This window comes from Myotis nattereri (genome assembly GCF_964212035.1).
Source record: "Myotis nattereri genome assembly, chromosome: 2".
NCBI classification, from domain to species: Eukaryota; Metazoa; Chordata; class Mammalia; order Chiroptera; family Vespertilionidae; genus Myotis; species Myotis nattereri.
In genome coordinates, this window is record NC_138076.1 from 60,918,308 (window position 1) to 60,990,396 (window position 72,089).

Consider the following 72,089-nt stretch of genomic DNA (forward strand, 5'->3'; position numbering starts at 1 on the left):
TTAAATGCCCCCTTCAGCGAAGTGGCAAGAAGATATATCTTTCCAGCAAATGCAAATTTCCAATCAGATGATTTCTAAATCAGATGATCAATTTAATATTGTTTTTAAAAAGTTCCCCAACCAAAGCAGCTGGGGAGCCTGAAATGCTCTCACCAAGTGGAAATGTCTGTGAAGGTTCGTGCAGCGTGTCACACACGATGCTTTATAGCTTCCATCCATTCACTGGAGCAGAACCATACTCTTAGCTCATGTGCAATTAATTGATAAATTAATGTCCAGAAGCCTGTAAATTCCAGAATCTGAATGGAACAATTAAACTTTTCAGGCATTGAAGAGATGGGGCTGATTTTTCATTTTAATAATTTTCACTAATAATTTTCACTCCAGATTAGTTTTCCCACTGAATCAATGGTTCATCAAAGAAGCCAGATTTCCAAAGTTAAAACCAGAATACACTGTTTCTCCCATATCTTAAAATTACAAAATAATTTAGACATACAAAAAAAGTACAAAAAGTGGTATAGCACTAATGTAACTATTGATTTTAAAAATTCAGCTCATGTTAAACTTTAGCATACTTAATTAAAACTCTGCTTCATCAAAGTATAACTTACATAAGAATGAATTAATCAATTAATCAATGTTAAGTATAACTTTAGATAAGTTTCAACAAATATATACTAGTACTACTGTGTATTACCATCACGATCCTGATATAAAACATTCCTATTACCCCCCAAAATGGCCCCTCATTCCTTCTGCAGCCAATTCCCTTCCACCTCATAGCTCTTAGTAACTACTAACCTGCTTTAAATGAAAGGGTGAGTCATGGACCAGAAGGAAATATTTGCAAAAATATATATCTGATAAAGGATTTGTACCTAAAATATATAAAGAACACTTACAATTCAATAAGACAACACATTGGGGAGGAGGGTAGAATGAGCAAAAGATTTGAACAAACAGTTTCCCAAAGAAGATACACAAATAGAAAGTGAAGACCTAGCTAGTTTTCTTAGTGGTTGCAGGGGTGGGCAAACTTTTTGACTCGAGGGCCACAATGGGTTCTTAAACTGGACCGGAGGGCCGGAACAAAAGCATGGATGGAGTGTTTGTGTGAACTAATATAAATTCAAAGTAAACATCATTACATAAAAAGGTACGGTCTTTTTTTTTTTTTAGTTTTATTCATTTCAAATGGGCCGGATCCGGCCCGCGGGCCGTAGTTTGCCCACGGCTGGGTTAGAGTGTCACTGAAGGCTCACAGGTTCAATTCCAGTCAAGGGCATGTACCTCGGTTGCAATCTTGACTCCCCGACCCCAGTTGGAGTGTGTGTGGGAGGTAACCAATTGCTGTGTCTCTCTCACATCTATGTTTCTCTCCCTGTCTCTCCCCATCCCTTCCACTCTCTCTAAAAAAAATAAATAAATCAATGCGGAAAAAATCCTCTGGTGGGATTAGCAACAACAACATAAAAAGATATTGAACATCACTAGTATTAGACAAATGCCTGTTAAAACTGCATACACTCTATTAGTGATAGAATAGCTAAATTAAAATGTCTAACAATGGGGCCCTGCCTAGAGTGCACTGGATGTTCAAGGTCACTCTGAGCATGCAAATCCTAATCAGGATGTTCAAGGCCAAGTTGCCATAGGCAGGTGAAAGGACACAGCAGTTTCACTATATACACTGTGCAGGTGTGCCTTTCTGTTGCCCAAAATACTGAGGTCATTATTTGGCATAAAGCCTCTTTTTGTTTGAGCTTCTTTGAACTTGTATATAAATTGCCACTGACCAGCCTGTTGTGTGCAGCTGCTTGGGATGACTTCTGTATTTGCTACTGTATCAGCAAGGACTGCTTTGCTGGTCTATTTTGTCTGATGGCTCCTTAGTAGAAATGGCTACTGCAATAAAGACTCTTTTATATACCCACAACTTCTCATGTCTTCTCCATCTTCTAATGCCCGGCATCCAAGGAGGTCCAGTCCCTTGGCAGAGGGACTCGGACCCAAGAGTTAGCATAGTGAAGCAGGGTAAAGGAGTGAGTACTCCCACAATTACTGCAGCGAGCAGGGTCAAGGAGAAACTTACTTTAGCAATTGGTGCAGCGAACAGGGTTCAGGAATATGTGTGGACTCAGGAGTGAGTGCTCCCTGACAATACCAACCACTACATAAACATGGAACGACTGTAACAGGCTATGGCAGAAAGGAAGAATTTTGCAGTCACTTCAAAAAGTCTATCTGTATTTTCATAAAGTTAACCTTATTATAAAACCCAGAAATCCCACTCCTGACAAAAGAACTAAAAGCATACCCCCACATACACTTTCACTTGAGAGTTCATAGCAATTTTTTCAAATCTATTTATAAAAAAATAAACACATTATAGATGCAAATAAAGGCAATTCCCTTATATGTTCCGTTCCTTTTTCAGAGTTAACCACTGTTCTGAAGTTGGTATGTTCCCCTCTTATACAGGAATGTATTCTATTACTGCACATGCATGTTTCCATGAAAAAAAAAAATGAAGGGGTTTTTCTGTGTGTTTTAGAAAAAAAAGTATCTAAATCATATAACTTTGGGTATAGTCTTTTACAGTTTGCTTTACTTATGCAACAGCATCATTTTTAGATTTACCTATATTTATAATATAACTCTAGTTCACCAACCTTATTACTTACAGTAATTAATGTCATAAATATATGATATTACCAATTTTTGTGTTAATGGACATTTAGGTTGTTGCAAAATTCATAGTTATTATAAACTAGAGGCCTGATGCATGAAATCTGTGCAAGAGTAGGCCTTCCTTCCCCTGGTTTCCAGCACGGGCCTCCCTCTGGCACCCAGGACCCAGGTTTCCCTCGCAGTCCCAGCTTCATCTGGAAGGATGCCCAATCTAATTAGCATATTATGCTTTTATTATTATAGATGCTTCAGTGTGTGAGTATTGAATTCAATGTATTTTCTTGTCCACATGTTTGTCTCTTGAAAAACATGTAAGTTAGAGGATGTGCATATATTCAAAGCTATTTAATTTTATAACATTTCTCTCTACTGTGGTTATGCTGGATATTTTCCATCTGCCCTTCTTGACATTGTCCATCTTTTTCCACACTGTTCTGTGGCTCAGGAGATTAACTTTTATGAGCTGTACCAACTTGGCTCCCATGACCTTATACTTCTATTAGATTTGTCCAATGGACAGTAGCAGGAAGAGTTTAGAAAGTAGAACTTTGGGGAAAGTAAACTGCCAACGTGGTTAGGTGTGGTTTATTAGTCCCTACATTCTTCTATGAAGGTCATAACTTCAGCTGGTGTTTCTTTTCGGCAAAGACAGCTCTTCAGCTATTTAGGTCCTCACCCTTCAGGCTTAATTAAGTAAGTTACAGCCTTCTACTGTTACTAACCCCATAGTGCTTCTCCATCCCTTGTCAATTTCCCTTAACTCTTACAGCTTCAAAATATTCCCTTCTTTAAACTCTTGTCAGTTGCTGTTTTTGAGTATGCCATCTGTTTGTTGCTGGGACCCTGATGAATACAATGGTTTTCCAATTTACATATCCACATATGGAGAATTCCTGTTTTATTGTTGCCAATACTTGATATTAACAGATTTCTTTATTTCTGCCAATTGGATGAGTGTAAAATGAAAACTATGATTATGCTGATTTAAATTCCCTGATTTGTAGGAGTAGCTTTTCACATTTACATTAGCTATTTAGCTTCATTGTTCATGTTTTTAATATTTTATCTCTAATCCATCTGTAGGAAATATATATATGTCTTGAAAACTAATGCTGTCAATTATGAGTGTTGCAAATATCTTTTCATATTTTAAAAACTTTATGATATCTAAGTGCAGAAATTTTTGAATGAAATCTAATTCATCAATATTTATGACATTACGGTTTTTGGCTTGCTTCAGAAATTTTCCATGTTTTTGTATCATTAAATTATCTTCCTACTTCTCCTTCTAAATAAAAACAAACAAACAAACAAACAATTTCCTCTTAGGTATTTAATATACGTGGAGTTTACTTTTATTTCTAGTATGTTGATATAATATTATTATCTTCCATATGTATAGTCAATTGTCCTAACATTTTTCAATGAACAGCCTATCCATTCCTCATTGAATTATAATGACACATTTGTCATTTAATAACATTCTTATATGCATTAGTCTGTTTCTACGCTTCATATTTTGTACTATTTTTATATTTGTCTGACACTCCACCAATATCAGTAAGTATAAATCATTCTAGCTGTATAGATTTTTCACAGCAGATCTCCCATTTTATTTTTCCTAAAATTGTTTTGATCACATTTGGCCATTCATTTTTTAAAAATGCATCTCATTATTTATTTAGATATTTAAGCTTTCACAATAGATTTTTACAAGCTGGTGAACACTGACAAATTATTTCTCCCACAGAACTATAACCACACATTCCAAGATAGTATAAATATATGGTTGAACTAGGTTGAATATAAAATTGAATACTAGCACTAATACACATCACCATTTTATCAATTACATAATAAAATAAATTATCAAGTATTCAAATATTAAATTACATAGCTCAAAAAGTATATAAAATATTAGATGTCTGCTCAATTTATCAGCAGAAACTGACTTTTTTTTGCAAGAGAGAGTGAGAAGGAAAAATCACACTTTCAACAAAAGTAAGTTGGTAAACAACTACAGAAAGTATGAAAAAAATGCAAGAATTTCAGAAATTTTAAGATTAAGAATTGTTTTAGATACTGCAAAGCATCTCCACCTTAAAAAAATATTTACTAAAGAGCATATTCTACATGTTCCACACAAGACAAAGGCAACATTATACTAAAAATACTTAATATCCTCCTCCCACTCTTTTCTCAGGCCCTCCCTGTAAGTTGCATCTGAAGTGCAAACATTGAAATTAACTGTAAGGCTTTTTGTCTGGAGACATCAAAGTCATGTGCTTCTGTACAATGCAGATTTTCAAAATGGAGGTTTTCCATATCAGCACAAAATGAGATTTATAGAAAGACATTAAATAGTCACTCAGACTTGGTATAGAAATTAAAAAGTTGAGCAAACCTGATGTATACTTACATTAATGTGGGAGATCTAAACATAAATGAACAGGTAATAACTATATAGGCCCTACTTTCTGTGTTTGAAATCACTGAAGGGGTAACCCACACATCAGGTCCAGAATGTTCATAGTTCCTGGGATTTTAGTTCTGTATGATACTAAAAATATATAAGTACTAGAGGCCTGGTGCACAAAATTCGTGCACGGGGCGGGGCGGGGGGAGCGAGTCCCTCAGCCCAGCATACACCCTCTCCAATCCAGGACCCCTTGGAGGATGTCTGACTGCCGGTTTAGGCCAGATCCCACAGATGGGGCCCAACCCGGCAGTAGGACATCCCTCTCGCAATCCGGGACCACTGGCTCCTAACTGCCTGCCTGTCTACTGGCTTGATCACTGCCTAACCTCTCCCCTGCCAGCCTGATGGCCCCCAACTGCCCTACCATGCTGGCCTCATGTCCCCTAACCACCTCTGCCTCAGCCCCCACCACTATGGCTTTGTCTGGAAGGAAGTCAGACAGTTGGAATATATCCGGTCTCCCGGTCTAATTAGCATATTACCCTTAAATTAGTATAGATTGTGCTGGGTATTTTGGTACCTAATCTTTCTAATATCTTATATGCTGATAAAATTCTGGCATGGGATTAGATTTAAACACATAACTCAATACTGCATGATTTCAGGAAAAATCAATTGGTACAAATAATAAGCACTTTTTAAATGATGAACAGTAAGAATCTTTTGCTAAGTGTCAAAATTGGTTGATCATAACCCAAACATAGAGGTTGAAATTCGCTCAAGCTTGTGGCCTGATAAAACTTCTTTTCAATACTCCTGTAGAAGTTTCATTAGCCTGTATGACAAATTTGATCCTGTCTCAAGTTCCACTTCCAAAGCAATGTCATCAAGCACCCATTTTATTGAATGCAACAGTTATTTCTATGGCCATTGGAGTCTTTGAAACACAACCACATTTTAGGAGGATACTTCTCCAAATACAAAAATTGCTTGTTATTAAGAGCTCCATGCTGATTTTGTCTGATGAACTATACTGCATCTTCATATTTCATTCCAACTTTGATTAATGCTAGAGCAACAAGCACTGGAGCTCAAGGCCTGCAACACAATGAACAGCAATACAATCCAGTTTCTTCACAAAATTTAATTTTTAAAAAAATATATTTTTATTGATTTCAAAGAGGGAGATAGAGAGATAGGAAGCATCAATGATGAGAGAAAATCATTGATTGGCTGCCTCCTGCACACCCCACACTGGGGATTGAGCCTGCAACCCAGACAAGTGCCTTTGACCAAAATCGAACCCGGGACCCTTCAGTCCACAGGCTGATGGCCTATCCCGAGTCAAACTGGCTAGGACCAGAAAACTTAATGTTTACAAGATTTAACCAGTCATCAACAGTCTGGTTGGATGGTGGTGCACCATCATCAAAAGGCCAATCAAGAACATGGATGCCTTCTTAATCCACAAGAGTAGTGTCATAAATTGCTTCACATACTCATATATTGCAGTAACCCCATATTCCTCAAGTTCCTCTATAAATCTGTTTAAGGTTGGATTGTGTGTAATGAGAAATCTCATGTTCTTGTGTGGCACTTCCACAGAAGCTGGGTGGTTCGTTCAAGCCATGTTACTTAAAACACACTCAATAGGGTTATGAAATAACTTAAAAATTGAATACAGAAATGATGCAAAGAGATTCCAAATGGTGGCAGAGTAAGTGGAAGCTACATTGACACTCTCCCAGGAACAAAATGGAATTACAACTAAAATATAGAAAAACCATCCTGAATAATCAACTGAAGACTAGCTGGAGAGAACCATCATAACCAAGGGTGGAAAGTGGAGACCAGATGGAATCTGGTAGAAAGGGCGGAGGCGCAAAAGGGCTGGCTGGGCTCCCACAGACACCAGCTGAAGTTCTGGGGAGATATTTCAGCTGTGGGGGCTCCTACTGATAACTCTGGGGTCGAAACCCCAAGCTGTTCTCCCAGTCCAGAGCATCAGAACTGAGAAAAGTGCCCATATAACATCTGGATGTGAAAAACAGTGGGGTTTCTGTCTGTTAGGGAGAAACTTCTGGAAAGACAGACACCCTCTTGAAGGGCCAATGTACAAAATTTCATATGCAGCTACTCACTTTGGGCTCTGGCAGAGGGAGGGCATAGTGGACTAGAGTTCTGTAAGGAGGATCCAGGGTTGTGGGCTCTGGGGATAAAGCTCTGAGTGCAGTCACCTGGATTCTTATGCTGAATCATTCCCCCATACTGCATAGGACATCTTTCTCAAGCAGAACTTAATAATCCAGGCAGTTATTGCCTGGGGTGGGGGGAAACGGAAGGGGAAGCAATTTCCTCACCCTGTTGGAAAACCTTTCACCCCACCATATGGAGTTTATGCCTTCCTATAGTCTACAACCTGAGGTTCAGTAAGGGACTGAGAATAGCAATCAGTCTGCAGGCAGATGTGTATCTCTGGGGCCTTTGAGTCTTTGCCTGATCTGCTTCTGGACCTGGGGCTAGAAAAGCAGACCTTCGTGTATATCTTGGTCCTGTCAAAGCACACCCAGCCCCAGGAGAGGGAGCCACAAGCTGTGCATTGCTGATAGCTCCAACCAGGGTACTCAGGGCCAGTCACACACAGTTTCTCCCATTGTTCTGCACCAGGGACCCTCCAAAAAGACTGGGAGTCTTTAGGGTTTTCTATGTGTAATATCATGTCATCTATGAATACTGACAGTTTTATTTCCTCCTTTCCAATTTGGATGCCTTTTATGTTTTCTTCTTGTCTTATTGCTGTGGCTAGGACTTCCAGTACTATGTTGAATAAGAGTAGTTCTTAGGAGAAATGGTTTTAGTTTCGACCATTGAGTGTGATTTTGGATATAGATTTATTATATATATATGGTCTTTGTCATGTTGAGGTATGATTCCTCTGTTCCTACTTTGCTGAAAGTTTTCATTAAAAATGGATGAGATAGAGGAAGGTATAAACAAGTGAAAGAATATACCATGTTCAAAGATTGGTAAAATTAACATAATTAAGATGTCCAGACTACCCAAAGCAACCTATAGATTCAATGCAATCTCTATTAAAATACAATGACATATTACACAGATCTAGAACAAATAATTCAGACATTTATTTGGAACCAAAAAAAGACCCCAAATAGCCACACCAATCTTGAGAAAGATCAAAGTTGGAGGGATCTCAATACCAGATATAAAGTTATACTACAAAGCCACTGTAATCAAAACAGCCTGGTACTGGCACAGGAACAGGCATGTAGATCAATGGAACAGAACAGAGAACCCAGAAATCTACCCAAGCCATTATGCTTAATTATATTTGACAAAGGAGGCAAGAACATACAATGGAGTCAAGATGGTCTCTTCAATTAATGGTGCTGGGAAAATTAGACACTTACACCATAAAAAGAATAAACTCAAAACAGATAAAAAACTTAAATGTAAATAATGAAATCATAAAAATCCTAGAAGAAACCATAGACAGCAAAATCTCAGACATCCCTTATAGCAATATGTTTGCCGATTCATCTCCTAGAGCAGTGGTCGGCAAACCACAGCTCGCAAGCCACATGTGGCTCTTTGGCCCCTTGAGTGTGACTCTTCCACAAAATACCATGTGTAGGTGTGCGCATACAGTGCGAAGTTGACTAAAAACTTTAAGTAAAGTTTATTAAGTTAATTTTAGGGAACACTGTGGAGTGAAAGAAGATATAGTGTTGAGGACTGAGAAAGGTATGTTGAGATGGTTTGGACATATAAAGGAGATGAACGAAAGGAGATAGATGAAACAAGTATACAAGACGAGTGTGGATGGGAAAGTTGGAAGGGGTCGACCTCAGCGAACATACCTCAATCAGATTGAGGACATTTTTAGCAAAGGCCAGCTTAGGAGTACCCTAATTAAGTTAATAACAATGTACCTACCTAGATAGTTTAAGTTTAAAAAATTTGGCTCTCAAAAGAAATTTCAATCGTTGTACTGTTGATATTTGGCTCTGTTGGCTAATGAGTTTGCCGACCACTGTCCTAGGGCAAGGGAAACAAATGAGAACATAACGAATGAACTACATCAAAATAAAAAGCTTCTGCACAGCAAAAGAAACCATCATCAAAATGAAAAAGGAGCCCACTGAATGGGGGAACATATGTACCAATGATACATCTGATAAGAGGTTAATATCTAAAATATATAAGGCACTCATACGACTTAATAAAATGAAAACAAAATAATCCAATTAAAAAAATGGACAAAGGCCCTAAATAGACACTTCTTCAAAGTGGCATATAGATGGCCAAGAGGCATATGAAAAAAGGCTCCAAGTCACTACTCATCAGAGAGATGCAAATTAAAATAACAATAAGATATCACCTCACACCTGCCAGAATGGCTACCATCAACAAATGACAAGTGCTGGTGAGGATGTGAAGAAAAGGAAACCCAAGCACACAGCTGGTGGGGAGGCAGATTGATGCAGCCACTATGAAGAACAGTATGGAGTTTCCTCAAAAAATTAAATATGGAACTGCTATTTGACCTAGTAATCACACTTCTAGGAATATTTCCTCAGAAGCCTGAAACACCAATCAGAAAGAATAAATGCACCCCTATGTTCAGAGCACTGCAAGTGCCCATCAGTAGATGAGTGAATCAAAAACCTTTGTACAATTACACCATGGAATATTATGCAGCAGTAAAAAAAAAAAAATAAGGATCTCCTACCCTTTGAGACAGCATGGAGGGATTTGGAGAGTTTTATGCTAAATGAAATAAGCCAGTTAGAGAAGATAAGTATCACATGATCTCACTCATATGTAAAATGTAATGAACACAATAAATTGATGAACAAAATAGATGCAGAGACATAGAAGCATGGAACATACTGATGAATTTCAGAGGAAAGGTGGGGGTTGTTGGGTGGAGAGAAATTAAGCAAATGACTTATATGAATATATGTATAGTGTGGTGAAGGCCTGGTGGGAGGTGGAAGGTGGGAGGTGGGAGGTGGAGGTGGTCAATGGGGGAAATACAGGGACATCTGTAATACTTTCAACAAAAATACATTTAAAAAAATAAAGTATGCAAAGAAGCTGAGTCTACTTCAGTATATTTCACTTGAAATTCTCAGGCTTTGAGTATGGCTTTGGGAGTAATGAGAAATGAAATGAACCTTCTAACAATAAGCAGCAATTCTTCAATCCAGTATTACTAAAGCAATAGAAAGGAAGTGCACTCAGGTGTACCCCAGGTGAGAACTCTTACAAAATGCTCTGCAGACTTCAATTCAACACTTCTGTGTCCAGGTTAACCACTCATATGGGGGCTTCTTGTTGGTGCAGTAATGAATTTCTATAGTTCACTTGTCTGCATAGAGGTCATACTATGCCTGGCAACAATCTCCACTGCTCTTCAGAAATTCCATACATGTGTGACCAAGAACACCACAGAACTGAGGAACACGTTTACTCATTGAATATTGTTGTCTGATCATGACGCTGGTCTGAGGTGGTGGCACCACAGCAGACATGGCTGTGGTTGCAGGACAGGGGGATACAGTGGTCTTGGTGGGGTGGCTTTGCAGAAAGCAGTAGGGACACCAGACTCTACCATGACTGGTAATTCAGTGTGAATATTACAATAAGCTGACTACACTATCCAAAAAAGAAAAATCTTGTTGGAATTTTGACTTGAGTGTATTAAATCTTTAGATTAATCCGGTGAAACTGACTTCTCTATAATATTGATTTTTGCCATCCATTCATGAATAATGTGTTTGCAAGGTGTGTGTGTGTGTGTGTGTGTGTGTGTGTGTGTGTGTGTATCCCTCATTTATCTTACAAGTTTAAGAATGGTTTCCATAAAAATCTTGCATGTGTTTTGTTAGATTTATATCTGAGTACTTTAGATATTTTTGATACATTTTAGGATGAGATCATTATATTATCTAATTGCTGGTATATGGGAATGCTATGTATAAATTTGTTAGTCTGAGATTTAATTCAGGGAACTTTCTGAACACTAATATTATTAATGATTCAAATATTTTCTTAGATTAATTTATTTATAGATAACATCATTTGAAACAAATTTTATTTCATCTTTTGCAATCCTTATATTTCCATTTTTTTTCCTTTTGTCTTATTACACTGTCTACAATAAAAGTTGAATAGTACAAAAGAAGCTATTCCTCTCTTAGCCCTGACATTAAAGAAAGTGCTTCTAATCTCTTACCATTAAGCATGACATTTCTTTAATTCCTATTGTTTAAAGTATTACATATTGTATTACATATGTCTCCTTTTTTCTCCACTGACTTCTCCCCAGCCATTCCTATCCCCTAGCACAGTAGTCGGCAAACTTATTAGTCAACAGAGCCAAATATCAACAATACAACGATTGAAATTTCTTTTGAGAGCCAAATTTTTTAAACTTAAACTATATAGGTAGGTACATTGTTATTAACTTAATTAGGGTACTCCTAAGATGGCCTTTGCTAAAAATGTCCTCAATCTGATTGAGGTACGCTCACTGAGGTCAACCCCTTCCAACTCCCCCATCCACACTCATCTTGTATACTTGTTTCATCTATCTCCTTTTGTTCATCTTCTCTATATGTCCAAACCATCTCAACATACCTTTCTCAATCCTCAACACTACATCTTCTTTCACTCCACAACGTTCCCTAAAATTAACTTAATAAACTTTACTTAAAGTTTTAAGTCAACTTCGCACTGTACCACCCGCACGTGGTATTTTGTGGAAGAGCCACACACAAGGGGCCACCATTTTTTAATCCACTCATCTGCTGATGGGCACTTAGGCTGTTTCCAATTCTTAGCTATTGTAAATTGTGCTGCTATGAACAAGGGGGTGCATATATCCTTTCTGATTAGTGTTCCTGATTTCTTGGGATATATTCCTAGGAGTGGGATTAATGGGTCAAATGGGAGTTCCATTTTTAATTTTTTTAGTAAACTCCATACTGTTTTCCACAGTGGCTATACCAGTCTGCATTCCCACCAGCAGTGAACAAGGGTTCCTTTTTCTCCACATCCTCTCCAGCACTTGTTATTTGTTGATTTGTTGATGATAGCCATTATGAAAAGTGTGAGATGGTATCTCATTGTTGTTTTGATTTGCATCTCTCAGATGATTAGTGACTTTGAGTATGTTTACATATGTCTTGTGGCCTTCTGTATGTTCACTTTCGAAAGTGTCTATTTAAGTCATTTGCCCATTTTTTGATTGGATTGTTTATCTTCCTTTTGTTATGTTGTATGAGTTCCCTATAAACTTTGGAGATTAGGTCCTTATAGGTTATATCCTTGGCAAATATGTTCTTCCATGCAGTGAGTTTTCTTGTTGTTTTGTTGATGGTTTCTTTTGCTGTGCAGAAGCCTTTTATTTTGATTTAGTCCCATTTGTTTATTTTATCCTTAGTTTCCATTTCCCAGGAGCTCTATCGATAAAGATACTGCTATGACATATGTCTGATATTTTGCTGCCTATGGATTCTCCTAAGATTTTTATGGTTTCCCATCTTCCATTTAAGTTCTTTATCCATTTTGAGTTTGTTTTTGTGTATGGTGTAAATTGGTGGTCTAATTTCATTTTTTTTGCATGTATTTGTCCAATTTTCCCAACAGCATTTATTGAAGAGACTGTCTTGACTCCATTGTATGCTTTTGCCTCCTTTGCCAAATATTAATTGAGCATAATGGCTTTGGTTGATTTCTGGGTTCTCTGTTCTGTACCATTGGTCTATATGTCTGTTCTTGTGCCAGTACCAGGCAGTTTTCAGAACAGTGGCTTTGTAATATAACTTTATATCTGGTTTGGTGATCCCTCCAGCATGACATTTCTTGTAATGTATTGGCAGATACCTTTTTTAAGGTTAAGGAAGTCATTTTCTTTTATAGACAACTATGAATTTTTACTTTAAATTGGGAATAAAATTTTCATGTACTTTCTCTACATCTATTTAATTATTTTTACTTTTTTTATTCAGTTCATATTACAGTGCCAATGAACAATTTTACAGAGATTAAACTATTATTTCATTCATTTGGTACATGTTTCAGTTGTTGTATTTACTGTTCTAATATTTTATTATTTTTTTACCTATGGTAATTTATATATATAAAGAGCCAGGGGCCATCACAACCAAACAGATGACCGAACAGATGACCGAACAGGCTGAGTGAGGTGACCAGGCCATCAGGGGGGTTAGTGAGGGACAACCAAACAACTGAACAGCAGGCTGTGTGAGGCGACAAGGCCGGCGGGGGGTGGGGGAGGACAGTGAGGGGCAAACAAACAACCAAACATCAGGCTGCGTGGGGCGACCAGGCTGGGTGGGTGGGGGGAAGTGAGGGATGACCAGGCCAGCAGAGGGGGCCAGTGAGGGGTGACCAGGCCAGCAGGAGGGGCATTTGGGGGCCACCAGGCCAGCAGTTGGGGGAAGAGGGGCAACCAGGCTGGCAGAGGGAGGCAGTGAGGGGCAACCAGGCCAGCGGGGAGGGAGGGCAGTTGGAGGTGACCAGGTCGGCAGGGGAGTTCAGTTAAGGGCAACCCAGCCAGCAGAGGGGGGCAGTGAGGGGTGACAAGGATGGCAGAGGGGCAGTTGGGGGCGACCAGGCCAGCAGGGGTAGCAGTTGGGGGCAACCAGGCCTGCAGGGGGGGGCAGTTGGGGGCGACCAGGCCAGCAGGCTGAGGCAGTTAGGGGTGATCAGGCTGGCAAGGGGGCCAGTAGGGGAGATCAGGCAGGCAAGCAGGTGAGCAGTTAGGAGCCAGCAGTCCCAAATTGTGAGAGAGATGTCTGACTGCCATTTTAGCCCCATACTCAGGATCAGGCCTAAACCGGCAGTCAGATATCCCCCAAAGGTTCCTGGATTGGAGAGGGTGCAGGCTGGGCTGAGAGGACTCACTCCCCATGCACAAATTTTGTGCAACAGGCCTCTAGTAACATAATAAAAATATTGGCCCACAATTTCCCTTTCTTATGTTGCCCTACCCATGTTTGGTAATGTATAGTTCTGATGGGGTGTGGAGTATAGGATTTCTTATATGATTTTTTGTTTGGAAGCTTTATGTATTTAACTATAGTTATATATTTGTTTTAATTTATCAGCATAAGATATTTTCATCAACATATGATTCATGTCTTTCATTCTGGAAAATTTCTTGCCATTATATCTTAGATTAGAATATTGCCGAACCGGTTTGGCTCAGTGGATAGAGCATCGGCCTGCGGACTCAGGGGTCCCAGGTTCGATTCCGGTCAAGGGCATGTACCTTGGTTGTGGGCACATCCCCACTAGGGGGCGTGCAGGAGGCAGCTGATCAATCTCTCTCATCCATGTTTCTGGCTCTCTATCCCTCTCCTTTCTGCTCTGTAAAAAAAATCAATAAAATATATTTAAAAAAAAAAAAAGAATATTGTCTTATACATTTTTTCTCTTCTCCTTCAGAACTCCAATCTGGTTATTATCATTCTATTCCCCATGCCTTTTGAAGCTTCATATGCCCCATATCTTTATCTGTGCACTGACTTAAAGTTAATTTTTCAGGTCAATTTTCCAGTTCATAACTTTTCCATTCAGTTGTGTCAAATATGCTATTTAATACTTTTTTTATGTCATTCAATGACTTTTTAAAAAATTTTCTTGAAGTTATGTTTTAAAATTCTGTTTATACATTATTTTCATGGTATTATGTTCATTATTTATCATATTTATTTTATTTCCCCCCCTCACTGCTTGTTGACATGGTTATATTCTTATTTCATGCAGCTGTTTTTCAAGGCAGGCTCATAGAAAAATCTTTGTCATAGCATTCTTATGGAGTTATATTATTATCATAACATTATCAGGGGTATTATTAATCAGGACCTTTTTATTTATTTCATAAGTCTGAACTTCTACACCAAATGTCTTGTGGGTAGTACAAAAATTGATTTTGAAAATATTTGTTGAGCCTCCTTGTTGTTTCAACATCTCACAAAACTCCGGGTACCTTCTCTGGTCCAGTGGGGAGGATCTCTCTAATCTTCTTTCATTAAGAAGACAGCTCTTCCAAAGTCATGACCTTATACAGGGGCACCATTTTTGTCCCCTTTCCTTGCATATGTCCATTGCCAGGCCTTTGACCCTGCATGAGCAATAAAATCTCAGGCCCTGGCATTTGGGCCTGAAATTGAGCCTAATATCCTGAAAGCTAACTCAGTGTGGGTTTATTTCTCAGGCTTTGAGTTGCTTCTTTGCTTCTAGAAACTGAAGCTTTCCATTATTCCTTTCAAGACCAAATAGATAGCCCTAACTGGTTTGGCTCAGTGGATAGAGCGTCAGCTTGCAGACTGAAGGGTCCCAGGTTCGATTCCGGTCAAGGGCATGTACCTTGGTTACGGGCATATCCCCAGTAGGGAGTGTGCAGGTGCAGGAAGCAGCTGATCAAAGTTTCTCTTTCGTCGATGTTTCTAACTCTCTATCCCTCTCCCTTCCTCTCTGTAAAAAATCAATAAAATATATTTTTAAAAAGACTAAATGATGATAAATAGATAGAAGAAAGATAGATGGATGACATATGCAGTGTATATGTTAAAGGCACGGACAGTGAGTACACTTTATCCTATTCTGGCGTACTGCTGGAACCAGATGTCTGCAGCACTTTATCCTCAACTGTCTTCCCTAGCTCTTTTCATTTGTAACCTGTCAGGTGTACCTGGGCATTTTTACCACTACAAAGGCAGTGTGGTGAAGGCCCTGAATAATAAAGATAGGGACTATAAAGCACATGCTTACATCTGCTTTACACAAGTTAAGAAGAGGCTGATTCACAACAGAGACCAACACAACTTTGCTGCTTTATTGAAACCTTTGGCACGTCCTAGCCTTCTCTACTGTCATTAATAATAGGCCAACAAGTCAAGTAGCTTTGGCTCTGCCCTAATGCAACCCGAAGCAGGATGTCCCGGAGTACTCTTAAAATGGTCTGTAAAAATGTCAGCTATGTTTTGAATACTCATAGGATTAAGGTTGTTTGGCTGAATTTCAAAATGTATTTTAGATTTTAAAGTATGTTTTCATAAGGAAATAAACACAGTTCAATTACATTTCAAATCTTGATTTATTTTTATCAAGTATACTTCATTTATCCGAAGCTTGTTCTATTTTTCACTCATTTGTATTAGGAACCCAACACAGAGGAAACTGGCTTTGCTTCAGATGTCTTTGTCTGTCAGTGGGAAAACAGTCAGCAGGATATTCAAAGGACATCAACAATTTCTGAAGCACCAAAAGGGACTTTTGTAATGATTTTAAATTTTCTACAGATTTTCCCTTAATGGTTGTAAATATGCTTTAAAAACCATGTGAATTGTATCACAGTAGTTCAGGGGGAATGTTTGCTTATTTGTCAGCTGTGATATTCCTATAAACAATAGGTCCCCATGAGAAAGCCAGATTCCCAATGTGGTTGACTAATAGTTTGTTGTATTTGCCAAATTGGAGAGTTTGGCAATGTTATAGTCCTCTCTCTGATGGGAACTATTTCTTCCTTCTAACATAATGAAATTATTTCAGAGTTATAAGTAAAATCAACAACAAGGGGCTTGCTTTGGGCCTCACAGTTTAAGAGACTTTTGGGTCCTGTGTCTTTATTATGTTGCTGGGTCCTGTATTTATTGCCTACTGAGTTAAAAATCTATGGTTAAAGCTCACCCAACATAAAAGAATCAGAGGAAAACAGAAGAATGTAAGGATTCTACTAGGGACATTTGCCTACACATGACACCGTTGATTTTCTTGGTTTCATTAAAATATTACTAGCTTTATATTTCCTCTTGATGGATATCTAAGCATATTCAATTTGGGGTTAGATGGGATGATGTTAATTATTAAATAGTGTTTTTTAAGAACAAGACCCTAGTTTAGACACTTTCACAAGCAATGTGTTATTTAATACCAACATACTCCTTTTGCAGGAGTATGAAGAAAACATCAATCCAAAGCCATTACTTTTATGGCCAATTCCATTATCTCTTCTCTTATAATTTGCCTGCACTTCTTCTTTGCCTCTCATCCCTTAATTCTAAAGTCCTCATTCACACCTTGGTTGGAACACACACATCAAGCGGCTTTGACACTCCGGTGCAATTACCAGTGATGCATTTGCCTCGATGCAAATGTCAGAATACAGCAGCAGAAAGGTTACCTCCCTGCACTGCGGGCATAATCACTCTGCAAAGTGCCAGCGCTCTGTTCACACCATGTTCCTTCAGAGCAGATCCAGAGAGGTTTCTCGCATCAGTCACAGAAACGGACCCCTCAATCTGTGTCTCCTGGGACAGTCACACTAATTGCCAATTCCAGGTTTTGTTTTCTCTGGATGCTCAGGAAGGAAACTCACCCGTGGAAACCTGGGGAGAGGTCTGACTTTGCAGGACCCATTATAGAAGGGTTTTCATGTCCTGTCTGGTAAAGAGTGGGCAGTCATCTCAGTGGTGCGCCAGGGGAAAAGTGCCAACTGGATTCGTTATGAATGTCTGGGATCCCTATCTCTTCCAGCCTCAGAAGAACTCATCTCTTTGTCCCTGTCTTGAATGATCCCATTAAGGAGAAGAACAGGTGAGGGAAGAGGCACTTCTGGGAGCTCTGGGAGAGAGTGGGAGGCAGGGAAACACAGAGGAAGAGGGAGGAGATGCTGGAGAGCAGTGTTTCAGCCCGGGTTGTGGTTGCTGTGATCGCTCCTTTCACCGTTTTGAGGAGGAGGTAGGCACACACATGCTGGCTCTCTCTCCAGCGCAGCTGGGGCCTTTATGAAATCACTGCAGAGGCAGGGGCGGCAGGCACTATTTTTATCTCCAAATTGATTCAGCTGCAGTCGCTGCTCTGCCTCTGACTTCACTGCTGCGGGCCCTCCCCCTAGCTGTCCCCACTCACTGCTTCCGCCTGATTTGGAGACTTATCTTCAGCGCCAAGCTACTCCCCTCCCTGCGGGCCCTTGCTGGTAGTGGCAGGCACAGACCAGACTGCAGGCTCTGATAGTTCTCAGATGCCTGGGCCTGGCCAGTGTCTAATTGCTCACCCTCCAATTTCCCCTACCCTTGGGAACAGGGTTCCACAAAGAAATGTCATCAATTGAAATGCTTTGTGCCTGAACATGTGTCCCATCTAACGAAGGTTTATGCGTTCAGACGTTATTCTTAAGAAGAAAGGGCATGTACACGCTGGGCTTTTCATCTCCTTCCTCAGCTGATGGGGCCCCTTCCTGATGCTCCTGGAGAGGCTGACTGGCCTGAAAGGACTGGCAGAGATTTCTCTGTTTGGGGAGGCAAAGAAACGGGGCAGGACATGCCACCGTTGTTTTTGTTTTGTGTGTGATATTTGGAGTTGCCCCTCCCTTCCCTTCTCTTCTCCCTGAAATATTGGGAGCTCCTCCAACCCAGATAGTTTTCTAGTTCTATCTCCATCCCCTGTGCGTAGCAAATAGAGTCGGTTCTCAGAAAATTTGTTACAGTGAAATCACTGAGGGTGGGCTTAAGTACAAAAACAACAACAACAAAACAACAAAAAATCACAACAACAACAAATGGGATCCACTTAAAAGAGAAGCATAAAGAGAATTTAGTATAACCACCAGGGCTGAGGTAGGCTGCATGAATGATGCCCCCTGGAGTTTGGCATGCATCCCAGATCACCACCAGATGGAAGAGAAAACAGCTGCATGCCATGTACATATTCCTGAAGAGAAAACTTCTTGGAGACCCTCAGATCATATCTCATGGGTGACTTTAAACTCGGAGTCTGGGAAGAAGAGCACTGATCAAGCCAACTCACGATCGCTCGATGTTCTCTACATTCTAATTGAGTGGTTTGTTAATTAACTTACTGATGCTAAAGTTTCCTGCCTATCCTATATAGTCCTATATAATAAAAGGCTAATATGCAAATCGACCAATCAGGCAGGAGAACGATTAGTCGCTATGACACACACTGACCACCAGGGGGTAGACCAGCCGTGGGCAAACTACGGCCCGCGGGCCGGGTCCGGCCCGTTCAGCTGTTCTATCCGGCCCGCGGAGCCGAAAGAGCGGAGGGTTCTCTTGCTCTCCCCTCCACTCCTTCACCAGCAGCAGTGTTAACATGGCAACGTCGGGAAACACAGCCACAGCTCCTTCTTCTGAGTCCAGTTTAAGAACCCATTGTGGTCCTCGAGTCAAAAAGTTTGCCCACCCCTGGGGTAGATGCTTAACGCAGGAGCTGCCCCTGGTGGTCAGTGCCCTTCCACAGGGGGAACGTCGCTCAGCCAGAAGCCCTGAGCCAGGCTCACTGCTGGCAAGTGCAGCAGTGGTGGCAGGAGCCTCTCCCGAGGGGAGCGGGCCTGAGCCATCAGTTGGACATCCACTGAGGGCTCCTGGACTGCGAGAGGGCACAGGCTGGGCTGAGGACCCCCCCTCCCGAGTGCACAAATTCCATGCACCGGGTCTCTAGTAAAGATATAATATGCAAATTATCGTTATGCCGTGAAATGTAATGACTGACAGCGTAAGGAGGGTTCATAGATCAGCAGAAGGGTGGGGCAGCGAGCTACAAGCCTGTGGCGGAGAGCTACAGGAGGGGGCAGGGCAGCAAACTATGGAGGGGGGGGGCAGAGGGAGCTACAGGAAGGCGGGGCAGCCAGCTACTGTCTACAAGCGGGTGGCAGAGAGCTATAGGAGGGGGCAAGGCAGCAAGCTAAAGGGGGGCAGGGGGGAAGGTGGGGAGCTACAGGAGGGTGGCAGCGAGCTACTGGCACACAGATTTGTGCACAGGGCTACTAGTAAAACTATAAAAATTATAACTATTTCTCATAATTGTTGAGGGGATTCAGTGTCAGATGGATAGAGCATGTGGTGAGTGTCTAAGACATATACTAGTTTCATGTACCAGAAGATAGGTGCATGTGTTTTATTTTTTTAAAATATATTTGATTGATTTTTTACAGAGAGGAAGGGAGATGGATAGAGAGCTAGAAACATCAATGAGAGAGAAACATCGATCAGCTGCCCCCTGCACAACCCCTACTGGGGATGTGCCCGCAACCAAGGTACATGCCCTTGACTGGAATCAAACCTGGGACCCTTTAGTCTGCAGGCTGACGCTCTGTCCATTGAGCCAAACCGGTTAGGGCAGGTACATGTGTTTTAAATGTACGTGGAACCAAAAGTGCTATTCTGGTTCCAGATCAGGAGCCAGGAAGAATGTTTATAAGACTGCCATAAAGTCTCCATTCCGGGTCCCCAGGAATTACCATTCCTCTCTTAAAAGAAAAACAAAAAGTTTTTCCTGCTTCCTGGTGAGAGACAGTAAATTCGCTGATAGAATATTGCCTATCGGCATAGTTGTGGACTGCCCTGTAGCCTCTGAGAGCAGATTTATATGGGTTTAGTCAGGTGCAAATCCTACTGTAAAGGTAAACTTTTGATTTTTGTTATTGGAAGCAATGCATTGCTTCAGGCCTAAGCGCCTGTCTTCTGCTCTTTTTCTAGACCCCAATAAATGAAGCACATTTACGATGGGCTCATTCCCAATATGTTATTGCCCCTTTTGTACAGGTTTGCGATGTATTTCAGGCTTTAAAAACCTAGAAGTATTTATAGGGCAGTTTCCTCTTCCGGTTGCTCTATGTAACAATTACAATAAGAATGTCAAGAAGTCCCAGCTATTTTTTTTTTTTTCTCTTGGCATCTGCTATTTGGGGAAAAAGATTTTCTTCTAATTTTCATCAAAGCAGCTGCCTCTCCCGATTTCTTAGGTACCAAAGTAAATAGAAAGAAAATCTTAAACAAGCCAAATCAAGACCACTGTTTTAAAAGGCTTTTAAGAAATAAAGACAGTATTTGAAGTGAGAGAAACAAATGCCTTCTGAAGCTTAAACTAAATCCCCTGAGAGGTGGGGTAAGCAGATACTTTCTTTCTCCCAAAGCACCTCTTGTGCCTCTAAGGATCTCGGTGGTTTAATCTCTTGCTGGCCCCCACTAGCTAAGAAATAAGAAAGAGACAAGTTTAAAACTATATTCATCTTCTGTGAGAGGCAGCGGAGAGCTTTGAATGCATTTTTTTTTTCATCATTCTTTTTCTTGCAGCCCCAATTACTCTGGTACTTCTGAGTTCTGGTCATTGAAGATTCTTTTGAAATAAAGCTTGGGTGGTCACTCCCCACTGAGCCCAGGTTCTACATGGATGAAACAAATGCTTCTTTAGTTAGTACACTGTGTTGTGGAGGGATGGAAGCACTTTTTCAGGTCCAAATGCAACTTCTTATTACATTAAGGGTGAAAAGAAAGGGAAAGGAGAGACAAAGGAGAAGAGAGGTTCATTTAACCTTTCTATAATAATGCTTCCAGTATTCTCCTGCTGTTTTTTAATGTACCTTCCATAATCACACCAGCTCCCCGCTCTGAAGCGTCCTGGTGGAGGAAGGCCACCTTGCCTAGGGCAAGATAATCTGGCTCCACTGAGCTGAAGGTTAGGGTAAGGTGATTCATCACAGCCTAGATCTTTCCGCTTCTCTTAAATTTCCTGCAGAGATTGCCAGATAGGACGGAATTACACAGCTTTGAATGATTGGGCTCTTGGAGGCCCCCAAATGAAGCCACAGGGTGTGGCTGGAAAGATGGTTTGTTTATGACAAAGAGAATTGCTCAGTGAGAGCTTGAATTCTATGGGAAGGACCTGGGGGAAAGTCAAGGAAAAAGAAAAAAAGCATGTTCTTTGCCTGGGTAGCTTTACCTTGGGAATCTTTAAGCTACACTAATTACTTTAAATGTGAAAAGCTGCAAGAAGCCTGACTTTAAAACATTTTTTTGCTGTTGATTTTTGAGTAGTTAATTTGACCAAATTATGTGAATACGGAATGAATTACCCAGCTTCCCTCTTGATTTCTAAGTACATTTCTTCATTGTGAGTATGAAAGAAAATTTCAAAACAGCAAGTTCAAGTTCACTGTCTTTCATTAAAAAAGCCACAATCCTTCCTGAGCTGGAATACCCAGCCCCGCCGAAGCTGTGTCACCAGTACCAGTGGTTTTTACACTGATGAGAATTAGCACAGGGAAGGTGATGTCCACAATCCGAGTTGGTTCTAAAGATTGATGAACTCATTACACAACCGCCATGGCCTTACCGTGGGCTGTCTACACAAGCAGAATGTCTGTTACTGGCATGCCGCATTTTTCTCTCTAGGAATATAAAATATGATGCGGTCTGACTTCATAATCATTGTGTTTTCCACGATATAAGCGTGTTTCCTAAGTAGTGGCTGTCAAAGACCATTTCATTCACTTCAACCAAAATAATCACAAATATTATGCAGTGGCCATGAGAGAATTAAAAAGTAGTGGAGTTTCCATTTCTCATCTGCAGTAGCCTCTCAATACATTTCACCACAGAATTTTTATAAGAGTAAATTGGATTAAATAACGAGATTAATAAATTAGATCAAATGCATATGAAAATGTCCACCAGTGTCAGGCACTATGTAGGTATTCAATAAATACGTTTTTATTTTCTTCTGTGGTTTAGAAAGAGTTCAGCCTCATTAGTGAGATCATTTACTGTACAAAACAGATATTTCTGTGAAGAAAGGCTTTGAATCATGGGAAAGAATCTTCCACATAGCACAGCGGTTCTCAACCTTCCTAGTGCCGCAATCCTTTAATACAGTTCCTCATGTTGTGGTGACCCCCAATTTCATTGTTACAAATTGAACATAATTAAAGCATTGTGATTAATAACAAAAACAATATGTAATTATATATGTGTTTTCTGATGGTCTTAGGTGACCCCTGTGAAAGGGTCGTTCGACCCCCAAAGGGGTCGTGACCCACAGGTTGAGAACTGCTGACATAGCAGTACAGTCTCAAGATATATCTAATTTGAGAAAACCATGAAGCTCATTCCTTTTTCCAACAAAGAGAACATGATATCTATTAGTCTTGGGAAGAGTCATATAAAATACTCATGCCTATGAAGACAAGGATACGTGCAATGGAAACTAGGAACAGAAAGAGCAAGAGATATGTAATCAATGAACTCCATATAACTGAAGTCAAAAAACTGAATTTTGAAACTGGCACTTTGTGCAATTCCAGACAAAGTCTGTCCAACACAAAAGCTTCCTAATGTTAGCATATTAGCATTAACACCACAAGCTGGAACAACCAATGAGGCAACCAGCATGCTGAAGGGAATGGTGCAGGTCATAATCAGTGAGCTGTAACAAAGAAGCCACAATAGACAGAAATATGACCCCACCTACCTCTCCCCACAGGTGAGGAGGGATGGCATCTAATGAGGCCTATTGAGTGACACATTTTGTATACCTCATTTTACCCCCACAACTTCAGAATGTAAATATTACTATCATTATTTTAAACAGGAAGAAACTGAGGTTATTTAATTTACCACTGGGTAATCCAAATAGTTGGACAAAAAACAGGACCTGGGTATGTTTAACTCTAAAGCCAGACCTCTTATACCACGCCCTTCCCGATTTCATCGTTTTGCCTAGTTTTTATTTCAAAGAGACTAAAATAACCAGAAGTGCATTCTAAAGTTCACACTATGAGATTTTTTTCACTCAATGATTTCTTTAGTTATCTGTTGAATGTCCCAAATAAAAATATCACCATCAGGTAGTTCTGGAGATCTGAATCAAATCTAAGTGTAGCCCTGACCTGGTGGCTCAGTTAGTTGGAATATTTTCCATAAATCAAAATGGTTGTGGTTTGATTCCCTGTCAGGGCACATAACTAGGTTATGGGTTCAGTCTCCAGTCAGGGCACATGTGGGAGGCATGTTTCTCTCTCTCTCTCTCTTTCCCTCTCTCTCTAAAAATCAATAAACACACCCTGGAATGGGGATTTTAAAAGAAGTGTATAAGCTGATTTCTATCATCAGCACTGAGATGACTTGATTGAATAGAATTGACAAGTAAATATTTCTGTTACCAACTTGTACAAGGTAGTGAAAATTAGTAGAATCATCTTCAAAGGTCTATATTGCTTTAATATATTGAATTTTAATTATCATCATGATGTCATGATGATTGCAATGGACTGAAAGTTTGTGCTCCTCAAATTCATCATGTTGGGTTTCTACCCCCCAATGTGATGATATTAGGAGGTGGGACCTTTAGGAGGTAATTAGACCATGAAGACAGAGCCTTTATGAGTGGGATAAGCACCCTTATAAAAGAAACCCCAAAGACCTCCCCCTTGCCATTTCCTCCAAATGAGGATACAGTGAGAAGCCCACTCTTTACCACCCAGAAAAGGGCTTTCTCAAAAACTGACCATGCTGGCACCCTGATCTTGGACTTCCAGCCTCCAAAACTATCCTATCTGATAAAGAGGGAATATGCTAATTGACCCTCACACCATCACAAAGATGGTGGCGCCCACAGCCAATAAGGAGGGAATATGCTAATTGACTTACATGTCCTCAAAGATGTTAGCGCTCACAGCCAAAAGATGGCAGCGACCAGTCCCCTCAGCCCTGTTGGGTCGCGGGCAGGCCAGGTCTGGCTGTGTGCCTGCCTCCTGAGTCCCCCAGTCCTCTCAGCCCCCCAGCTGCCCAGGGCAGGCCCGAGGCACAGGCAAGCCTTGGATGGCAGCTGCCGAGCCACCCAGGGCTGCCCGAGGCTCAGGTAACCAGAGCCAGCCGAGGCTTGTGCTGCCGGCAGTGGCAGCAGCAGAGGTGTGATGGGGGCATCGCCTTCCCCTGATTGCTGGGTCACCTCCCGTCACTGAGGGCTTCCGGACTGTGAGAGGGGGCAGGCTGGGCTGAGAGACTCCCCCTCCAGTCCATGAATTTTCATGCCCCGGGCCTCTAGTGGTAAATTAGTTCCTGTTCTTTATAAGCCAACCAGTTTACGATATTCTGTTATAGCAGCTCAAGTTGACTAAGAAATACTCATTATTTTCAGTCATTCAAGTGTAAGCTGATAAAACAGAGAAAATCAGAGCTGCTGGGGTTGAAGCCAGGGGCTAAGCAGGACCTACAGGGCACCCTTCTCTCTATGCTCACATGCTTGAGGGGGCTCTGAACAATTTCTGCTGTATAGGGTACCCAGCTAGAAAACTCTTGTCTTAAGAGCTATTCACTGTGTTTTTGTAAACTTTTTTTTTCTTTTTTACAGAATTGTGGTAAGCTGGTAGATGCAATGGATGTAAAAGGAATTCAGATGTGGCTCTTAACTCCAAAAAGTAAACAATTTAGACATTAAAGCTTCAATTTCAGAGTAAGTAGTGATCAGCCTTTGTCCTTCATCACTTTTCATAAGGGCTTCATTAGGCGACCCTCAGTCTAACATGTCATTCCATTTCAGAACTCATCTGCACATTTACCTAGAAGACTCGCTCTTATATTTTTTCTGTATATCTAGTCTGTTCTCTGATGGCCAAACAGAGATGGGGTCTAGCTCTCCCTTTTCTATTCTTCTATTCTTCTCATTTTCCTTTCACTAATGATACTGTTTTTAAGTATATTTTCGGTGCTCAGAATAAGGGAGAAACCAAAGGATCATTTTTTCTGAAGTGTACTTAATATTTCTGGGTAGAAAACTACACTCATTTCCCAAGTTCTGAATATTTTACACGCTGATGTCAGGCCAAAACACCCCACAGTTTCTGGGTGGGATATTTATTCCCTAAGTCGCCATGCACCCTAATCAGTGTGTGCTGAGAGAGGTTACTATTTTGTTGTCTTTCCTTCCCTTGGGTGGGTCAGTCTAGCAATGTGAGATGTGGCTGCATCAAGGAACTTAGAAGAAATACCATGACAGGCCCTAATATAGGCATCTGGTAACTTTCTGTATCTTGGAAAAGAGCCCATTTCTCTGCAGGTTTGTCCCACATTCTTTGTCTCCAGGTTTTAGAGTCTTCTGCTGAAACTAGTATCCTACATCCTCTAGTAATTAGCTGTGAAACTTCGGGCATGTCATAGTTCCCTCATCTATAAAATGTGGGTAATAGTACTGCTTGCTTTGAGGACGAAATGAATTAATGCAAGTGACATACCAGAACAATTCCTGTCAAATACTAGCAATTCTTCAAAAATCATCATCTCCATCATCATTATCATCACCATCACCATCATCATTAATTTTCACTAGCAAATACCTTCCCACCTATATAGTATACACCTCATCATTTTTCATCTCCTCCTTTACCTTTATTTAACCCTCATAGCATTTCTCATAAGCAAGCTTTACCAAGGAACTACTCTTTGTTTTATACTTTTATCATATTTTCATTCTTTACATTTTTTTCTTTGGGTAATTCCACTCTTTCCAGACCTTAAATATGACATGTACATGAGTAATGTTTTATTCACATTTATCTTTCCCCCCAGTAACAACTCCTATAAATCCAACAGCTACTAAGTATTCTTTAGATGTAACGTTGAAACCTCAAACAAAATCTGCATGAGCCAAACTAATGGTTGATGTTACCATTAGCAATTCTTCCAGCTCAGGCCCTCATAATGACATGATCACCTCAATCTTTCCCCACCTGTGCAATCCTTGGAAAGGCATTTAGCTGTCCTATCTCAGATAGGTAAAACACTTTAATTCATCCACTTTAGAGATGTATGAATTTTCTCAGAATGATGTAATTGAAGTAATAATTTTGAAAATCATGTAATGAGTTGAAGTATTTAGGAATTGTTCAAAATCAGTTTTTCATTAGAATTACAGAAAGGAATTTGGGCCTTCTGCCATCTATTGGTAAATACCTACCACTGAACTCAATGTTGGGAATACAAAGAAATCTAGGACTGACCCTTCCTTCAACCATGGACTACTTTATTAGGGAATTAAGATCTGTAAGCACCCTTGGCCAGTGTGGCTCAGTTGGTTGGACCGTTGTTCCATACACTGAAAGGTCACAGGTTCAATTCTCAGTCAAGGCACATACCCAGGTTTCAGGTTCAATCTCCAGTTGGGGTATTTACTGGAAGCAGCAGATTGATATTTCTCTCTCACATTGATGTTTCTCTCTCTATCTCTCTCTCTCTTTTCCTCCCTCTAAAAAAAATAAAAACATATCCTCAGGTAAGGATTTAAAAAAATAAGATCTGTAAGCAAGTTGAATACCATACTCTGTGGCAAGGTCTAAAATGGCAAATCCTATGGAAACATTAAAAGGTCAGGTTCAGGGAATCTTAGTTAATACCTCCCACAATACAAATATTCCTAATTTGGGCAAATGACACAGACTTTGGCTGATAATGCAGAGGAAGTACAATTTTCTTATTTCCTCCCTCAGCTCCAGTTTACCCACCAAAAAAATTGCATGTGGTCACCGAGGTATCTAGTGCTTGTCCACCTGAAGTCAGAATTCTTCTTACTTGCTCAATGTGAGTACTTTTATAGTAGTAAAAAAAAAAAAAAAAAAACCCCATTCCTCTAAGCTCAAGGCTTTTTTGAGTATCCACAATTATTTTCTGTTGTTATAGGCTACTTAACTAAGCAGGATTGGCTTTCTTCATTAAACATACTCACCACATTTGTAAGAGTAAATCTGGATTCAGATACAGTTTAAATTACCACATGGTCAAAACAGCCTCTGTGTTCAAGTCACTCATTACATTTGAGTGTTTAATTTTCTTCATCAGCCAAACAATGTATAATAATAATCTATAATAATAAAAGTGTAATATGCTAATTAAACCGGACAGCCTAACGACCTTCCAGATGTCATTCCAGACACCCTTCCAGACTAAGCCCGGATGTCATTCCAGACACCCTTCCAGACTAAGCCGATGGGGGCCAAGGCAGAGGTGGTTAGGGGTGATCAGGCAGGCAGGCAAGCAGTTAGGGGTGATCAGGCAGGCAGGCAGAGGAGTTAGGGGCGATCAGGCAGGCAGGCAGAGGGGTTAGGGGTAATCAGGCAGGCAGGAGAGTGGTTAGGAGTGATCAGACAGGCAGGCTGAGGTGTAAGGGTCGATCAGGCAGGCATTCGAGTGGTTTGGGGGAATGAGGCAGGCAGGCAGGAGAGCGGTTAGGAGCCAGCGGTCCCGGATTGCAAGAGGGTGCAGGCAAGACTGAGGGATTCCCCCCACCCCAGAAACAAATTTTGTGCACCGAGCCTCTAGTACACTTATAAACACTTTTAATTAACTCTTTTGTCCTACAAATTATAGCATATAGAACCAGAGGTAATTTAGTGTGTAGGAAGTTCTTAATATGAACCAGGTGGTTCATTTTCTATGAACATTAGCTCTTTCAGTGTTTTCATAAGGCTCTTGCCATTGGTAATATGTTTCTTTTGCATAATGGAAAAAAAGAATTAGACATATCATCATGCCCCATATTATAGACATATCATCATGCCTACTCTTTATACTTTGATCCTTCAGAATAAAGTAAAAACACACTATAAATTTCTTTACTGTACAGCACAGGTTTGGTTCCAGTGTGCATAGAGCCACTGTCACCAGGAGTCTTGAGTCCAGTTATTTTAAAAGTTTCACTCCAAAAGCTCCACTGGCACAGACATTTAATGTTACCATTTTATTCCATTTTGTAAGTTTTTGGTCTTTCAAAAGTTCAAAATAATCCAATCCACAAAAACATACATAAGTTCTTACTATGTCAGGATACTAAGCTAGCTACCATAATTACCATCAAAAAAACACACACATCCACACTGAGTTCTGAGCTTCCATAATATGGCAGGCATGTTTCAAAGCTACCCCTGCTTTACGGCCACCACCACAGTGCTGTACTCACAGAGGGATTCCTTCACTTTCAGCAAGAAAGGAGAAATGATATCTTCCTCTTTCCGCCTTTCAGTTTAAATCAAACCCATGAATTGCACTAACACTCAATAGGTAGAGAAGACAGTGTTCACAATTTTCATAGGATCTAAGGTGTGCAGCAATGATGCCATTCACTAAAACCACACCAGCTGCCCCAAAACCAGCAGTGTGGCTGGGCAGCCACTCCGTGCCAAGAACTAAGCAATTAGCGCCTCTGTTGTGTTTAACTAGCAAGGAGGCAGTCTCAAAAGGCACTTTTACCACCAATCACCAGAAGAGAATTACTTGTGCCATTGGAAAGGGGACAATATTTAAAGATAATTCTAAAACTCACATTATTTCTAACTCATGGTAAAATGTTCACCCTCACAATGCAAATTTTGCTCCAACATGTTGCTGAATCTAAATATTTATAGTCATCTAGGTTTCAGTATAATTCAGGGCAAGGCTTTTTCTAATGGAGTGTTAATATTTTTCAAAAGAATAATTCTGGGACATTTCCCAGATAAGCATCTGGCTTTTTCATAGTTCCCTAAGGAAAGAATTTACAAGGGAAGACAGTGGAATAATTACATTTATTAACATTTTATTGTATGCATGATTTTTTTTTACACATCTGTAAGCAGCCCACGCTTTTTCAGGTACCAACTGGTTCTGTTTTCCTTTATTTGTCTCTGAGTAGCTGACATGAATGATAACATTTAGCAATACACCTCCCCAACACACACACACACACACACACACACACACACACACACACACTTTAGTGAGTATTCAGTAAAATTCAGTTCCATAATGAGTATAATTTGTTGGGTGGAACATATTTTACCAATCATAAACTTTTGTAATGGAATTATTTTCAAGAACTGTCACTAGTCACATTAATTTCAAATTAAACAATGATTAAATAGACAGAACATGGAATTAAACAGCCCAGACATGGAATTAGAAATAACAAGAATAGTAGTTCTACAGCTCCACTGAGGCAGCAAAAGGAAACAATGATGCAAATGATTGCAACATTTGGGGTATGCTGTTTTCTAGGGAGAAGATCTATAAAATTCACTAGATTCTCAGTGAAATACAATGTCTTACCTTTTATATTATTCTTTTCTATGGGTCATTATTGAATTTCAGAAGACATCATGAGAATACAGATGATATTTGGTTATTTAAATCTAGGTAATAGTAAGTTGCATTATTTGTTTCAAAATAGAATTTATTAAGTCATTGAGTAACTTTGATGTGAATAAAATAAGGTATCCCCTCAGGCAAAATATACCCTAACAAAGGAGAGATATGTGGACAAAGACAATATAATATCAGGCACTATGATATAAATGACCTGAGACACATGAACTCTCCTGGAACTTTAAGAAGAGCATGCTAGATTAGAGTTAAAACAGAAAAAAAGTCCATGAAGGAGATGGTGTATAAATAGAATTTTGAATTATGATTGGAATTTCAGTTGATGGAAAAGAATGGAAAGTGAAATCCATTTAGACATGGTTTAATGTCATAGAAGTAAAAAGATAGTTGATTCAGTGATCAATCCAAATGAAGATTGCAAACAAGAAATCAAGAGAAGGGTGAGACTCAGAAGGGCAGTAATTGAAGAATTAGGAAAGATCCCCAAGAGCAAAGCTGTGTCATTAGAGACCAAGGCTGAGACTTTTCAACCTTCATATTCCCAGTGACTATGTATAGATGCAAAAGTTGGACAGTGAAGAAGGCTGCTATAAAAAAAAAAGATGATTCATTTGAAATATGGAGTTGGAGGAAAGCTCTACAGATACCCTGGTCCCCTAGAAAGATGAACAAGTGGGTCCTAGAGCAAATCAAGCCTGAAACATCACTGGAGGCAAAAGTTACAAAATTGAAGCTGTCCTACTTCAGGCACATCATGAGAAGGCAGGGTTCTTTGGAAGAGACAATAATGCTGGGGGGGGGGGGAATAAAACAAAAACAGAAGAACAAGAGGAAGACCAAATATGAAATAGATTGAGTCTGTGAAAGAAGCCATGAGCCTGAGCCTGCAGGAGCTGAGCAGGGATGTTGAGGACAGGAAATTGTGGACATCACTCATTCATAGGGTTTCTAGGAGTCAACTCAATGGCATATAACACACATGCAAAGAAGGAAGTGAATGAGTTTTGTCTCATTGGAGTGTAGAGCATTCTTGGAAGATAATCTGGGGAAGGCAGTTTGGGATAAATCTTGTGTTGAAAAAAGAAAAAGAAGAAACTCAGATATCTTAACAACTGTTCATATAAAACATAAGCCACTGAAGGATGGGTGAGAAGCAAAATGATGTTAAGTTATAAAATATGGTTTCTAAACTGTAAGGAGAATAAGTCCTATTATCAGGAGATACCCTTGTTTTACTACATGTGAGGATATTTTTGCAGGTAGGCATTTCAAGATGAGAGCTGGGGGAGAATTAATTATTTTGTATGAGGGAATGGATGAACATATAAAGTTTCCAGGAGAAAGAACATCCAGAGGACCCCAGCTGGTGTGACTCCATTGGTTGGAGTCAGTCTCTCTCTCTATAGATAGATAGATTAGATATAGCTATTGATATCGATATCGATATCAATATAGATATAGATATAGATATAGATGATATAGATAGATATAGATATAGATGATATAGATATAGATATATAGATATAGATGATATAGATATAGATAAAGATGATATATAGGTATATATACAAGTATATATAGGTATATATAAATATACTAGCAGCCCAGTGCATGAAATTTGTGCACTGGGGGTGGGTGTCCCTCAACCCAACCTGCACCCTCTCCAATCTGGGACCCCTTGGGGAATATCTGACTGCCTATTTAGGCCCAATCCCACAGGGATTGTACATCCCTCTCACAGTCCAGGACTGCTGGCTCCTAACCACTTGCCTGCCTGCCTGATTGCCCCTAATCGCTTCTGCCTGCCAGCCTGATCACCCCCTAACCACTCCCCTAACAGCCTGATCGATGCCTAACTGCTCCCCTGCTGGCCTGATTACCCCAACTGCCCTCCCCTTCCAGTATGGTCCCCCCCAAATGCCCTCCCCTGCAAGCCTGGTCACCCCCAACTGCCCTCCCCTGCTGGCCTGATCGCCCACAACTGCCCTCCCCTGCCAGCCACCTTGTGGTGGCCATCTTGTGATGACATGGGTGCGGCCATCTTATGACCACATGAGGGCAGCCATCTTGTGACCACATAGGTGTGGCTATCTTATGCGAGGATGTGACGGTCAATTTGCTTATTACCTCTTTATTATATAGGATATAGATCTCTGTCTCTGTCTCTCTCTCTCCCCCTCTCTCTCTCTCTCTCTCTCTCTATATATATATATATATATATATATATTTATATATGTATATATATGTATATATATATTTACATATATATGTATATATATGTATGTGTGTATATATATACATACATATATATACATACATATGTACATATATACATACATACATACATATATACATACATATATATATATCTTCCCCTTCCTCTCTCTCTAAAAATAAAAATAAAAAATATAAAAGCATATCTTCAGGTGGGGATGAAGAAGAAGAAGAAGAAGAAGAAGAAGAAGAAGAAGAAGAAGAAGAAGAAGAAGAAGAAGGAGGAGGAGGAGGAGGAGGAGGAGGAGGAGGAGGAGGAGGAGAGAAAGAAAGAAAGAAAGAAAGAAAGAAAGAAAGAAAGAAAGAAGAAAGAAAGAAAGAAAGAAAGAAAGAAAGAAAGAAAGAAAGAAAGAAAGAAAGAAAGAAAGAAAGAAAGAAAGAAAAAGATCCAGAGGAGTCAGATTAGAAACTGTTTGGGAAAAGAGTCCATGGTGGTTACAGTTTAAAAAGTGGTTGAAGAGCATCCAAATAAAGATTTTAAAAAAGAAAAAGACATTAGCCCTAGCTGGTTTGCTCAGTGGATAGAGCATTGGCCTGTGGACTAAAGGGTCCTGGGCTCAACTCCTGTCAAGGGCACATGCCCAGGTTGCAAACTCTATCTCCAGTGAGGGACGTGCAGGAGGCAGCCAGTCAATGATTCTCTCTCATCATTGATATTTCTCTCTCCTTCTCCCTTCCTCTCTGAAATCAACAAAAATATATTAAAAAGAAAAAGACATCTAATGAAACATTTCTCAGTTGTTTTCTGAAGGCCTTGTGATATCAGTCACTTTGTCTATTTCTGCCATGTATAGTATATATTCTAGAGTAGACACACAGGAGGCTGCACGCACAGGGGTAAAACTAACAGGATGCCTAGAGACTAGAGACCATGAGAATTGATATCTGAAAAATATTGCCTTATCTTACAGAGTCGGACCTTAATACTCAGGGCAAGGAGTCTGGGTTTCATGAAGCAAATAATGAGAAGCCTTTGAAGTTTAGCTTGTTTGTTTTAATCAAATCTGTGTTTTGAGAATATACCTCTGCCATAAATATAACAGAAGATCTTGGAAGAGGAGAGGTTGGGAAGGAGAGAAATTATGAGACTATGAAATAATTTGGTTTAGAAGAATTGATGAACTGAATCAGAGCAATGGCAGTAGAAAGGGAAATAAAGAGACAATTTTGACAGGTGTTCGCCAGAGGAATTGGCACACTGTTGATTTGAGTGATGTTGAAAAAGTGATTTTAAAGATCTCTTGGCAAAGAAAATGCAAGCTTCTTTTTGTAGTTTGAAGTTAGTGGGAATATTATACTATTATTTCAAAACTATTTTACAGATAAACAATTTCCTTTATTTAAAAACTACTTTCAGCATGAGATATAAATACAAAAGTTCAACCAAGTAAATTAAGACCATGTTATCTTAAGTTTAATTGTAAATATCACTATAAGCTCATAATTCGTTCCTTGTAAATATATGCAGATTTAACTCTATCCTCTGAAATTTCCTAAAAATAATGAAAAGTGATATCAATGGGCACTCCAGCTCTGTGATTATTACCTCTCAATACCATCTTCATGTCAACAGGAAATAGGATCTAATTTGAAGTGCTTTCCACTGGCCCAAGATAAGACGTTTGGGCAGCAATTGGCTTAATTCAGAATGTGAAGTACTTTGCAAAACAGGTAACACATTTTTTTTCCTAGAAATCAGTTGTGTAAAAAATATATATATTAGGGTGTTGTTGTAGGATAAAAGACATTTAAGAAACATAATAACTAAATGCAATATATGGTCCTTGTTAAGATCTCAACAACTCAACTGTTTATTTATCTTTGATATGATCAGAAAAACATTGGCTGATATTGAGAATTTTGCCCTTAAATTTTAACTGTGTGGTAGGAAGAAGGAAAAAGGAAAGTATCTTTATAAATTGAACATGCCTTCAAAAGTTGGTTTGTTTGTTTCTAGTGAAATAGTATAATGTCTAGAGTATGCCTTAAAATACTCCAGAAAACAGAATGAAACAATGTGTGGAGGTGAGTTTTGGGGAGAGGAATAGATGAAATCAGCTCAGCAAAATGTTGACAATTACTGAAGTTGGGTGATATATATGTGCCATTCATTAAATTATTTTCTCTAATTTTGTATATGCTTGGAAATTTCCACAAAAGCATGTGTGGTTTTGTTTAAAGAGATTACTCCTACATTTCTAATAATTAGGTAGACTACTCCATAACCATGTAGTACATCTCCCCACTTCATATACAGCCCCATTCAATTCATCTCCAAAATTATCACCATGTTCTTTGTTTTTAATTATGTAACTTCTCCACTTCCATAGATTTCAAAGGTTCACATTGCTTGTTAGATTAAGCAGAAACTCATATAGAACCTGCCATGTAGAGTCCTTTTTTTAAAAAAAAAATATAATAATGGAGGTGAAATTCACATAACATAAAATTAACTGTTTATATATTTTTTAAAAAATTTTTAACATCTTTATTTTTTATTGAATTTATTTGGGTGACATTGGTTAATAAAATTATAATTATATAGGTTTCAGGTATATGATTCTATAATACATCATCTGTATATTGTATTGTGTGTTTACCACCCCAAGTCAAGTCTCAGTGAACAATTCAGTGGCATTAAATACATTTGCACTATTGTGCAAATAGCACTTCTATCTAGCTCCAAAACATTTACATGGCCCAAAAGTAAACTTCATACCTATTAAGGAGTTACTCTAAAATCTTTTTTAATCTGACCCAACCTGGAGTGTTAGATATGTCTATGAATGTAGTTCTTCTCCAATGCCTTCCCCATTACTGCCTTAAAATGCAAAATTAATTTAAGGTCCAAACCAAGCTCCACCTCATTTAGGAAGTCTCCACAATGCAATAATTTGGATTAATCTTCTACCTCCTCCTAATTCCAGCTTTTAAAAATAATTATTTTTGTTGTTATTTGTAACGGCCAAAGGTGATCCTGAGTTGGGGGCTGAAAGGATTGAGAAAAGACAGACAAGAGAATGAAAGCTGGGTCTCAGTGGGACACTGCTCCCTGATAAGGAGCCAGAGCCAGTGCCCACAAGCCGTGTCTTTATTTTATAGCAGATGCCACAAGGCAAAGTAGGGGCATGATCAAGTTGTTTACAGCATTCTCATGAGTTCCAACCCTACTCAACTACATGCACCTGAACTCTAGCACAAGGCACATGGGGCCACGTGTTCGGACCATAGGTTTAAGCTTACAACCACAGCTGTTGGCTATGATTGTGCTGGGAGGGCCCTGCCCTCCAGTTGGGACTTGCACATGGCAATGAGAGGACCCTGTCCTTTCATTAGTCCGAGGCTTGAACCTGGCCAAAACACTGTAGCCGTGCCCCACAGTTATTGTTAATCCATACCCAAGGATATTTTTTCCATTGAGTATTAGAGAGAGTGGAGGGAGGGAGAGAGACAGAGAGAGAGAAAAATTTTTTGGTTGCCTCCCACAGTGGCCCCAACTGGGGCTGATGGTCAATACTACAACCAAGGTACATGCCTTTGACTGGACTCAACCACAGGACCCTTCAGTCCACGGGCTGATGCTCTATCCACTGAGCAAAACTGGCTAAGGCTGAATTCCAGCTTTGACACATCTATCCTATCTAATAAAAGAGAAACATGGTAATTAGCATACGACCACTACCCTTCCCATTGGCTAATCAGGGCGATATGCAAATTAACTGCCAGCCAAGATGGCGGCCGGCAGTCAGGCAGCTTGAAACTAACATGAGGCTTGCTTGCTTCAGTGATGGAGGAAACCAACGTTCCCCGCCTGCCGCTGCCAGCCTCTGAGCCTGCAGTTTGAAACATTGTAACAAATATAGAAGCTAAACAAAACCCCAGAAACCTGCTTTCAGCTAGCCGGGATCTGAGAGCTGGAGTTATACATTGTTTCGATTATAGAACTCAAACAAACCAGATACCTGGTTTCAGCAGCAGAAGCCTCAGAGCTGGAGCCAGAGCTAAAGCTGGCCCAGAATAAAAAAAAAGAAAAAAAGGAGCAGTTGGGAGCTTCAGTCACCGCCAGCGTGAAAACAGCCCTCAGCCCCTCACCCAGACTGGCCAGGCACCCCAATGGGGACCCCCACCCTGAAGGGTGTGTGACCAGCTGCAAACAGCCATCATCCCCTCACCCAGGCTGGCCAGGCACCCCAGTGGGAACCCCCACCCTGATCCAGGACACACTTCAGGGCAAACCAGCCAGCCCCACCCATGCACCAGGCCTCTATCCTATATAGTAAAAGGGTAATATGCCTCCCAGCACCAGGATCAGCGGAGCCATGAGGCCTCCAGGCACTGGGATCAGCATGACAGGGGGCAGCGCCCAAACCCCCTGATCGCCCTGTGGCTCTGTGTGTGACAGGGGGCAGGGCCACACCTCCCTATCTGCCCTGCTCTATTTGTGACAGGGGAAGGCACCCCAACCCCCTGATCAGCCCTGCTCTGTGCCTGATAGGGGGGAGGTCCCCAACCCCCTGATCGCCCTGCGGCTCTGTGTGTGACAGGGTGCGGCGCTCCAACCCCCCCACCCCACAGGCCCTGCTCTGTGTGTGATGGGGTAGAACCATAACCTCCCCATCGACCCTGCCCTGAGTGTGACAGTGGTGGCGCCCCAACCCCCTGATCGGCCCTGCTCTGTGGGTGAAAGAGGGCGGCGCCCCAACCCCCTGATCCGCCCTGCTCTGTGTGTGACAGGGGGCGGTGCCCCAAATTCCCTATCGGCCCTACTCTGTGAGTGACAGGGGGGAGCTTCTCAACCCCCTGATGGGCCCTGCTCTGTGCATGATGGGGGGAGCTCCCCAACCCCCTGATTGGCCCTGCTCTGTGCATGACAGGGGGTGGTGCCGCAACCTGCCCATCGACCCTGCCTTGAGTGTGACAGGGGACGGTGCCCCATCCCCCCAATCGGCCCTACCCTGAGCGTGACTGAGGGTGGTATCGCAACCTCCCAATCCGCCCTGATCTGTGTGTGACAGGGGGCAGCACCCAAACTCCCCAATCAGCCCTGCTCTGAGCCTGACCAGGGGCTGCACCTAGGGATTGGGCCTGCCCTCTGCCACCTGGGAGCAGGCCTAAGCCAGCAGGGTGTTATCTCCCAAGGGGTCCCAGACTGCGAGAGGGCACAGGCCAGGCTGAGGGACCCCCTCCTTCCCCCCACCGAGTGCACAAATTTTTGTGCACCGGGCCTCTAGTATATATATAAAGGCCAAGCGACCGGAATGACCAGAATGACTGGTCCCTATGACGGGCACTGCGTCCCACCAACTGGCCTCATTGGGGTGGGCCAGCCAGACCCCACCCATGCACAAATTCATGCACTGGGCCTCTAGTCTTATAACTATGTTCTTTAATAAGATTATGTTGAACATCTATCTATCAATATATATAAAAGGCTAATATGCAAAATGTCCCCTTGGGAGTTTGACCGGGAGACTGTGAGTTCAATCGCTTGCTATGACGTGTGCTGAGTACCAGGGGCCAGCGCAAAATGAAGGAAGGCCCCGGCCAGCAGTCGGGGAAGGGAGGCCTTGGCCAGCAGCCAGAAGACCCAAATTGGCCCAGATCAACGGGCAGGTCTAAGGACCCTAGCCGGGCATGAATTTCATGCACTGGGCTTCTAGTCCTATATAATAAAAGGACAATATGCAAATTAACCATCACTCTGTCACAAATATGGTGGTGCCCATAGCCACAAGATGGTGGCACCCAATCCCCTCAGCCCCACCAGAGTCCCTCAGTCCTGGGGGCTGGGGGGGGCGGCCACTGAGAGCAGGCAGCATGAGCAGCCTGGTGGAATGCTTGCCTTGTCGCCATGGCGACAAGGCAAGCATCCCACCCAAGCTACAGAGGGCCTCTGGGCCGTGGAGATCCTCTGGGAAGTGCGTGCAGAGTGGCCAGGCCCCACAGAGAGCAGAGAACCACGGGGAGTGGGCCTAAACTGTCAGGGCTCCCAGATTGGAGAGGGTGCAGGTCGGGCTGAGGGACCCACCCCCCGGGCATGAATTTCATGCACCAGGCCTCTAATAGTATTTATATTTTACAATTTATTATTTCAACAATAATGCAGCCCAAACACCTTAGAAGAAAGAAAATTCTTTTTCCAACCAGTTCATTGGGCCATTATGTCTAAGGGAAAGAAAACTGATTTTGGAATAGGAGAAAAACAGCTCACCCCTCTGAAATAGCTAAATGACCTGGGAAAAAGCTAACTTCACATTACATCCCGGTGTGGGGGAGAAAGTTACTGTGATTGCCAATATGTCAAAGTTTCTAATAACAGAGAAGTTTCCAAAATTTTTTTAAAAAACCAGAATGAAACAAAATATGCAATGAGGCTAAAGAAAATAATGAGGAAAACCTATGAGTAAAAATGTTCAGCATTTGAAAAATCTCCACAAGGTCACTGCTGGCAAATGCATTCATGTCAGTTGGGCCTGGCACTAGAACTCTGCAGGAGAGCCATCGCCTTTCATGCCCACCTGGGTCCACACTGCGATGCGTCAGATTCATGGTCCCCAGTTCTCCCAGGAGCAGAGTCTGGCACAGGGGAAGGTGAATCACAGAACTCGCAGAAATCCTGGAACCATAAAGGCCTGTGTGCTTAGAGGGAACTCGTCCCATCTTTTCATCCTGCAGATGAGGTAATGGGGCTCTGAGCAGGGGAGACTGACTTTCCTAATTCACTGAACTACCAGTGGCAAAACCTGTCTTCAAATTAAGATAATTCTGGTCCTGATTCCAAGGCACTTTCCAGCCCCAGATTTAAGTTTATTTAGTTATTTATACTTATTTATTTCAACATTTATTTTTATTGTTTTAATAAACTTGCTTTTTTATTAAAAGCATCATTTTTCTGTACATGAGTTTTTTTAAAAAGCTTAGTTTGTGATTATCTCTTCTTGAGAGTTGAGAAAAAGAGATTTTTGAACATCAAATTTATTTGCTTTTCTTTTTTTTTAAAAAAAAAAAAAGGCGCCTTAGAGCAATTTGCTAAGTACTGTTATGTCTACAGACATACTGCTAAAGTAATAAAGAGAAGCAAAAAGGCAATAAGGTAATAGCTCTTTATCTGATAAGGAGGCAGGGGAGATGTTATAAGACAATTAACAGCCAAAGACCGGTTACAACAGACACAGGTCCTGCCCTTGGGAAGAAATCCACAATGTCTGACTCAGTTTCTGGCTCTCCTATGGACCTCCCCTCAAATAGACGCTCAGTTCAGCTAAGCCATGGGTCACAGAGCCCACCCAAGGCTGCCTTTATGGTCATAACCTTTCAGCTTTGTCTTATATTAATTTTCTAGGGCTGCTGTGACAAAGCACCACAAACTGGATGGCTTAAATAACAAAAATATATCATCTCACAGTTCTGGAGGGAAGTCCAGGATCAGTGTGTCCGCCGATTCTGTTTCTGGTGAGAGCTCTCTTCCTGGCTTACAGACTGCCGGGTTCTCCCTGAGTCCTTGCGTGGTGGGAAGAGAGAAAGCAATACAGCACTCAGGTGTCTGTTCTTATGAAAATACTAACCTATCAAATGGGAGCCCTACCCTCATGATCTCACTTAACCTTAATTACCTCTGTTTAGGCCTCATCTCCTATATACATCTGAGGGTTAGGGCTTTAATGTGTCAATATTGAGAGAACACAGTTCAGACGATAGCAATCCCAATCTCTGCCTTCACAGTCCTAGTGTTCTCCCTGTGTGCATGTCTGTCTGTCTCCAAATTTTCCCCTTTTTATAAGAACACCAGTCATATTGGATTAGGGATCCACTTTATCCCTAACAAATTCCATCTGCTATAACCCTATTTCCAAATATTGTCACATTCTGGAGTACTAGGGGTTAGGACTTCAACATTTTATGGTAGGCAGTTAGACAGGCAAGAGCAGAGTAAAGATGATGGGCCAGGGACAGAAAGTCACCAGGGCAGAAAGCCCTGGGTGCCTAGCAAAGGGCACTTGTAGGGTGGGACCTTGCCCCCAGGGTGACCTTTCCCCCCCTAGCATATCACTGGTTATGCGGTTTGGATCTTGTGAACTTTCTTCCCTAGAGATAGCATTTAGACCTTAGTTATATTTCAGCTCCAGGCCCAGAAAAGCCACAAAACCAGACCAGTGACCCCATAGCTGACTTCATGACCAGCTGCATTGGATAAGGACTTCCTGCCCTGGAGCCACCAATCAATCAGTGGAGACCTAGACCCTGAAAGGATACACCTGGATGGAAAGCTGCTGGATATTCTATTAAATTGCGGGCCAGTAGCTTTATTGCTAGCTTTACCCAGTGGCCAGATAACTTTCTATTGAACAAGTACAAAAAAACGTTTTACATAAATGTTAAAGGTACACCTTAAAATTAAATACCCATTGCATTTTGAAGTTATTTATTACATGTTCTTACAAACTAATATCTTTTTAACGTATGATACTTTGTAAAACACTGTAATATGAAAACACAAGAATTCTCATGATCTGTCCGCAATGTGTTAAGATCTTCCCCTAAGCCCTCCCCTAAAATCTCCACCCTATAACCCTTAGGAAGGAGGACCCATCTGTCTCTCCCTCCTGGGAGCATGACAGCACCTTTCCCCTTTCTCTCTCCCACCCTCCAGGTAAGTTACCATTACCTTCCTCACTCCCAGGCTCCTAGCTCCCAGGGCCTTCCTTTACCTCTATAACTTGTTCCCTAAGCCCAATTCTTCTATAAATTATTTCTACCCCTGTGACTTTATTTTTTTTTAAAATAGATTTTATTGATTTTAGGGAGAGGAATAGAGAGATAAAAACATTGAATCGGCTGCCTTCTGCACAACCCCCACTGGGGATTGAGTCCACAACGGCTACTGGAGCATGTGCCCTACTGGGAATCAAACTGATTATTGGGCCGATGCTCAACCACTGAGCCACTCTGGCCAGGCCTATGGATTTATAAGTAAATGTTCTTGCCGTAGTTGGTTTGGTCTGTGGATAGAGCATTGGCCTATGGACTGAAGGGTCCTAGGTTTGATTCTGGCCAAGGGCACATGCCCGGGCTGCAGTCTTGATCCCAGTAGGGGATGTGCAGGAGGCAGCCGATCAATGATTCTCTCTCATCACTGATGTTTCTAACTATCTCTCCCTCTCCCTTCCTCTCTGAAATCAATAAAAATAAAGTAAATTCAAAAAATAAATAAATGTTCTCTTACAGTGTGAGTCTTGACTCTGAACTCTTTACTAGCCAGCACTAAAGTACTGAGATTACTGAATCCAGGTCCAGGCTGACCAAACAGGTCTAACACCATGACCACTGCCTACAACAATTTCAATTTGGTGGGTGTTGGGGGGCAGACAATTCAATCCATAACGTGTGTGTATCCTTGCCTTGGACCACAACATCCATCAATTTTACTGGTGTCTTGATTTTTCATTCCTCTATAAATAGATCTTGAGGCAAAACTTTGAGTGCAAGTTGTTATTTGGGAAGTACAAAAACATGAGCAAAGGAGTGGAGTAATGACATAAAGAAGGTTGTATGACTAAATCAGCTACCACTATGGTGACTGAGAAAAATCCCATTAATCCCATGGGGTAAATATGAGAAGCAGTATTATTTCTCCAGAGAGATGAGGCAACAAGAATATTTAAACACCATTTTTTTCTGTCTGTCATTGGTTCCTATCTGCTGTCTCCTCTCTCTTTCTCCCTTTTTCATTTTAGCCTAGACCAGTGGTTCCCACTGTGGGACACACAACCCCAGAGGGGGACAATTTGATTTTTAAGGGGGCAATTTGAGAATGAGTTATTAACCGTGAATCATATACAGTATATAAATATATATTGTGACACACTTATGCATTTCAGTTCTCTATTATATATTTTGAAACTTTGTTTCCTATTTTTTCATATAACTTCATATTATTATTATTTTTATATTATTATATTATTATTATATTATAATTATTATTATTTTAACTATTTCTTAGTGATTTCTTCCTCAGTACTTAACTGTCCTTTTATTCTTTTTTTTTTAAATATATTTTATTGATTTTTTTACAGAGAGGAAGGGAGAGAGATAGAGAGTTAGAAACATCGATGGGAGAGAAACATAGATCAGCTGCCTCCTGCACATCCCCCACTGGGGATGTGCCCACAACCCAGGTACATGCCCTTGACCGGAATCGAACCTGGGACCTTTCAGTCCGCAGGCTGACGCTCTATCCACTGAGCCAAACCGGTTTCGGCTACTCTTTTCTTTTTCTTTTTCATGGATGCCGTGTTCTTTGGAAGCTTGTTCAGACCAAGTTAGTGACCTATTAGGCTTCCTCCACGTGAATAGGAGTTCACTTTTTGAATAATAAGAATTGTATGTCATGGGGCAAGGAGGCATCAGGATTTTAAAGATGCTTATGTGGGGCATGGTCAACAAAAGGTTGGGAACCACTGGCCTAGACCAACTACCCCAGGGGAGAATTCATATACATAAATAAAGACACAAACCACCATCGTTTTCCACTTTTCGTAATGCACCCTTTGAGTACTCATCTGGATTTCTACTAGTCTTCATTTGTTATAATGAGACAGTCTAGTAAGCCAAGACAAGTAGAATACGTAAACTGAGACAGATAGTTAAAAAGCCAAGCAATCTAGTAAGTCACAAAAATCCTATTTTCCCTAAACAAGGACCTTTAAGAATAAATGATTTACACTTCTCCTCCCCAACCAGAGGGTAAATAGTTCAAATCACACTACTCAGGGCGAAAGCAAAAATCCGATTTGTGCCAACCACACCCACGGACAGATGAAGTTAAGGTGATAAATCTCATTTTGGTGCATCAGCATAAAGCTGGTGGATACTCTATTGAAATTCTCCCCTAAAACCTCCCCTGAACTCCCAGCCTTTAAAACCCTCAAGACGAAGAGCCCAGGGTGCATTCTCTCTTCTGGAAAAATGCCCACGCCTTTCTTCCCACTCAGGCATGCATCTCCTAAACTCTAAGGGACCCCATTAGGCTTGCAGCAAGGGTGCAATGGGCAGCAGCAGCTCACCCCCGGCAAACCCCCTGGAATCTGTCACCAAAGCCCCTTTTTCTTTCCTTTCCCAGAGAGACAAACCAGCCCCAAGGAGGCGCTCTCCTATTGCTTCTTCTGTCCTAAGCCCTTCCTCCTTTCACTGTCCCCAGCTTTAATAAACATACTCTCAAAATTACCTGGACTAGAGTTGTGAAATCTTTCCTGCATGAAATCAAGAACCCAGGCTGGCCAGAGGCAGACCTGCTCCAGGCCTGGTTCCTGTCCGGTAACAATATCTAAAGTAAAAGTTAGAAACATTCATGTGAACAAGACTCTTACATCTGGCATTACAAAATCATTCATAGCCCAGCCCCACTCTAGATACTGAGCTCTGTGTTCCCAATATAGAATGTTACTCTGGAAACTATGCACTTCTATCTACATTCTTTATCTGCCACTAAGGCGGAAAAACAAACAAGCATAGCAGAAGTGAAAAAAAATGTGGAGTCTGATTGCTTATGGTATTTGGCAATCTTAATTTGTATTTATGTTTTATTAGTGAACCCTTACTAACAGAATTTCCATTTTGGCTTAAAATTATTTTGGCTTTTGAGGACATCTGTAAATGTCCTTTCATTCCTAGAACATTTGGCTCCTACATGACTACGGTAAAAATAAAACAAAATAATCAACTCCTATCAAGAGTTAAAAAGACACATCCCAAAGCACAAAGACTGAAAATTAGTAGCTACTCACAAATGTCATTTTCCAAATTATTTTAACTTGTCATGGAGATAATGATGGGGTAAAATTTCCAAATGCTCAAAGCTAGACGTAGCAACAGGAGGGAGTGTCAAATTGTGTCAATGGCTTAAGTTGGGTTAAATGAAGACAGAAAGTTGCCAGCCAGCATGGCTCAGTGGTTAAACATTGATCTATAAACCAGGAGGTCAGGGTTAGCTTCTTGGTCAGGGCACATGCTGGGGTTAGGGGCTCAATCCCCAGTGTGTGGGGCGTGCAGGAGGCAGCCAATCAATGATTCTCTCTCATCATTGATGTTTCTTTCTTCCTCTCTGAAATAAAATAAAGACATAATTTTTTAAAAAGACAGAAAATCACCTATTGGGTTTGGCAAAATCAAGACATAACTAACTTGAATGGAGGTGATTCAGTGGAATGATGAAAAGAAAAACTTGATTAAAATCATCTGGACAGAAAAGGGGAAGTGAAAAAGTAGAAAGTAAATATTGACAACTCTTTTGAGGACATTAACTGCTGGGGGAGCAGAAAAAATCAACAGCATTTGTACAAGGGAATAAGGTCAAGGAGGGAAATTAACAGAAGGGAAAATTGACAATGTGCACAGATACAAGTGGATTTATGGTCTTAGTGGGAAGATATTATTTTCATTTTACTGTATCTATTTTATTAATAAAATACAAGATGAGGTCATCCATGGGTGGGGAAGGAAAAGGGGAAGGATTAGAATTTGGAGATAAGAGGTGGTGTTAGTTTTCTAGGCCTGCCACAAACTGGGCCGCCTGGGGCAGTGGCGGGGGGGGGGGGGGGGGGGGTGGGGGTGGGGGGTGGGGGTGGGGGGGCGGAGGGGATCCTTAAAGACAAAACAAATTTATTCTCTCTCAGTTCTGGAGGCCGGAATTCTAAAATCAGGGTGTTGACAGGCCAAACTCCCCCTGAATGCTTCAGAGAAGAATTCTTCCTTGTCTTTTCTAGCCTTCGGTGGCTCCCTGGCATTCCTGGGATCATGGTGGCATAACACTAAAACTGCCTCTTCTTCACATAGTATTTTTTTCTGGGCCTCAGTGTTTCAAATACCTCTCTCCTTTCTCTTGTAAGGATACCCACCATTGTATATAGAGTCCACCCTCATCTTCAGAGATCCCTAACTTGGTTACATTTGTGAAGATCTTGTTTCAAAAAAAAAAAAAAAGAAAAAAGGCCCCATTCACAGATACCAGGGTTAAGACTTAGAAATATCTTTTTGGGGGACACAATTCAACTTACTGCAAAAATGACGTAATAATCATCCAGAAAAGTTAAGAAACTGAAATAATTGAAGATGTGTAGGGGCATTATTTGGCAATGTCAAGGGCCTGTATGAACTTTTGATAATAAATTTAAAAAGGATTAATCATGCAGTTGTGTGATCTCTCTTAGCAATGTTTTGCAACTTGGGCGCAAAGATGAACTAGGTGGATAGTTAACTTAACCAAGGTTGAAATTTTGTCAGGAAGTTATAGAGAGAATGACAATAATATTACATGCAACTGGCTATATATTACCAAACTATAGTGTAGTATATAAAAATGCAAGGGCCAGGTGAGAGAGATGCATTGTTGAAAAGTGTCAATGGGTTACAGGTCTCTATAGGTTTAAATGTAATTGAAATGGGGATTTTGAATGAGAGTGGAGAGGAAGTAGTGGTTAGTGAGTGGGAAGCTTAAAATTGAGATTTTGGAGATCAGATAGTACAAGTTAGGATTTCTCAACCCACAACAATCATCAGAGATTCTGACTTACCTGTCTGGAGTGGGAACTGGAATTGGTTTTATCCCAGGTTGATAATCACTCATCTAGAATGTGTGTGACCCTGGGCCCATCAGATATGGAAGTGCAGTGGAGGCGGAGAAAATTGATGGAGGTTAGATAAGAGGCCAGAATGCTACAAAGATCTCCCCAGCAGTAGGAGGAAATATGAAAACCTAAAGGGATAAGGGATGATTCATGGGGGAAGAGGTGGTGCAGGGGCTCATAATAGTGTGAGACTCCCTAGACCAGCAGTTTTTATGGCAAGCAGGAACACAAGCTTTGTGAAACCCTTTTCACAAAGGGTTTGGGGCCACTGGTGATTCCTAAACCCAGAAGGGTTATAATAGCCTGGGAGCGTACACATAAGAGTTGTTACAAAATACCAGTATGATGTTGTGCTTAAACCTCTTGCTCCCTGTTTGCTATTTTTAAATGATACCCACAAAATGACTATTTTCTAGAAAATAGCTTGAAAGAGGAGCAGACTTCCTTATGTCTTGAAATTATGCCAGAAATTACCAACCAATTCAAGAGCATCTGCCTTGCAGCTCCTCCCTCAAGATGCTTAAAATCGAGGACCGGTGCCTCTAGGGAGGGAGGGCAAAGCTCATGCTAGGTTGATCATTTTGCACACAACTGCACCACCCAGTGTCAGAGGGGATGGGGTATCACTTTTAAGGAAGGATTATAGAAACACTTTAAGTAGGGCACTGACTCACACTGTCTCACAGATGGTGGGTGAGGTGGAAGTTCAACTCTCCTTCTGTCCAGCTGATAACTTTCCAGTGAGAGTGGAGCACAACTCACAACAAGGCTGTAAGATCAGCTGCCACCTGGCCTTTCCTCACCACCAGGGAGAGGACAAGAGGCACAAACAGAGTGCCAATTAGCTCCACGCCCCACCTCCCACCACCTCATTCAACCGTATTGATGCCAGGTGGGTGTCGAGGTTCAGGAGCTTTTCCCTTGAGTTTGGGTTGGAGTAGGGTGGGTATTGCCAATGAGTTTTTTCTATTATTAAGCAACCTTTCTCCCAGTCCTTTGGCAAGCCGGAAACAGGATTTTCTTGGAGCTTCAATATCTACCACCTGTTAGTGGTTATGGGTTGGTGGCTATATAGGATATATGGGTGGTCATAAGGAAACTAGGGGAGATCACCCCCATGGTATTTTTCAAGTCCTGAGGTCCTAGGCAACCCACTTCTTTTTGTCACCTTTTAGGGACTGTGTGTGCCTGTTGTGTTATGTCCGGGATTTTTTGTTTTTGTTGTAAAGGGAAGAAACTCAGATAAATGGGGCTACTGCGTCTTGTCAGAACTGGAAGAATCAGATTTTTAATTTTGATCCATCTCCCTCACTGTTTTAAATGTGGATTTCCCCTAACAACACCTCTTTCAGGTAAGAATGTCTGTCGTAAGCTACCCAAGGTCAAGGGCTTCATTATAAAATTTTCTGTTACTATTTGTGGTCAATATAGTCAGAGTGTCACTTAGGAATGCATCCTTACAAAGGAAAAGGTGTCCTATTTTTGTCTATGAGGTACTATTGAATACTTTGAATGTTTTACATAGCACATAATCACATTTTATTTATGTTAAATACCTTTGTGACAATAACCAGTTGAATGGACTCTGCAGATGAAATCCCCCCTCCCCCAATGCAGTGTTGCTCCTTCCAATAGTGGCTATTTTGTTTTTTTCATATCTCATTACAGTCAGGCTTGATTAAATAAAGCAGAGACACATGCATGTGCAAAAATCATGTACTTCAGTTCCTCCTTGTTGGATGAAGTGAGGATTTTGATTGGTCTTGTGCAGATGGTCTTGAGTGCACCCCCATTCGTTAAAAGTTCTTTGATTTTTAAGGACTTAAATCATTTCCAAGTTTTTCTTAAAGTGAAACTGTTCAAAAGGTAACATATTTGATGTTTAGTAGGCACAATAATAAAATAATGCCTTATATTGATACAATCCTTTATATTTATAAAATATTTTCTCATAGCCTTTCATTTTGACCTCTTCAACAGATTTGAAAGATAAACATATAGCAGGCTTTTCTATTTGCATTTTTCAAATGAGGAGACAGAATCTCAGTGAGGTTTAATGATTTGAGTGAATTCCACATCGAGTAAGTTGTGACACCAGGAAATGAACAAGGACTTCTAAGGCCATGATGTGATTGATTGATCACTTGAATGAAAAACTATCTTTTTTTTTTTTTTTGCAATCCTCACCCAAGGATATTTTTTCCATTATTTTTTTTAGAGAAATTGGAAGGAAGTGGGAAAAACACACAGAGAGAGAAGCATCGTTGTGACAGAGACACATCGATTGGTAGCTTCCTGCAAGGATATCACCTGAAACTGATGTATTTGTCCTTGATTGGAATTGAACCTGGGTCCCTTCATTCTGCAGGCTGACGCTCTAACCATTGAGCAACTAGGTGGGGCTTATTGATTTTTAGAGAGAGAAGAAGGGAGAGAGAGAGAGAGAGAAAGAGAGAGAGAGGGGGAAGGAAGGAAGGAAGGAAGGAAGGAAGGAAGGAAGGAAGGAAGGAAGGAAGGAAGGAAGGAAGGAAGGAAGATTGATTGTTGTGAGAGATAAACATGGATCAGTTGCCTCCTGTATTTTCCCGACTGGGGACCGAATCTGAAACCCTTTTAGTATACAGGACTGAAACTATAGATGCTCCAACCAACTGAGCCACCAGGCCAGGGCAAGAAAGACTATATTTGCACATGAGTAAACTCATGCTTTGTTTTACATGAAAAGCAAAGCCCCTCCTCCATCTCTAAGAATCTGTCTTTCATCATCCTCCCTTGTGTTTCACATGACTGAGTTTGCTGCTAAGGGAATCATCAGAGTATTATTCCAAATGGAGAAAAATCAGATAAAACCCAGTGTTCCTGGCTCCAGCCTGTGTGATTATGAACACAATACTGTACTTACAGTAGGATGCCAGACTGAATAGACGCTGCTGCCTTTGAAAGGATGAACATTCATTCTGACCTAATCACTATCTAACGCTGGGTACAATTATCTTTCTCCAAGTGGCATGTTATTATTTGACACCTTAATTGTTGTGTCATTTCTTTCAGAAAGGCATGCAGGGTGTCTAACACAAACCAGAGCTTCATGAATTCTCCATGCCACCATGCTGCAGCACTGACTTACCTTTTCCAAAATAAAATCAACCCAATCTCGTTGCCTGTTTTCAATTACCAGGGGCAGATCTGTGCTGCCCTGAAACCCCAAGAGCTTTCTTTCTGTGCCATAGCATTTCTTATAAATATCAGCAATGGGTCACTCATTCACTACAGTAATGGAAGCTTTCCTCCTCTTAGGCAAACCATAGAGTCCTATCTTTGAAGAAAGACCAGAACATTCTTTATGACAGATTATTTCCCAGGAAGCACTGCACAAGAGTGATAGGTCTCCTTTCTCCATCTCCATTCAACCTTGGTTCCTTTTCATTCTTTTCCAGGCAGGGTTCTCTGTAGAGAGGACTGTTTCTCAAACAGGAAGACCCCAGAAAAATCCAAACATTCAAGTCTGGATAACTTTCCATTGCTGCAGCTGCCATTTGGCAGCCTTCAAGCCGATGGGCTGGGGGTCCTGGGTTTGCCTCTGGGCCTGTCATCTGTTGTGTTGTTAGACTGCTGATGGGCTGTCTCTACTTGCCTCGCAAGCCTGCATTTCCCTCTTCCAACTTCGGATGCCACTAGATGATGAAAATCAAGCAGCCACACAGCCCTTCATCCTCCTCCGGATCCCAGTGGTTGAGTCAGTCTCCAAGTAGAAAATACCACCTTCCCATCATCTTGCCAAATACATTGGGTGTACATACTCCATGGCACATCGCCATTAAAAAAAAACAGAATTAAAATGCATTTGATGGTCCATACTTTGCTGCTAGTTAATGCCATGCCAACCCTAAAGACTCATCTCATCTCCCCTTTCGGTTTTAATTGGGATCTTTTCTGTTGCTTTCATTTCGGTTTGCACCTGACTGACATATACGGCTGTTGATTGCCAGAGTTGTTGGGTGCATTAGAGGTATGATCAATTAAACATGATATGTATTACTGCCTCCATCTTTGGCTGCTTCATGGTACATTATAATTTGGGAAGGGACTATTAAAATAAAATATTAAAGAATAAGCAGAAACAGCCCACTGTTAACACGTCCGATGGCAAGAGAAAATTACAGGTTTCATTGTATATGCGGCACCATCTGCCTCTTCTCCGAGGCTGAGCCCTCAGCTTTCCCGAGGGAAATAGCTGTGGATAAGTTATTCAATTAGAACAGCATTATTGGCCAGCGACCTTGGAGAATTGGGTTGATGATGTTGTGATTATCCTGCTCTACATTCCTTCATGTCTCCGGCAGGCTGCAGTGCACGGCAACTTCCTGAAGTGTTCACTGAGCCCTACAGTAGAGGTGAACAATTGGAATGAAGAATGTCAAAGATTCCTGAAAGAAAATCAATTGTGAATGAACTTTTCTTGTTTAGCCACAGCTTCAATATTCTGAGTCATACTCTATGTTTGTAGACTTTCATTGAATTAAGTGATAGAAATGGCAGTAGGGAGGAAAGTGAATTTCATGATATGCATTTAACCTGTGGCACTGCACAAAATAATTCTTCATGTAAGATTACAAGGTAGAAAAATACTCAGGCTTCCTCAAATATGATATTAATCTTAGGGATGGGGAAATCTCACAGGGGCATAATGCTTTTTTAATAAAGACTTTAGCTGTCCTTCAAAAACATTTGTATCATAAAAAGTGATAATTATTTATGAATCACTCTCTCCCAGGAGGTCAGAGCCCTTTACAGATCGTGCCATTTAACCAGTTTCCTAAATGGGACATTGTTTGGGTTGCTGGGACCATCATTGTTATATTTCAACCCGGTAGTTTGCAACAATCAGGCGATCCAAGAGTGTTCCTTTTGTCTCATCCATATAATATTATATATATTATAATTTTTAAAAAATTATAAGTGCCTGTTGAAGAAAATTGCAAATACAGAAAAATACTTAAAAATTAAAATCTAAAATCATTTATTTTCACACCTCTCATAAATGTATAAATATAAATATAGATATAGATATAGATATAGATATAGATATAGATATAGATATATGCTCTGGTATATCAAATATTTGCACCCTGTGGTCAGTTTGGGCAATCTTCTAGGATTGCTAATTCAGCAGGAACCCGAACTTGCCCCTCCTTGCTGGTTCAGATGTTGATGGCTCTGGAAGGTGGCTGTTTGTATTTCAGCTTTCAGACACTAGAGGGGTGAGGGCATGAGCTGGGGAGGGGGAGCTGGGGTGGCAATGGGAGGATAAGGACATATATATAATACCTTAATCCAGGATTCCTCAAACTTTATAAACAGGGGGCCAGTTCACTCTCCCTCAGACCATTGGAGGGCCGGACTATAGTTTAAAAAAAAAAAAAAAAAAAAAAAAAAAAAAAAAAAAAAAAAAAACAAAAACAAAAAAAAACAAAACAATGAACAAATTCCTATGCACACTGCACATATCTTATTTTGAAGTAAAAAAACAAAATGGGAACAAATACAATATTTGTATTTGCATGTGGCCTGCGGGCCGTAGTTTGAGGACCCCTGCCTTAATCAATAAAGAAAATAAATAATTTTAAAAAATTATAAGCTTATAGTCTTTGCCCTTTTTTGACAAGCTGTTATTTCAAGTTACTCATTTTTATTACCTATACATATATATTAGAACATTAACTCTTTGTGGCAAAAATGCTTTTCCCCAGTATGTCATTCATTTTAATGTAGTTTATGATATTTTTTATTGCAAAACTGTTATTGGCAGGTAGTCAGATTTATTTTTTCATCTGTATTGTTTTTCACTCCCTTTGTATGTAGAAGTCTTTCTTCACTTGAGAAAAGTTAAATATTTACTTCTATTTTCTTGTTTTAAAAGTTGAAAGTTATTTACTTTTAAATAATTATACCTCAGATATGTATGTTTATATGTAGGTAACTAGATAAGTAGGTAAGTAGGCATTGAGAACTGAATGGTTTCAAATAAAAGTATCCATAAAGACAAGCTATGTTATGAAAAGTCCTAACATCTCAGTGGCTAACCGTATTTTTCTTGCTCATATGAAGTCCATGTGAGTCCTAGGACCTCTTGGACAGATGTCCTCCACATAGTAAGCTCAGTTTCCAGAGCATTTTAATCTTATGGCACCTCTATCTCAACCCAAAGCTTTGGGTTCACTGTGGAAGGGAAAGCAAGGAGGATACTGTTCCAGCTCCTAAGTGATAGGGGCCTGGAAGGTATGTTTCACTACCCAATAGATAGAGCCCTCCTGCAGGCCCATCATCTAGCCCTGCCCACTGCATAGAGGAGTGAAAAATGAGAATGACTGGAAATATTGACAAAGATTTGTAAGATAAGCCACAGTCTACCCTTTTGGTACCCAGATATTCAGTTTATTCTCCTTCCTGCACAGCTTTTACAATTATACCCACCTCCTAAGAGTCAACACAAATGTCTCCTTCAGTCATCATATTGAGCACAAAGTCCAGAATCTTTGGATGACATACAGTGTGCCGGGCCAGCTCAGCCAAGGGTTCAGTGAGCCTGAGGGGATGCGGCGAAGGATGTAGAAAAAACAGACAGAGAATAAGCTGGGTCTAGGTGGATCACCTGTGCCTGGCTGAGGCTACAGAGAGAGATCCAGACAGCAAGCTGAGCCTTTATTTTACAGCCAGAGGTAAACAAGGTAGTGGTCACCATAGTTACAATGTTCCTGTGAGTTTCACTAGTTTTGGCAGCACTTGCTGCACTTCCCTCAGCCCATTAGCTTCCCAGATAAGATCTAGGGAGTGCCATAAGGTCAAGCCTAATTATGCTAAGAGGGCTGTGCCCTCTAAGCTGGGACTTGTTTGTGGCTTTACCAACAGGTCAGTCCGAGGCTTAACCCTATAGCCGCGATACAATGCAGTAAGCAGTCTTTATATCAAGTCCATTGGTAGCTCTGCAAGCCTATCTACTAAAACAAAAAGTTATCTGGCACCCAAACATCGAATGGTGGAAGAGGGAAAAAGGAGTCTCTGGTCCTGAGAAATTCTGAATTTCTCCTGTGAAGACATTGAGCCCCTTACCTTGATTAGACCCTGTCTGCTCTCTGGGAGGATCTAATATGGTTCTAGTTTTCTGTGACTCCTGGCTCCACCCTGAAGATTCTTTCCCTTTCTCGTATACTTCTTGGACTCATTTAAAATGGGTCCTAGGAGAATTTTCAGCTTTCTAAGCCCACTTCCTTCTCAGGGCCCATGAGTGTCTTTAGAGCTTTAAGAGTCTTAACACCTTTAGTCTAGGCTCACAGTTCCTTTAGCAATACAATTCTTCTAAAACATGTGTGTATCTAACCTATTTGATTCCATGTGCCAGTAATTACTACTACAATTCTTTACCCAACATAGTTCTCAGATGCACTGCCTTTCCTCCCATTCTTACCCTCTTACCTCTCCCAATTCCAGAAAGGTGTGAGTCTCTCTGGATTTGATGTGAGAGTTGAACTCTTAAACTCCTTTACCTGAGGATTTTATCCAGTGGAAAAGATTGCTGGGCCTCAGGTCCTCAGTTGGATTTTTGCCCTGAGGTATTTTATTCCACTAAAGGTTTGCAACTGGAAGAGTGAAGGCCAAATTCTTAATCTGATTTTGTTTGTGTTTCCATAAGTACACTCAATTTTAAAGTCTTTTTGCATTTTATCTCTTATTGTTAGGGTCAAGAAACAATTACTCTTTCTACTTATGCAAGACCCTAAATGTCTGAACTTCCTATTTTCTTTCATTCTTGCTTAAAAGCAGGCAGATTCTTTTCTGAGCTGTTTTGCTTGTAATTCCTTACCAAGTATAACCCATAGCAACCAACACCTGTTACCTTCTGGTTTGCAAATTATCTCACTGGAAGTACGCTTTCATCAGACACACTCTCTGCTTCTCACATTATCAGAAGTGATGACCTTACCAAATGTGTTACAGCTGCAAACATGGGTCTTCATCTTTAGAGACGCAGGTATCTACAACAGAGGAAAGACCATGAAATCATTCATTGGTTTCTAATTGATTTATCTTAGTCCATGGGTCAGAAATAGACACGTGGACCTGAGAACACAGTATTTTGTGTTCCCACAGGGAGGGGTAGTACTGCAAAAAATTAGTAATTCTAGAAAAGTCTGTGCCAATGAAACTTCGGCATGTGTTTTTTTTTTTTTTTTTTTAACTTATCTTTATTGTTGAAAGTATTATAGATGTCCCTCTTTTTCCCCCATTGACTCCCTCTACTCCAGTGCTGCCCCCTCCCCCAGGCTTTCACCACCCTAATGTCTGTGTCCATGCGTTATGCCTATATGCATATATATTCTTTGGTTAAACTCTTCCTGTCCCTTGTGGAGCTTTGTTCCAAAGGACCAATTTTTCCAAATAATTTTTTGGATAATATATCCCTTCTCCCATTGGTCCTTTTATAAATGAAATATTTCAGACATACTCTGAGTTACTATAAATAAATCAACACTTGTGAATACCTGCTGTTTAGTACAAGAAATAAAACTTTTACTACATATTCAGGTATTTTGACATTTAAACCCGTGTACTGTGTATTCATGCATTTTGGCACTTTAAACAATTTATTAGACATTTTAAAACAAACACTAGTACAGAGCAAATAATCAATGTACTTATCAACCAGTTTCAATAATTATCAACATTTATCCATTTTGTTTGCCCTTTTCCAGTGATGGTGAACCTTTTGAGCTCGGCGTGTCAGCATTTTAAAAAACCCTAACTTAACTCTGGTGCCGTGTCACATATAGAAAATTTTGATATTTTCAACCATAATAAAACAAAGATTTATATTTTTGATATTTATTTTATATATTTAAATGCCATTTAACAAAGGAAAATCAACCAAAAAAATGAGTTCGCATGTCACCTCTGACACGCGTGTCATAGGTTCATCATCACTGCACTATACTTTCCCATGAATTTGTTAGATATTGCCAAATTTCCCTCCCTGTGTCATGTATCTTTCTGCATTTGCAGCAGCAATATATGAGCATGGCAGTTTTCCTACAGCCTTTCCAAGAGAATATGTGTCAAAAGTTTGGATATTTGCCAATATAATATTTTTAAATGGTAACTTGGCATTATTTTAATCTGTACTTTTCTTTTTATGAGGAACTTTGACCATAATTTCATATGGTTAAAAGGCAGTGATATTTATTTTACTGTAAATTGTTAATTTCTCTAGCTCAGTTTTTCATAGAGTTGGTGCTTTTCTTATATATTTTTAGAAACTCCTTATGTACCAGCAATATTAATACATTGTATGTGATATAAGTTGCAAATATTTTTCCCAAGTACTGTATATTATTGCTTTTTATTTTGCTTATTTTCCTTTGTCTTGTATTTTTAAAATTTTACCCAATGAAATCTATTTTTCCTTTATCTCTGTATTTTGTGCAAGCAAGCAGGGCCCTAAATGCCTCACACACAGAGGGCAACCCGGGGGTTCGGAGGGGCAGCAAGCAGGTGGGAACAGACAATGTCTCGGTCCTTCCCCCCGACAGTCAGGCTCCAACTGCCTGATGGGGAATGGGGAACCAGGGGCAGGGCTGGCTTCTGGCAGCTGGGGAAGATAGGCCCTGATTGCAGGCCAGGCCTAGGGACCCTACCCATGCATGAATTTTGTGCGCTGGGTCTCTAGTTTTTCCATAAAGACCTCTACTTACATTGCATTAGCTACATCTGGAAAACATGGCCACCCTTAGCTTCAAGGCAGTCTAAGGGAGGAGTATTTTAAATGTAACATACTGTTCCCACTAAAACTTAGGGTAATGAGTAAGGGGAAAATAGTGGGTGGTCAATTAGAAGTATCTGCCTCAATTATTTGTATAAAATCTCTCTGTAATATTAAAAAGGACATAACTATAAATTCTAAAAATGTTGGACCAAAAACCTGCTTGCTTTTTCTATATGTTGGACTAAAAAGATATATTTATCCACTCAAGAATCATTACTATACCAATGGAATAGCATAGAGAACCCAGACATTGACCCAAACAACTATGCTCAATTAATATTTGACAAAGGAGGCAAGAATATGCAGACAAAGGAATCAAGACAGTCTCTTCAATAAATGGTGTTAGGAAAATTGGACAGTTACATGCAAAAAAATGAAACTAGACCACCAACTTACACCATACACACACACACACAACTTCAAAATGGATAAAGGACTTAAATGTAAGATGAGAAACCATAAAAATCTTAGAGGAATCTACAGGCAGTAAAATCTCAGACCTATGCCAAAGCAATATCTTCACCGGCACAGCTCCTAGGGCAATGGAAACTAAAGAGAAAATAAACAAATGGAACTACATCAAAATAAAAAGCTTCTGCACAGCAAAGGAAATCATCAACAAAACAACAAGAAAGCCCACTGCTTTCTTGAGAACATATTTGCCAATGTTATCACAGATAAGAATTTAATCTCCAACATTTACAGAGCACTCATACAACTTAACAAAAGGAAGATAAACAACCCAATCAAAGAATGGGCAACGGATCTAAATAGATACTTTTTGAAAGAGGACATAAGAAGGCCAAGAGACATGAAAACATGCTCAAAGTCACTAATCATCCGAGAGATACAAATCAAAATGACAATGAGGTATCATCTCTCACCTGTCAGAAAGGCTATCATCAACAAATCAACAAATGACAAGTGCTGGTGAGGATGCAGTGAAAAAGGAACACTTGTGCACTGCTAGTGGGAATGCAGACTGGCGATCAATATGCAATTTCCTCAAAAACTAAAAATGGAACTTCCCATTTGACCCAGTGATCCCACTTCTAGGAATATATCCCAAGAAACCAGAAACACCAATCAGAAAGGATATATGCACCCCTCTGTTCATAGCAGCACAATTTACAATAGCTAAGATTTAGAAACAACCTAAGTGCCCATCATCAGATGAGTGGATTAAAAAATGGTGGTACATCTACACAATGGAATACTATGCAGTGGTAAAAAAAGATGGAGTTCTTACCATTTGCAACTGCATGAATGGAACTGCAGAGCATTATGCTGAGTGAAATAAGCCAGTCGGAGAAAGATAAATACCACATGATCTCACTCATTTGTGGAATATAATGAACAACATAAACTGATGAACAAAAACAGATCCAGAGACAGAGAAGCATCGAACAAACCATCAAACCCCAGAGGGAAGGTAGGGGAGGGTGGGGGGAAGGGGGAGAGATCAACCAAAGGACTTGTATGCATGCAGATAAGCCTAACCAATGGACACAGACACCAGGGGGTGAGGGCATGAGTGTGTGTGTGTGGGGGGGGGGGGGCTGTGGGGGACAATGGGGAGATAAGGACACCTATGTAATACCTTAACCAGTAAAGAAGAAAAAAGAATCATTACTATAGCCACATCTACTGCGAGGATGAAGACCATTCTCAGCCAGCACAGGTGTCGACATCACTCTGAAGGAACATAGAGTTTCTGTGAAGGGGCACAGAGACACCGTGAAGAGGGACTTCAGTGACATCAATGCAGAACTCAATCTCCTTGGATAGAAAAAGAGACTCTGGCTTGACAAATGGTGGGGAAAGAGAAAGGAAATGGCTACTGTTGGCACTACCTGCAGTCACGGACAGAACATGATCAAGGGCGTTACACTGGGCTTCTGTTACAAGATGAATTCTATGTATGCTCACTTCCCCATAAAGTTTCTTACTCAGGAGAATGGTTCTCTTATTGAAATCAGAAATTTCTTGAGTGAAAAACACATCTACAGGGTTCAGATGAGGTCAGGCGTTGACTGTTCAGTATCCCAAGCCCAGAAAGAGGAGTTGATTCTTGAAGGAAACCACGTTGAACTTGTATCAAATTCAACTGCTTTGATTCAGCAAGCCACACCAGTTAAAAACAAGGATATCAGAAAAATTTGGGGTAGCATCTATGTTTCTGAAAAAGGAACAGTTCATCAGGCTGATAAGATCTAAGTTGTCCAGCTATAGAAACAGCAAGATGCTGAATGATTCCTCAGACTATTTCCAATATTTTAAAGATGCAATAAAAGCCATTATTTAAAAAAAAGAAAAGAACCACTATACATATATTCTGACTAGGTACCGTAAGATGTTAAAGAAACAAATGAGACACAAACCTGCCCTCAGGGAGCTTACACTCTGGTAGGCAAGACAGACAGATTTTGTGTGTGTGTGTGTGTGTGTGTGTATTTTTATTAAGTTGTAAAAATGGTGAAGGAAGTCAGAATATGTTGCTCCAAATATGCCTTTGACATAATTATTTTGAGCTGAAGGCAATTAAAATGCAGCAAACACAGAAAAAGCTTCCCCTTTTCTGCCCAAAGGCAGAATATAAACTCACCGATTACCGAAGACAGAAAGGCTTTTATCAGCCTAGAGATGACACCAGAGGAATTGGCAAAATTTCTTACTCCGCTAGTTTCCTCCCTTCTGTTAACCTCCCCACGGGGTGCCACCCTTGGAGTCTAGGATGGCTTTCCTTTGTCCTGTCATTTCTCTGCAAAGGTGTTGTTCTTTGTTCTTTGTTGTTCTATGTTATATAAGCTGAATTCTAAGCTGCCATTTTGAGTTACTTTGTTTAGGTTTCTCCGGGGTCATGTGTGCTGAATGTTAATAACTGTTTTGTGGTTGTTGTTTTTTCCTCTTGTTCATCTGTCTTGTTGTTAAAGAGTCCCAGCTGAAAACCTAAAGTGGGTAAAGGTAGTTTTGCACAGTGGCTAGCAGCATCAACAGAAAAAGTGATGAATTTTACCGGGGGAGGTTGGAAAAGGGATCTTCAGGAATGACTTCATGCCAGAGTTAGTCATTGAACAATGTCTGGAAAGGATGTAGGCATCAGCTAGGCCAGATAGATTGCCTGGGGTGATATGGAGGAACTAGGACATTTCCACAAGTTTAAGCAAAATCACAAAGTAATCAAAGGGCTTAGTATCTTCATGGCACTCAACCAAACACCTTTTGTTGCACAAAGCTATGAGGGAATATCAAAATTAAACTCAAGTGGAAAGGAAAATCATCAATTACCAGAGAAAACCTTCAAGACAAAATGATATTAATTGTCTAAAGAGAAAGCCCCAGTAAAGGCTAGATTATGCTCTCCTGAGAGTTTAAATAAAAATGGCAATTTTGGTTTCCTGAACCTTAGCAACACAATAGAGTTGCATTAGCATGTAATAGAGGATTTCCAGCCCTGTTAGCCTGGGGGTTAAAGTAGAATCTGTAATTCTATACTTCATCTCTCCCAACTATATTGCAAGATCCATCACTTCCTCTGGCTCCAAGGGCAGGAATGTCTCCATGGAGTATCTCAGCATCTTTATTACTCAATACTTTCATTTTCTTGGTCCCACATTTTTATAGTAGCTAGACCCTGAGAGACAGTTCCTAGTGAAATCAAAACTTCCATGCAATGTGGATGCCACTGCTGATAAGTGAATCCTTGGAATATCTGGCTAATTGCTCCTCTTGTTCTCTCTGCACAACCAGATATTTCTCATTTTGCCATTGGAATGACCAAGCACCATTGTCAAAATAGCCTGCCTTCATCATCTCTGTTAGATGTAGAAAATGTAATCTATTGATCAATCTAATTTGCCTTTTTTAAAATTAGTCAGAGCTTTGGTAGGAAACAGAACTTATCCTTGAAGTTCCAAATAAAGAGACTAATAAATAGACTATGACTTACAGAAGGGGTGAGTGGGATTAAAAGAACATGAGGGATGCTGAGGCTTCCAGAGACTAGCAACAGTGGGAAGCCATTGTCTTCACTGGGGCAGGAAGGATACAGTCAAGTAAAAGCATTCCTTGAGATCAGTGAGAAAGGCCACTTAGCAGAGCCCTAAGGGCAGTAGCTCTAAGTGTAGAAGGACACAGCTATTGCCAGAGCCCGGGCACCAAGGAAGGGAGAGGGCACAAATGTTTTGATTTTCTTCTCTCCCTTTCCTCTTGAAACGTGGGGTTTGGGGTGCAGACTTCTTCTTGTGGGTCCTTATCCCATGAAGTTGAAGAATAAATTTGTGGATTAACAGATCCTATCTAATAATAGACAAACAGGGTAATTGACCATACCTTTGCTACGCCTCCCATTGGCTAATCAGCATGATATGCAAATATGGCAGTTACTTTGCATATGTAGGCGCCCAGCGGCTATCGGCTATCTGAGCCTGCAATCAGAGCTGAGAGGTCCCCTTCCCAGGCCTGACGCCTAGGTCAGAAGCATTAGGCCTGGACATGGGCGGATCTGGGATGGTGGGGAGCAAGGGGGGGAGCCAGCGATGGTGGGGAGCAGGAGGGTCCCAAATGGGAAAGGCCTGCTTGCTCTCTCTCTATCTCTAATGGGAAAAAAAATCCAAATAATCTGAATCTACTGAGTTCCTTTGTCTCCAGTTTATAAAGGCTATAGCTCTTTGTCCAAACATGACCTTTTCTAATTGGTCCCTTTCCTTAATTTGGGGACCCCCGTGCTTTCCTCATTGGTCATTCTGCTACATAGTATTAGTTTCAAAGTTCAAAGCAACATTCCTCTATCCTGGGTGAAAATATGTTTCCTTCTTCCCGATATCCGGTGACTTTTCTTTATCCTCTGTGCATGCCTTCCTCACCCCTTATCCTGTGGCATTTGTCTATCCTCTGTACAAGTAAGGTAAGCATTTTGGCATCTCTGAGCCCCCATCTATGCATTCCTTTCCCAAGGACCCTCTGTCAGTTGTCCTGGCTGGAGATGTTTTATTACCCTTTATCACTCTCCCACTGCTTCAGGGCTACTTTTAATTGCTCAAGCCAGAGATACCTCTGTCCTTGGTTTATGGCTATTTTAATTGCTCAGGTCAGAAATGCCTCCATCCTTCCTGGACCTCCCCCCGCCTCCTTCATGTCTTCCTAATTAAGCTAGCTAGCTAACCCTTATCATCATCTTATATTGGTTTCTCCCAGTGGCCAACCTCAATTAAAAAACAGGTGGCCCTAGCCGGTTTGGTTCAGTGGATAGAGTGTCAGCCCTCAGATTGAAGGTCCCGGGTTCGATTTTGGTCAAGGGCACATACCTCAGTCGCAGGCTTGATCCCCAACCCTGATGGGAGAGGGAGTGGGAGGCAACTAATCAATGTGTCTCTCTCACATCTATGTTTCTCTTTCTGTCTTTCCCCCTTCTTTTCACTCTCTCTAAAAATCAATGGAAAAATATTCTCCGGTAAGGATTAACAAAAACAAAACAAAAGAAAAACAGGTATGCAACCCTTATACACAGAGCAGGGAAAGGAGGAAAGCAGACAAATAAAAAATATCCAGAAAATCACTCTGCTTGTTTTTCACATGGACAACACTGATTTTTTTTTTTTCCAGAAAACTCTAACTACAAGGTAGCAAATTACCTGTTGACTTCTGGTTAGGATCAGATCTCCTGGTACCTGTTCATTGAAATGATAAGAGATATCCAGTAACATTAACTATAGCATTTTTAAAGACTCTTTTTTTGTAAACCTGGATGTGAATTATGACTCCACTAATTAGCATCAAGTTACTTTGCATCTATGAACAATTTTCCCATTTAACACATAGGACAAATTCATAGAGTTATCAGGAAAAATATAAATAAATCATGACTATTAAGCAATTATCCTAGTGACTAGCATGTTGTAAGCACTTTGTAAATGTTAGCTGAGTTGGCTATTTTAACCATGTAGTATTGGATTTAGTAATAATACCTATATCATAATATTGTGAAAATTAAATGAAGGCCGAAAGCCATTATTATTGTTATTACTTAAAAAATCATACTTTAAGAAATAGTCATTGGAATTTCAAAGTCAACACATTGTTATGTTTTAAAAAGCAGGAGATAAAGCAATATATACAAAATGGCCCCATATTTTGTATACTATTGTACTCAGTGACAAACTTTAAGTTATTTTAGCAAATGGCCACATTTAAAAGTTGCTAGCTATTAAGAGTAGAAATAGCACACCACCATAATGGGACATGACTCTGTTTTGGAAAGGACACCAGAATGGCCATTTAATTTTACTCATTATGGAAAATGACCCTTCTCATTGACTAGCCCACAGATCTTGAGAAACTACCCTTAGGGGATTCTCTGTGATAGAGTGTGGTTTCTGACTTTAGAAGTAATGATGTCTGATTCACATTTAATTATGCACATTTGCATCATAATTCTCTTATGATATAAAATCTGTCTTATGCCTTGAGCTGTGAAAAAGAAAAAAACATTATGTCCATTTTTGGAGGTGAGGTAGGCTTGAGAAAGGTGGTGTAGGATTGACAGTGATGAGAACCATGTGACCACGTGAACTAGGAGCTCTACAATGAATACAGGAAGAGCCTTCTAAACTTAAAGAAATTCAGTCCTTGCCGAAACCGGTTTGGCTCAGTGGATAGAGCATCGGCCTGCGGACTGAAAGGTCCCAGGTTCGATTCCGGTCAAGGGCATGTACCTGGGTTGCGGGCATATCCCCAGTGGGAGATGTGCAGGAGGCAGCTGATCAATGTTTCTCTCTCATCGATGTTTCTAACTCTCTACCTCTCTCCCTTCCTCTCTGTAAAAAATCAATAAAATATATTTAAAAAAAAAAAGAAATTCAGTCCTTTACCTGCTTAAAATATTTATGTTCTATGCCTGAATGCATACAGTAAGTTGAGAAAAATTGAGAATTCAATGTAAATAATCTATCATCAGATTGATTTGATATATAAAGATTTCAGAAAGATAAAGATTGACAGGCAGACAATAATGAAAGAACATCTAGATTAAACATCGGCATTCTGAAATGCTGAAGACACTGATTTAATTTTCCAGAACAAAATGAAGTTGAAAAAAATCATGAAAGATGATGCAAATGAATATTTTATGCTAGCAACTATATTTGCCAGTCATATTTTAAACCGCTGACCTTTTTTCCATCTTCATTGTAATCACCCTACTTCAGATATAATCATGATTTGCCAAGACATAAAACCCTTCAATGGCTTCAATTCACACTTTGAGTAAAACTAAAATGCTATACCCTGATGTTCAAAACCATACCTAGTCTTACTACCAAATAACAAAGACTCATCTGCAAGATCTCCTGCTCACTGTGCTCCAACCACCACTGAATATACGAAGTTTCTCCTCATCTCGGGGACTTCATGCTCGCTCTTCATTCAGCCTGGACAACATTCCTTCAATATATTCATATTATTGGCTTTTTCTGTGTTTTTCTAGTTTCATTTTAAATGTCACCTTCTTGGAGAAGCTTTCTGATGATTATCATTTCTAAAGTTATTGAATAGTTTACTTTCTCTGAGACTTATCTCATTACATGAAATTATATCTTTTCTTTGTTTTTCTGCTCTTATATCTATCTGCCTTGCTGCCCTGGAGAAAGTTGCTGGTGGTGTAATATCTGGGGAGCTCAGAAGCTCCATTGGGATGTAGAGCTGATTAAAATTGGAGCAGGCTGGCCAGTGTCCTCATACTTTCACTACTAACTCCAAATCCACCCCAACTCTGCTCTCTCTGCCACCTGCAATCCAGGTTTGGTAGGGCAACCTAAGGACACTGCCTCTTCTATATGCTGCTTACATTTTAGAGTTATTAATTACATGACCAAAAATTAGTAAGCAGATTCTTCAATCTTGCAGGACATCGTGTCCTATCCAAAACATCTGCTGAGACATTTGGTCCACGCCAGAAGGTCTTGATATTTAGTTCATGGAGGCAAAAAGGATTATTACTGACAATAGAGGCACAACACAATTATTGGACCAATAAAACATGATAGTATTTTTATGTATTAACCCTATAACTAAATGCATATAAGCACCATGGGGTATTTGAGTCCAGGAACATTTTCTAAGTGGGGTTGTTCTTTTTCTTTTCTTTTTTTTTTTTTTTTTCTGGGTGAAGAAAGCATGCTAACATGAACAGTATTAAGTTAGTAAAATTGTCTAATTATGTTATGCACAGAGACATATCTAGAAGGATGGTAACCAAATGTTAACAGTGGTTGTCTTAGGGTCGGGATTTAGATAATGTTTATTTTTCATTTTCAGTTATATAGTTATTCAAATTACAAAGTAGAACAGGCTTATTATAAGAAATTCAAACAATAAACAAGTGTATAAAGTAAAAAATGAAACTTTTTCACACCAGTCCCATTTTTCAGATATAACCATTATTAATGTATGACATGCATTCTTCAAGATTTTCTTGTAAGCACATATAATCAAATTCATATTTTTTCTTATGTTTTAAAGTAAAAATACAACCCCACACCTCATTGTTCTGTTACTTGGTTGTTGTTTTTTTCATGCTTTCAACATAGCTTGGATTTTTTTTTAAAGTATCTTTTTTTTTATTGTTTTATTGCTTAAAAATATTACAAAGAGTATTACATATGTCTCCTCATTTTCCCGCCCTTGACAATCCCCTGGCCTCCCCTAGTGGGGTTGTTCTTGACAGGACCAAATATCAAGGACTTCATGGCATGGACGAAATATCTCCATGGGCATTTGGACAGGAGCAAATGTTTGCTAATCCACTTCAACAGTAGTTCTGTGATATTTGAATTTCTCTTTGCTAATGCTCATTCCCCTCATTCTCCTCAAATACACAAGGCAAAATATAGTGAACCATGGCAAATATATTTAAAAGATAAAAGAAGTCCTGGCCAGTGTGGTTCATATGGTTGGAGTATTGTCCTGTACACCAAAGGGCATATGCCTGGGTTGGGGGTTCATTCCCTGGTTGGGGCAGGTAATGGGAGAAAGCCAAGAGATGTCTCTCTCAAATTGATGTTTCTCTCTCTTCCTCACTTCCCCTCTCTCTAAAATCAGTAAAACATATCCTTGGGTGAGAATTAAAACAAGAAGAGTAAAATTTTAGAGTAAAATAATTACAAAACTAGAACTTGATGCACATCCAAATTGTCATTGAAATGGGAACTGTAATAAGTCTTCAAAAGATTTGCCACAAAGTAACTCACTTTAAAAATTCTCTTAGAAGAAATCATGAAACAAAAAGGGTAGTAAATACCAGAGATTGTTAATAGGGATAAGTAAGGATGATAAAATATCATTAAATTCCATATAAACATAGTTGTCAAATAAAGTTGAGATTGAAAAATATAATATAAAATGTTAAACACTCAGAATTAATATTATGAAAAGTATTATGAGTAGACAGAAACCAAATGGACAAGAGAATATACTAAAATATATGTTTTATGGAGGAGGATATAAAAGCATTCATAAGTTTAAGAATTGATATGTGAATAAACATGAATGTGGGGCTTAAATCAAGAGCAATTACAGAAAACAAAACCAAATAAAAAAACACCAATGAAGTCAAATGTATAACTCTTAAACTAAAAAAAAAAAAAAAGACACAGGAAATTAAAAAATGTTCAAAAATAGAAAATAGGGGCAAATTGCAAAAAATATATCTTAAGCTTAAATTATTTAATGTAAAGTGTTTATGATCATTGATTGAAAGAGAAGATCAGTTTTTTTTCTTACGTTTCTAAAGTATGTTTTCTGCAAAAGAAAATGGGAAATGAAAAAATAAAGAAAGGTTGAAAATGCAAATTTGGAAAAGAACATGTTACATAAATATAAACCAAAGAGGTCTATACAACAACCTTGATAGTTAAAAAATAAGAAGTGTTTTAAATGGTATAAAGAGAGTTTGTAAACTGACAAAGGGAACAACAGAGCAGGAAGATATGATCCTTATGAGCATACATGTCATAATATAATTTTAAACTGTGTAAGAAACAACTGACAGAATTGTAGGGAGAAATTGATAAATTCTATTAATTATAAATTTAGATTTTGGTATCTTCAAAATCCATAGATCAAAAAGATACACACAAAAAAAGACAATGGATTAAAGAGACAAAAAAGCCCAATAATATCAAATATTTAAACAAATTAATTAATAAGGCAGGCTATTAGATAATACAAAATTGTACAATCGAAAGACAAAAATAGCTCCATCCAGGTGGCTCTGTTGGTTGGAGCACCATCCCATATACCAAAAAGACTGTGGTTTCTATCCCTGGTTGAGGCATATTAGGGAGGCAACTGATTGATGTTTCTCTCTCACATCAATGTTACTCTCTTTATCTCTCTCTCTCACCCTTCCTCTCTCTCTCAAATCAATAAGCATATACCTGTGTAAGATTTAAGGAAACAACAACCACATATTATGAACATATATAGAAAATAAAATTTTAAAGCTTGTGTATTAAACTACAGAGAAGGCTTTATTTTATCTAAAGGAGTCAGTAACTTAATATTAACAACAAAACCATATGATTTAAAGCTAAATAATATTTCACCTAACTACCATTGGATTAAAGAGGAAATTATAAAAGAAACTAAAAAATGCTTGGAACTGGCCTGGCCAATGTTATTCAGTGGTTGAGTGTCAACCTATGAACCAGGAGGTCATGATTCTATTCCTGTTCAGGGCACACCTGGGTTGTGGCTCAATCCTAGTAGGGGATGTGGTGGTGGGGGCAGGGAGAAGAGCCAATCTGATTAGTGATTCTCTCTTATCATCGCTGTTTGCTTGTGTTTCTTTTTACCATTACCTAGAATATTTTTTTTTTATTGATTAAGGTACTACATATGTGTCCTTATCCCCCCATTGCCTCCCACCCCCCCTCATGCCCTCAGCCCCCTTGTGTCTGTGTCCATTGGTTATGCTTACCTGCATGCATACAAGTCCTTTGGTTGATCTCTCCTACCCCCACCCTCCCCTACCTTCCCTCTGAGGTTTGATGGTCTGATCGATGCTTCTCTGTCTCTGGATCTGTTTTTGTTCATCAGTTTATGTTGTTCATTATATTTCATAAATGAGTGAGATCATGTGATATTTATCTTTCTCTGACTGGCTTATTTCACTCAGCATAATGCTCTCCAGTTCCATCCATGCTGTTGCAAATGGTAGGAGATCATTCCTTTTTATAGCAGCATAGTATTCCATTGTGTAGATGTACCACCATTTTTTAATCCACTCATTTGATGATGGGCACTCAGGCTGTTTCCAAATCTTAGCTATTGTAAATTGTGCTGCTATGAACATAGGGCTGCATATATCCTTTCTGATTGGTGTTTCTAGTTTCTTGGGATATAATCCTAGAAGTGGGATCACTGAGTCAAATGGGAGTTCCAGTTTTAGTTTTTTGAGGAAACTGCATAGTGATCTCCACAGTGGCTGCACCAGTTTGCATTCCCATCAGCAGTGCACGAGGGTTCCTTTTTCTTCTCATCCTCGCCAGCACTTGTCATTTGTTGATTTGTTGATGATAGCCATTCTGACAGGTGTGAGATGGTACCTCATTGTCATTTTGATTTGCATCTCTCAAATGATTAGTGACTTTGAGAATGTTTTCATATGTCTTGGCCTTCCTTATGTCCTCTTTCGAAAAGTATCTATTTAGGTCTGTTGCCCATTTTTTGATTGGGTTGTTTATCTTCCTTTTGTTAAGTTGTATGAGTTCCCTGTAAATGTTGGAGATTAAACCCTTATTGGTGATAACATTGGCAAATATATTCTCCCATGCAGTGGGCTTTCTTGTTGTTTTGTTGATGGTTTCTTTTGCTATGCAGAAGCTTTTTATTTTGATGTAGTCCCATTTGTTTATTTTTTCTTTAGTTTCCATTGCCCTAGGAGTTGTGTCGGTGAAGAAATTGCTTCGGCATACGTCTGAGATTTTGCTACCTGTGGATTCCTCTAAGATTTTTATGGTTTCTCATCTTACATTTAAGTCCTTTATCCATTTGGGGTTTATTTTTTGTGTATGGTGTAAGTTGGTGGTCTAGTTTCATTTTTTTGCATGTATCTGTCCAATTTTCCTAACACCATTTATTGAAGAGACTGTCTTGACTCCATTGTATGCTCTTGCCTTCTTTGTCAAATTTTAATTGTGCATAGTTGTTTGGGTCAATTTCTGGGTTCTCTGTTCTATTCCATTGGTCCTTATGTCTATTCTTATACCAGTACCAGGCAGTTTTGAGAACAGTGGCTTTGTAATACAGCTTGGTGTCTGGTATTGAGATCCCTCCTACTTTGTTCTTCTTTCTCAAGATCGCTGCAGCTATTCTGGGCCTTTTTATAAAAATTTTTTTTAAATAAATCTTTATTGTTCAGATTATTACAGTTGTTCCTCTTTTTTCTCCCAATAGCTCCCCTCCACTTTGTTCCCACCCCACCCCATGTCCTTACCCACCTCCCATTGTCCTCGTCCATGGTGTTCGGTTTTGTTCAGTCTCTTCTCGCACCCCCCACATCCCTTGCCCCTCAAGAATTGTCAGTCTACTCCATTTCTATGCTCTGGGCCTTTTTTTTATTCCAGATGAATTTTGGAGAGTTCTTTCTAGGTCTATGAAATTTGCTGTTGGTATTTTAATGGGGATTGCATTGAATCTATAGATTGCTTTGGGTAGTATGGACATTTTAATGATGTTGATTCTACCAATCCATGACCATGGTATGTTCTTCCATCTGTTTATGTCTTCCTCTATCTCTCTTCTCAGTGTTCTGTAGTTTTCTGAGTACAGGTCTTTTAACTTCTTAGTTAAGTTTATTCCTAGGTATCTTAAATTTTTTTTGGTGCAATGGTAAATGGGATTGTTTTTTAAATCTCTCTTTCTGTAAGTTCACTATAGGTATATAAAAATTCCATAGATTTCTTGGCATTAATTTTGTATCCTGCTCCATTGCCAAATCCATTTATTAAGTGTAATAATTTTTTGATGGAGTCTTTAGGGTTTTCTATATACAGTATCATGTCATCTGCGAATAATGACAATTTTACTTCTTCTTTTCCAATTTGGATGCCTTTTCCAATTTGGATGTCTGATTGCTATGGCTAGCACTTCCATTACTATGTCAAACAGGAGTGGTGAAAGCAGGCATCCCTGTCTTGTTCCTGTTCTTAGGGAAAATGGTTTTACTTTTTGCCCACTTAGTATGATGTTAGCTGTAGATTTGCCATATAAGGCTTTTATTATGTAGAGGTATGATCCATCTCCACTTTGCTGAGCGTTTTTATCAGAAAAGGGTGTTGGACTTTGTCAAATGCCATTTCTGCATCAATTGATATGATTATGTGATTTTTGTTTCTCAAGTTGTTTATGTGATGTATCGTATTCATTGATTTGCAGATATTGTACCATCCTTGCATCCCTGGAATAAATCCCACTCGGTCATGTGTATGATCTTTCTAATGTAATACTGGATCCAGTTTGGTAGAATTTTTTTTGAGGATTTTAGCATTTATGTTCATCAGGGATATTGGCCTGTAATTCTCTTTCTTTGTAGAGTCTTTATCTTGTTTTGGGATTAGGTAATGCTGGCTTCATAGAAAGAGCTTGGAAGTGTGTCTTCCACTTGAATTTTTTGGAATAGTCTGAGAAGGATTGGTTTTAGTTCTTCTTTGAATGTTTGGTAAAACTCCCCTGTGAAACCATCTGGTCCAGGGCTTTTGTTTGCTGGAAGCTTTTTGATTACTGTTTCAATTTCATCAGTAGTTATCGGCCTATTCAGGATTTTTTATTCTTCCTGATTGAGTTTTGGAAGCTTGTGTTTTTCTAGGAATGTGTCAATTTCATCAATGTTGTCTAGTTTGTTGGAGTAAGAGTTGTTTGTAGTATTTTTTTTTTTTTACAAACCTTTGTATATCTGTGGGGTCAGTTGTTACTTCACCTCTTTTATTTCTGATTTTATTTATTTGGGTCCTCTCTCATTGTTTCTTGATGAGCCTGGTTAGAGGTTCAGCAATCTTGTTTATCCTTTCAGTGAACCAGCTCTTGGTTTCATTGATCTTTTGTATGGTTTTTTGGTCTCTATGTTGTTTATTTCTGCTCGGATCTTTGTTATTTCCTTCCTTCTGGTTACTGTGTGCTTTTCTTATTGGTCTTTAATTCTTTAAGTTGCAAAGTTAGATAATTTATTACCATTTTTTCTTGTCTTATTGAGGTAGGCCTGTAGAGTTATGACCTTCCCTTCAGGACTGTGTCTCATAGATTTTTTGGAATGTCATGTTTTCATTGTCATTTGTTTCCAGGATGCTTTTTAATTCTATTTTGATCTCTTTGGTAACCCAATCATTGTTTAATAGCATGATATTTAGCCTCCAAGTGTTTTATTTTTTTTTCATTGTTTTTATTGTAGTTGATTTCTAATTTTATGCCACAGTGATCTGAGAAGGTGCTTGATAGATATGATTTCTAACTTCTTGAATTTGAAGAGACTTTGCCTGTGTCCTAATAAGTGGTCTATCTTTGAAAATGTCCCATGTGCACTTGAGAAGAATGTATATTTTGTAGATTTGGGGTGAAGTGTTCTGAAGATCATCATTGATGTTTTTATCTCTCTCTCCCTCTCTCTGAAATCATTAAAAAATATTTTTTAAAACTGATTGGAACTGAATAGTAATGAAAATACTAAAAGATAAAAACTATGAGACAAAAATTATGTGAAAGCAGTAATTAGAACAAAAGTTCAACTCCAAATAAATCTATCAGTAAATATTCAAGAAAAAAATGAAAATTAAGAGAGCAAACTCAAGAATCAAAAGAAGGGCAATAATAAAGCAGACAATGAGATTAATAAAATAGAGAACAGACAACAAAAGAATATCAACAAAATCATCATTGGTCCTTGTAAACTTTAAAAACAAACTTTCAGGAAAAAATTGTTAAAAAATAAAAGAAATGACAAATGAAAGTATAGACAAAATGGTGACAAATCTACCATAAAATGGCGAAATTAGTGAGAGAATAACATAAACTGTTATATTTTTAAAGGCAGATCAAGTGGATAAATTTACTATAAAAGTGAAAATGTCAAATTAAAGCAAGAAGAAATAGCAAAATTGAATAAACCAATAAACATTAAATAAAGTCAAATGAAAAGCAATGTATGTCCCTCCCCCACTAAAAACCCAAAGCCCTATTTTTTCATAGAAAATTCTGCCAACATTTTACGGAATACAAGTTATTCCAGAAATTAGAAGGGAGGAAAAAACAAACAAGAGAATTTCCTCACTAATTTTGTGAGTTTGATGAGATCTTGATTCTAAAACCAGCTAAGGCAATCAAGAAAGACAAAGTCATAGTCTTACTTTACTTAAATGCAAATACAAACGTTAAATAAAATTATTATTCTATAAGAAAACATGTAAATACATTATGATCAAGATTAATTATTGCAAAAATGCAAGAGTAGTTCAACAACAAACTTTTTAAATTTGAGATATTAATAACCAATGGGGAAAATACATATTAATCACAATAGATGCAGAAAATACATCTGATAAAGTTCAACACTAATTTATAATTATAAAAAAAAACACAAAAACCCATCAAAACTATGGAATAAAATGGAATTTCCCTAACTTGAATATATTTTATAACAAAGCCTATTATAAATATTTTTAATACAGAAACAGTACTAGTAAGACTGAAAAAGATAAATATATCTCTTTCAGCACTACTCTTTGATATATGATATTGGAGATTCTAGTCTGCCACTAAAAGAAAAAAAAATAACTAAGATGTAAGGGATGACATAAGCTAGTAAAACTGTCATTATTTTTAGATGAAAAATATCAACAAATTATTAGAAATAAGAGCACAGCGAAGAAAGTGAATATAAAGTAAATTAACAAAACCAATAAAATTTCTCTGTACAAGAAATAATCTAGAAAATAGATTTAAAAATATATCATTCATAATAACAACAAAATACATAAAGCATAAAATAATTAACTCAATAAATATGCAAAGAATATTTGATAAATTAAATTACTGGTAAGTTATATATATGTGCATACTTATGATATGGCATTATCATACTAAGAAATTTATTCTAAATATATTCTGATGCAGAACAAAGTCTAAAATCATGATTATTGCAGCATATCTTGTGTTGACAGGGGATTGTAGTCAATTAATGTATTTTTCAATAGAAACTAGCTGCCGCCAGAATACAAAACAGTAGTGGAAGCAAT

General features: G+C 39.7%; 1 protein-coding gene and 2 pseudogenes across 3 annotated transcripts; 1 reads left to right on the forward strand and 2 right to left on the reverse strand.

Annotated features, from left to right (window-relative positions):
• Positions 1–6,012: 6,012 nt before the first annotated feature.
• Positions 6,013–6,695, reverse strand: LOC308514103 (protein tyrosine phosphatase type IVA 1-like; annotated as a pseudogene). The gene is made up of 2 exons: positions 6,493–6,695; positions 6,013–6,267 (listed from the first exon to the last, which is right to left on the reverse strand). The product of its transcript is annotated as a protein tyrosine phosphatase type IVA 1-like (transcript).
• Positions 6,696–10,521: 3,826 nt separating this feature from the next.
• On the reverse strand, positions 10,522–10,632 carry LOC308514285 (uncharacterized protein; the record flags this gene model as incomplete). The annotated part of the gene is made up of 1 exon (XM_081084374.1): positions 10,522–10,632. One exon carries the CDS (start codon positions 10,630–10,632, stop codon positions 10,522–10,524), a length of 111 nt encoding a protein of 36 aa, XP_080940500.1.
• Positions 10,633–38,218: 27,586 nt separating this feature from the next.
• LOC308513730 (large ribosomal subunit protein uL6-like) lies at positions 38,219–58,023 on the forward strand (annotated as a pseudogene). Its single transcript has 2 exons — positions 38,219–38,285; positions 57,479–58,023. The product of its transcript is annotated as a large ribosomal subunit protein uL6-like (transcript).
• Positions 58,024–72,089: the final 14,066 nt, after the last annotated feature.